The 55258-nt window shown below is 45.9% G+C and overlaps 5 protein-coding genes across 8 annotated transcripts; all 5 read right to left on the minus strand.

Moving 5' to 3' along the window:
- Window positions 1-5439: 5439 nt before the first annotated feature.
- LOC112894807 (protein LATERAL ORGAN BOUNDARIES-like) lies at window positions 5440-7710 on the minus strand. Of its 3 annotated transcripts, none has more exons than XR_003229078.1 (3): window positions 7225-7710; window positions 5833-6666; window positions 5440-5751 (listed from the first exon to the last, which is right to left on the minus strand). XR_003229078.1 is itself a non-coding variant. In XM_025962618.1 (3 exons), exon 2 carries the CDS (start codon window positions 6639-6641, stop codon window positions 5898-5900), a length of 744 nt encoding a protein of 247 aa, XP_025818403.1. In that variant the 5' UTR covers window positions 6642-6666; window positions 7225-7710; the 3' UTR covers window positions 5440-5774; window positions 5885-5897. The 3 variants fall into 3 exon arrangements, 2 of the variants coding, with proteins under 2 accessions (XP_025818403.1, XP_025818404.1); XM_025962618.1 differs by having other exon boundaries at window positions 5440-5774; window positions 5885-6666; XM_025962619.1 differs by lacking the exon at window positions 7225-7710 and adding an exon at window positions 7126-7220 and having other exon boundaries at window positions 5440-5774; window positions 5885-6666.
- Window positions 7711-14184: 6474 nt separating this feature from the next.
- On the minus strand, window positions 14185-28701 carry LOC112892165 (protein RST1). 2 transcript variants are annotated; one of them, XM_025959270.1, is made up of 24 exons: window positions 27988-28701; window positions 27551-27634; window positions 26634-26910; window positions 25658-25908; window positions 24195-24369; window positions 23916-24106; window positions 23277-23377; window positions 22287-22362; window positions 21790-21921; window positions 21620-21701; window positions 21309-21381; window positions 21014-21182; window positions 20779-20909; window positions 20612-20700; window positions 20287-20375; window positions 19974-20186; window positions 19492-19569; window positions 18513-18695; window positions 17089-17940; window positions 16686-16982; window positions 15359-15997; window positions 15094-15241; window positions 14848-14969; window positions 14185-14743 (listed from the first exon to the last, which is right to left on the minus strand). In XM_025959270.1, exons 1-24 carry the CDS (start codon window positions 28642-28644, stop codon window positions 14381-14383), a joined length of 5472 nt encoding a protein of 1823 aa, XP_025815055.1. In that variant the 5' UTR covers window positions 28645-28701; the 3' UTR covers window positions 14185-14380. The 2 variants fall into 2 exon arrangements, with proteins under 2 accessions (XP_025815055.1, XP_025815056.1); XM_025959271.1 differs by having other exon boundaries at window positions 27551-27629; window positions 27988-28129.
- A 277-nt stretch (window positions 28702-28978) lies between these two features.
- On the minus strand, window positions 28979-33273 carry LOC112892158 (tryptophan aminotransferase-related protein 2-like). Its single transcript, XM_025959264.1, has 5 exons — window positions 32115-33273; window positions 31319-31619; window positions 29930-30207; window positions 29506-29807; window positions 28979-29387 (listed from the first exon to the last, which is right to left on the minus strand). Exons 1-5 carry the CDS (start codon window positions 32651-32653, stop codon window positions 29203-29205), a joined length of 1605 nt encoding a protein of 534 aa, XP_025815049.1. The 5' UTR covers window positions 32654-33273; the 3' UTR covers window positions 28979-29202.
- Window positions 33274-43808: 10535 nt separating this feature from the next.
- LOC112892157 (protein transport protein sec31-like) lies at window positions 43809-48006 on the minus strand. The gene is made up of 3 exons (XM_025959263.1): window positions 47569-48006; window positions 46401-46679; window positions 43809-45279 (listed from the first exon to the last, which is right to left on the minus strand). The coding sequence occupies exons 1-3, from the start codon at window positions 47872-47874 to the stop codon at window positions 44173-44175; spliced, it is 1692 nt and encodes a 563-aa protein (XP_025815048.1). The 5' UTR covers window positions 47875-48006; the 3' UTR covers window positions 43809-44172.
- A 1998-nt stretch (window positions 48007-50004) lies between these two features.
- LOC112894155 (galactinol--sucrose galactosyltransferase) lies at window positions 50005-53590 on the minus strand. The gene is made up of 2 exons (XM_025961780.1): window positions 52225-53590; window positions 50005-51297 (listed from the first exon to the last, which is right to left on the minus strand). The coding sequence occupies exons 1-2, from the start codon at window positions 53458-53460 to the stop codon at window positions 50173-50175; spliced, it is 2361 nt and encodes a 786-aa protein (XP_025817565.1). The 5' UTR covers window positions 53461-53590; the 3' UTR covers window positions 50005-50172.
- Window positions 53591-55258: the final 1668 nt, after the last annotated feature.

Consider the following 55258-nt stretch of genomic DNA (forward strand, 5'->3'; position numbering starts at 1 on the left):
AGGTGAGTGAGTGCGCATCAATAATTAATTTAAAATACTCGAATAAAAAATAGAAACCGAGCTAATGGGACCGATTATTTGGCGCACGCGCGTCTGCAGACGGGGACTGGATTTGACGTCCGCAACCACACACGCACACGCGGCGGACAGACGGCCGCGATGACAGAGTTATTGGGCCGGGCCCACGTCGCGGTGTGGGCTGGGCCCCACGCCCCTCGACGAGGAATGGGGAGACGTACTGCCCCGGGCCGAGATTGGGAGGTGGGTGATGGGACGCCTCGCCTATCTATCCCTCCACCACCCCCATCCTCTCAGTCTCCTCCTGATGCTGCCTCTCCGCCCTACAGTGCCCTGCCATGCACTCGTACTGCTCGAATTCTTTTGTTTTTCTCCCTCCCTGTTCCGGAGGCAAAACGACTGCTGTGGCTACCTGATGTCTATCTGCAGCTGTGGTTCACGAGTCTACAACACTGCCACTACGGAGCCATATATATATATATACATACGTACCATTGTTTACGTAGTCATGCATAGCAAAATTTATATATTTAGATTTGCTAAAATAACATATAATTTAGAATAGAGAAAGTGCATATTAAGAACACACATCCCCTGAATAAATGGTCCTGACCAATTTTTTATTCTAACAAATAAAGAAAATCAATTACATATTCATGTCTGCAAACGAAATTGTGATTTTTTTTTATGAAACGAGATGAAATATTTTTTAAAGTAGCATGTGAGATTACAGCTTGCAGGATCCTAGCTAGCTCCTGTTCCCGTTGATAAGTGGATGTCGTACTACTACTAACCAACCAGTAACCACTGCATTGCCGGTCTATTACATCATTAATTATTTGCATGCATGCATATACAACTTTTATTATAAATTACAATTCGTTTTGATTTTTCTATATACGTATATTTTGCTATGCATCTAGATGTACGCTCTATTTGGATATATAGGAAAACTATATTTCTTAAAAAATCAAAACGAACTGTAATTGGGCACCGACCGTCTAATTAAAGACATGGCCGTTTTTACTTTTGCACCCGATACAGTTATTTTGTGACGGCAGGTGTGCATGCATGGCAAAATTAAAATCATGTTTTGATTTTCTTGGTAGATGAACACGAATAATTATATATATTACCCCGCTCTAAAAAAAGAACAATTCACGGGCTTTTTTATGAAAGAGATTTTGGTTTCAAACTTGACCACTGGTCGGCTGGCATTTTTTCAGCCGTTGAATCCGTTGTGAGGCCGGCCGGGACGACAGTACAGGAAGATGGAGATCACTTTGGCACGTCCACGTACACACACCGATCGTGCGTATGTGTGGCTGGCCTTGAAAACCGTCGCGTCAAATCGGAGCAACAGAGCTACGTGTTTTAAAGGGAAGGCACCTACTCCATCTTGTAGCGTCAACTGTTCTCCGTGTGTACCTTCTCGAACAACTGTTGCGCGTGTACAGGCCGGGTGCCTACACGTACTGCAGCGTACCAATGCGTGCATAGTCCTGCTGCGTGTACATTGTACATGCATGGATGCTGGATCTAGCTACTTGCTTTGTGCTTAATAGGAGGGACACGGTGCAGTGTGTGTACATGTTCTTCTACAGGCAGCCCAATACGAGGAACACCCTGGGATGTTTTAATCTTAGTTTAACCCCGGTGCCCGCAGTGCTCATCATCGCGCTAGCTAGCTCTTGATGTGAGATGCGTGTGCATGATATGCCCGCTAAAATTAAAATTGCCATTGGAATTTGATCTAAATTATATTTACTGCATTGCGATGTAGAAGCCGGGATATTGAATTATTCCTTTATCTAAAAGCTGCATGATATGCATGCTATGCCCAGCTAACTGCATATATGCAAGTGTATAGATGACCTAATTTTGCTGATGACAGCCAAGCATGTTTACCTAGCTACGTAATTTTTGTCACATGCTGTAAATGTTTATGCTTCTTGTTCCTCTTTCGGATTCTACGTCAACATATGAAAGTTAGGTCGACTTTTTATGAAATTGGGTACCTTCTCACTGCACATTTTTATGAAAATGCTGTGCGAACCTTCTAATAATTAATGTAAATGCTTGTGAAAATGATATTGTACAAAACATTGAAGTAGCCACTACTGGATTTACAACATTTCTCTAGTGCTTTTTTGCGAGGGGTCCACGGTTACGGGTCTTCTTTTGAATTTTCTCAAATAGCCTAGTGTTTTTTTACCATAATTAAGATATTTTCCTAGAGTTATTTACAAAGTGGCTGACAATTTTTTGGGAAAATATTGGTCCAAGATTTTTGGTTGCTAATTGTTTACCCCTAGGGGATTATCCAAAATAGACTTTAAAATCATCGATCATTACTTACGAAAAATGACCAAGAAGAAATAATAACCCATGACCATTTGATAAAAAATCTTAATTATGAAGAAGAAATAATAACCCACGACCATTTGATAAAAAACTATGGAAATGTTGAATATGTTGTAGTGAGCATGATTGCAACATGCAAAAAAGCTATTAAAATCTTTGGCTTAGCTTGAGGAAGTACTTGAATTTCAATTCATTTACTTTAGCTAGCTTGGCTGGTTAGATAATCATGTACCGTCTTCTAATGCGCGACCCAATGTTTTTTTTTTAATTTGCACTTGCACTTATAGTTATCAGACACATACACGGCACATGCCTTTTAGTATATTAATTAAAAGTCTTTCCAAGGAATTAGCATATATGATAAAAGTTTTACTGCAAATAGTTAAAATGGAAGGACATACTTGCATATGTAATTTATTGGAGTTGAGTATCTATTAGCTAGGTACAAACTGATTTGCACCAAACATGAATTACAGGCAAATATCTCAAAACTTAGATAAACGGATTATATCAGAGCCTGCATTTACATAGAACTAGAGAAAAGTAAAATGAAGTAATAAACAGAAGTCGTAGACTTAAATTTCAAAAAAATTGGGCTAGTAATATGTTTAATGTCTTGGCGATAATCTGTAGACCATTTTTCTCTCCGTGTATGCAAAGTAGTCGTACTATGAAAAACTGCTCTGTTTATTTCAAAAAAAAAACTTCTCTATTATAGTGCTCATGATTATAGTATGGATGGATGCACATTTGACATCTCCAAACGCATCGGTAGAAAACGACAACTGATTAGACACCAACGGTTAGTGTAACCCAACATGTCATTATCTTCATTTGCAACCTATAACTTGTGCTAATTAGGATAAATGTGGCATAAAGACGTACGTGGTGTCCTGTCCTGTCAGCATAAATTCCATTTTAGTTGCCAGTTAATTAGTATTAATCACATTGCCTTTTTATTTCTTGTAAGTGAATAATAATGCCAAATCTGATCGATTTATTTGGCACCCAATGCATGTATAGTTCCAAGAAAAGGGATGCGTTAAGGATAGCTCTTACTCTAGCTAGGACCAACCTGAAAGGACCGTTTGGCCATCACGCGGACCATCCTAGCAGCTACTGTTTCGAACGGCTTAAATCTGTCTTGTATTTCCTGTCCAATCAGTCTATAGAGTAAGAACTGTGCAGAGAATGTGACAAACAGGGTTGCACGCATGCAATTGTTGCTTGTGTTGTTTTTTTTAAGGTTAGGAATTACGCACTAGGTAATTGGTGGACTGAAGAGAGTCCAAATCACGCAGAGAGCAACTGAATGAAACGTCTATGGCCAAATTATTGACGCGGCTCTTTTCTAGGTACAAGGTCAAAAGTTAGCTTTAAGCTTTTGTGCATGCATGCCTGAAGAAGCTCTCGCACGCATCTCATAATAATCCTATAGTTACAAAATAAATAGAGCTGTTTCAGTTATCATTTCACTCAGCTACGTCCAAGATAATCGTAGTATAGATCTGGAAAATACAATATTGACTATCGAACCCTATTGCAATGTATACATGATACACAAACTATATAATAACATCCAAACAATTCATTCACATGATTTAAGGAGTTTAATGGAAGGAAAGCAGCAGATTCTAAACTGAAAAACTTCTTCCAATCTCATCCACATTTCCTACTGGTGCAAGTTGAATTCATGCATGGAAATGCTGAATGAAACGTCCAACTTCATTCTGACTGAAAACGCCGCCACATTTAATTTGTACATTTATTGTTAGTCCACGGTCACAATTTTTTAACTAAAACTTTTATGTAAGCGTTTCAGTGATGCATGTGTGTGTTGAGCTGATATTTGATGGGTAGCCTAAAAATCAGTAGACATGCATGTTCAAATAAGCATTCTAACGTAAAAAAAGGGAACAACAATATTATAACAATGTTCTAATTAAGGAAATAATTAATACCAACAGCGATTTAATTATCCAGAACTTAGAAGTTCAAGTATAGCTGATGAAATACACAAGAATCTTAGAGATCACACAAAAGTGAATGTAGAATATGTTTGACAAAACATTGCCTTTGAGGCTTTTAATTTGGTTGAAAGTTGTGTGATTGACCGACATACTAGCTCTAGTTGTGGTGATGGATGAATTCTCTTCCCCAATTCTAGCTATATTTTGACCAGTGGTCATGCAACAGCTGTACAAAAAAAGGCTATACACTAGCAAACTTTGGTCAACCTTGTCTAATATCAACTGATGCTGGGGTAAGTAGTGCAGAAATGGTGCTGAACCAATTAACAAAATCCCAAGAACTGGATAGATCGTCGAGCATGCATGCATTCAGACTTTCAGAGTATTGTTGAAGCGACGAACAGTAAGATCAAGAACTGGGGCACACTTAAATCTGTGAAGAACTAAGAAGGAAATGCAACTCGATCGATCAGAGATGATCCAAAAAGTTCGATGGCAAGGAATAAATGATCACAATGAACAAGATCTCGCACAGAGACCGTATGCAAACAGGTAGCCTGCAGTCAGATCCGCAGGATTTAGAAGAAGACTTAATGCTAATGGAGGAAAATTCTAGACGACGGATCGGAATAAATACATGTACAATGCACCAACAGTGAGATCCATAAAAAGATCTGGGACCTATAAGAATAGTGCCCGGAATACTGCTTTTCCCATGCCTTTACAGTTTACTAACATGGACGGGAAGAATGTCTGCGAAAGAAATGATGATGTGATGCTCGCCATAAACAAACTGTTTTAATCTTCCTCCCGGCCAGACTATTAAGCATCTCGCGATCATATATCTGGAGCATATATGCAATGCAAGCATATATAGGCCACTGGTGCCTATGACATATGATATAAGATGCAGATCATGTAGACCCTGCTTTGATTGGCCCCTGCAGCCATCAGCTTAGTACTACTACTAGTCTACTACTCTTCATGCATGCAAGTAGGATCCTTTAATTTGGTTGTTTATTGGGCCTAAAGGTTGCTGTTTTCTGATCGCAAAGCATGCTCTACGTACTAATGACTGATCGATGGATCCTGCGAAAACGAAGAAGTAATCATGGAAAGAAGAGAGATCAAGATCTCGATTCGATTACATTTAGTACTCCAAAGTATGGTTTGCACAACATGCAAAAAGGGAGTGCAGATATATAGAACTCATGTCGGCGAAAGATAGATAGATAGATATAGATAGGTAGATTGCTCCTTAGCTCTTAATCAACCTGAGAGAGATTGCATTCGGCTAGCTCCCTGCTGCTCTCCATCCCCGAAGCTTCCTTCAGTAAGCACTGCACTCCCAGCTCATCAAGGGCAAAGGGGCTGAAGCACATGCCTCCACATCATCTTACTTAACAAGGGGCAAATAAATCACTGCACAAGACAAGCAAAGAACACATGCATAAAACACAAAGCATATATGCAAACTTACATGCATGCATGATTGCAGTGCAGAAAATTACTGAAGCCGGCCGGCCGCTTACTATTCATGGCGCTTCACATGCTGCTGTCTCCCCCTTCCTTGTGATCCAACCCGATGCTCTCTGATCCGGAGGTGGTGGTCGTGGTGGCGCTCATGGCGTTCACGGCCCAATTAGCCATGGAAGCGTAAGGCAGCACGGGCGCCACGTCAGCGCCCGGGCTGCTGATGACGGTGTTGTTCCGCATGAAGTAGCAGCCGGCAGGCGGCGGCGGCGGCGCTATGCCGTCGACGAGCCCCAGCCTTCGGCCGCTGTACATGCCGGCGGCGGACGTGGCGAACTGGCCGGGGCTCGGCATTGCCGTGGAGAGCCTGGGGGCGGCGCTGACGGGCAGCGCGGTGGGGATGCCGACGTCGCCGCAGGCGTAGCGGAGGAGCTCGGCGTGCGCGGCGTCGAGCTCCTTCTGGAGGCGGTGGACCTGGCGCTGGAGCACGGAGATGGCGCCGACGCAGCCGTAGACGGGGTCCTTGACGCGTGCCTCGGCCTCGTAGGCGAGCGAGCTCACCGCGTCCTCACGCTGGTGCGGCAGCAGCTCGTTGAGTAGCTTGGTGACGTTGCTGGCGCCGAACACCTTGTGCACGTTGGCGAACTTCTGGGGCTCCTCCGGCGGGAAGTAGGGCGCGAACACGCACCCCGGGAGGCACTTGCGCCGCAGGAACTTGCACGCCGCGCACGGCGCCCCGGCACCGGGCGTCGTCGTCCCCGACGCCGCCACCGGGGAGAGGGCGGAGTTGTTGCTGGTGCTCGACGGGGATGCCATTTCCGGGGGGCTACCAAGCTGTTACCTGCAAAAATTGAAAAGAGGGATCGGATTGTCAGTTTTTCCCAAAGAAATAAATTGCGCATTTGCATCTTTTGCTACTAGTTTTAGGGTTAGGGTTTTCTTGGCTAAGGATTGTTCTGGTAAGGCAGGAGAAGGAGAAGATTAGGGTTTTGGGGCTGAAGGAGTTCTGATCTAACTATGGGCAATCCTTGGGGGAGAAAATGAGGAAATTATACATGTTCTCCCCTTTTCCTTGGGACAAAGAGGGACAATGAAACTGTAGAATCCTTATCTGCTAAAATTATTTGACATAGGGACCAGTGAAAATCAGCAGCATGATCATGAATCAAATGGAGGGTGATCCACTGTATATTTGTGTGGGTGTGCATGTATGATGATACGGCACAAGAAGCACAAATTCCCAAGAAAAAAAAGACGATCTTTGCTCAAATCTCAAGAAGCATGAATGATAAAATAGTACCAAGAGAAGACCAGAAGACTGCAAATTAAACTAAAGCTTTTGTTTTCTCAAATTTCTCATGCAACGGCATGTAGCCAGTGGAGGCCTGCTCATCCTCACCTCTTTAAGGTCACAAAGAGGACAGATCTGATGATCCGTTGAAGAAGCGGCAGAGACTAAGTTGAAGGATTCTTTTTTTTTCCTTTCTCCTCTCTGCTGCTGCTAGCTTGTTTCCTCCATGATATATCCGCTGTTGCTATCTACCTATCTAACAAGCTGCACAATCGAAATAAAAGGGGAGAAAAAATAGAGGAAAAAACAGACAGGATATGCAAGCAATTCTTGTTTCAATTTGTTTGTGGATGGAAGAATTGCGGGAGGGGCATATGATCAGGTAGAACAGCCTAACTCTTGTCTCTCTGCAGGCCGTGATCTGTGGAGGAGAGAGCTGAGGGAGATATAGAGAGAAAGATCAGCTTCTCTCCTCCAACAGCAGCAAGGGAAAGGTGAGGTGCATAGATCGACCTCACACTGTGAAAAGGCAGGCCAGTATTGAATGAGGAAGCGAGAGTTGAAGAATATTATGGAGGTGTTGCAAAGGAAAAAAAAAAAAGGCCCGGGGCAGAGAGAGAGAGGGAGAGAGAGAGCAAACAGATAAATAAGGACAAACCGAGATTAATGGCAGTACAAGAAAAAGTGTGAGGGTGACATTGCCACTACTCGCAAGAATATCTACCACAGTGCCTCCTCACCTCATCACCTTTCAGAAACAGTCCCTGCTGCCCATGGGAGTAGCTGATCGAAGAGGGTATCTGTGTACGTATAAACTATTCAACCACAGCCTACTTAGCATATATAATAAGTATATATAAGACACAACAACCGGCCGATTCATAGTGAAGTTGGTATGAGAATTTAAAAAGCTTGACCAGAATCTTGTCCCAATTAAAGCCAAGCTAGTGTATTTGTGGGTTACATGTATACTGATTATCATTAAATGCCAATTACCAAGTGATATACTTAGTATTCATGGCATTCTTAGAAAGCCACATCATTATCCTTCTTCCTCAGTGCGTCCGGTTCAAGAGTAATCATGCCCTTTCATGCATGAACTGGTTTAGCTTAACTGAGCTTTTCCTAAGCCGCAGCACAATCATAAAGAGGCCGACGATGTAGACCGGCACACCGTGTGGCGATCGATGGCGCAAGCGCACAGCTAGCACAGGGTGCCTGTGCAGTGAGGTTTAAGATCTAATTAATCCTCTTGTCCACGGCTTCTGTCTCATAATTAAAAGCGCCGCGGTATAATTAGCAATCATTAGCGACGAGCTGATATCTATCAGTGCAAGCTATCGGCATGCACTGTCACGCCCCATTGTTTATAACAACCTAGCTAGGGGATTAAGTAGATTCTTGATTAGGGTTAGCCCACAGATGTTCTCTGCTTATATGATTAGTATTTGGACGCACGCTTTAGCTCAGTATCACTTTTTGTAAAAAGGCTTAGTTTGACACGGCACGGTATTTAAAAGTAGACTGTTTGTAGTAGTAAAATTACAACATAAGATAGTACTTTTAAAATACATATCCAATTATTTTCAAAACAATACGTATCCAATTATAACACTTTTGTATAAAGATATTTACATCTTGTAAGGATAATTATTGGTTAAAAATTATGAGGTTTCAATCTAAAAAATATGTGTATCACTTATATATAAAACTAAATGGAAAGAGTACATGATAACTGGCTCCACTTTTTTTAAAAAATACATGACATTATTTTAGACTGGGCGCAAACATTCTTTTCAAACCTTCGCTACTAAAACATATTTTACTATTTATATCATTCATGTGAAAATGACTTTTTTATATTTTTAATGACTTCTCCACAATACCATGATGGCGACAATTTTAATATTCAGATCATGCATATTAGTGTTTGCAACAACATGAAAGAGAGAATATGTGTCTAACCAAGTTTGGAGTTTTCCACGTCATATGTACAGTATCAAACTTATTAAAAGGGTAATTCTTGAATCAACCCACCTTTCAGCAATCAGAATTATATAAAAAAACCAACGACATGGTATGCCAAAGTTTCCATCCATTTTGATCCATACAATAAGGAGGAAAAATCTCAAGAAAATTTGCTGAAAATAGATAATTTTAATTTGCACAGACTAATGTCCTAAAGAATCAACTGATCCAGACAGGGACCGGCCCTTCATACAGTTAGCGGATGAAGATGTATAGTAGGACGTTTGATGCTCATGGGTAACAACTCGCAAGATAATTACTGTCGATCTGATGCTTTGCAGGTCGACGAACAGGCCCCATAAAATAATTCAAAGTACATGTGGCCCTCAATGATGGCCACTGTTACAGCATGATAACTTTGGGTTAGATTTTGTCATCTTTGTCATTTATAGGTACGTAGCTGAAGCTTATATATAATTAGTATCATCATGATCTACATACCATGCATCTCAACACAACGTAATTACTAGTTGCCGCAAAGTTTTCAAAACTAAAAAAGTTGCAAAAAGCATCCACAGTCCAGTCTGGCCAACAATCATGCAGATCACTGAAACCAACCAGGTGACAGTACAGTTGTTCACACCCCAGGCAGCTCTTTATTTCAAACAGAAAACAAAGAAAAAAGGTGCCATCTTTCAGATGAGAAGAAACAAATAAAGGAATTATTATGGTGTATAATCGATGGTTAACTTAAAACATTCCTGTTTGAAATCTGTACAGCTTATACAAGAACAGTAATAACGACCACAGTAACAATAGTGTCTCTGACCCCAGAACTACATAGCTATGGGTCAATTTAGCTTTCCTAAAGGAAAAGCCAAGTCAATTCGAGTAGTCAACAGAGCAAACATGTAAAAGCTCCTCAAGAAAGAGAGCGAGCTCACGGTCTCCAAGAAGGCAAGAACAGACAAGTATAGGTTCACACACTAAGCTCTCTTTTACAGTCGTAGTAACAGAAGAACCCTAAGATCACGAGGCAGGCCCCACGGTTAGCTAGCTATAGCTAGGCCGCCATTAGTTTTATTGAAATGAAGCATGTACAATGATGCCGCATGACATACATATGCATGGAATGCAAAAAGGGCTCAGGTATGGTGTGTAACCAAACAAGCAAGATTGCCATCATCTCATCTCAGGAAGCCATGCATGAAGGCTGTCATGTGGTGTTATTATATGATGCGTGTGCTTTGCTACGAGTAAAAAATTGTTCTAGAACTCTAGCAGCTGGTTCTGGTGCCATTGCAGGCAGCTCGGACTGTGTTAAGCCTTCAGCTTGCCACAGCCCTGCCAAGCTCAGCCCCGGCCATACCTGCACTACTATACCTCCACTACTATGCCCGCCCTACATCGTGGGTTGGCCACTGCTGCACCTGGCTTGCCCCGGACCCTTGGTCCTGCCAGCACGCCAGTCGTGCATCATAATCAGGGGGCATCACTTGACGGCGACAAATAGGATGAGCCGTATATATGGCATTAGCATTTTAACGCAGCCTGGTGTAAAGTTGATGACTAATAAGATCAGCAGAATTTTTGTCGGAGGAGTAAACGGAGCCACATAAAGGAATCTCCGGAATAAAAGGTTGGAACAATATTATGATGTGCAGGAAGTTGAAATGCACGTTACATCTTCGTAAGCATAATTTACTAGAGCAAGAAAATTAGTAGTGTGTGATGGCATGCTCGGCAGGGCCCTGAGAAAGAGAGTTTGGCACTTCACAGTTGTTGAGGTGATCTTTTTTCATGGTTTTGTTGCTACAAAGTTTTTAGGGAGGTTGGATTGGAGAAAGGGTGACAGAGCTACACCCATCGCCTCCAACTGAATCTTTGTAGCCATATAAAGATGATTGTTAAGAAAATGCAACTCACGAAAGGCCATAAGATCTTCATAAGATCCCCCATAACAACACAAGATCTCGTGTGCAAGCCACTATCCTAGTACACCAACATTAATTCGATCCTGAAATCCACAGACATCAAATCGTTGGACCTAAGGAAGGGGGCCGAGAAGAGGAGGTACAGGGCTAAGCTAGGGCTAGCTAGTCCCTACGCTTTGTGTCTGGATTCATGCATGGCATGGCGGCAGCCTTTTCCCTGGTTCACGACCTAGCATGCCTGTCCTTTTGAGCTGCATCCCCTCGCAACTTGCATCCAAGTGCTAAAACTCATCAAGCTCGGCAGGCATCGCCAGCACCAACAAAATCGCAAATCTTTCAGTGGAAACAGCAGCTAGTAGTTGTCTGTAGCTTGCCAGTTACCACAGACCGTAGCCCATGCCATAGGCCATAGGCATGTTTGGGGTGGCTCAGCTTTTTCACGAGTCAGTTCCTTTGAAAAGAATTAGGGCAAGGGACTCCAGCTTTTTATTATAGTACAGAAAAATACTCTCATTTTTCATAACAAAATTGTATCCATACTTAATTTAACGGTTAAAGGCTCAGAATTCTGGTAGTATGAACCTTAAGTTGGAACAAATACTCCATGTCTCCCTTCACTCTACAAGTACCTTTTTTTCAGAGAGAGAGAAGGGGGGGGGGGGGAGATTCATGGAAAAAGTACCAGCTGGCGTGTGTGCACAAATGAAAGATGGTGCATAGCTATCTATGGCTGCGTGGGAAATATATGGAGCTGAGCTGATGGGTCCGTGTGGTACAGATTCAAGGTTGCACTTGCACTGTGGCAGGGAACAGTCCCTTTGAATTCTGGTCACAAGGGGCCGCGCAGAGTGGGGTTGGGTGGGGTGGGGTGGAGTGGTTGTGCACGGGCGTGCATAGAACCGTACCTTTCGCTAGAGAATCCTGTCTGTCTAGCCAGCCCATGCATGGGGCTACCTGGGGCTTGTTCAGGGCCATGCACGCATGCTTTCAAACCATCCTCGATCACAAGACATGTTGCAGGTGGTTTTGTTCTGTTAGTGTGGTGCATTATGCAGATAATAGTTACCAAATATAGCATCGTCACTGACCTTCGCCTGCAGAGTTGCACGTTGATTGTCGAAGCACAGTGGGGATGGTTGATTGGGGCAGGCTGCTGATCCTCCCATAGTCCCATGACATGATCATCTGATGCCATCTTGACAACAAACAGCTTTGGCTGCATCCCGCTTGTGCGGAGCCGGGGCTATTTACATCAGTCGAGCTTAAGCGACCTACAAGAATTCAGAAGTCAGTTTAAGGGTCCAGTAACACGTCAATAGAAAAGTTTAAGGGCCCATTGTGTAAATTGTGCACTGAAAAGAAAAGGAATAATGCAGTTTTTCTGCTTATGTGGAGCCCAACGCATCTTCATGTGCCTAAGCGAAAGTGATTCATGTGATCGTGTCTTTATCCTTACTTATATTGACCATACATTACCGTCATATAAAGGATGACAATCAATCCCAACTGTCGTCCATATATTTCATTTCAGCAAACCAAACTGGATGGCATATATATGTCATGTCGGTGAAGATGAATTATCAAAGAAAATTAGCTTCTGTAGCTCATGATCACCATTAGCACAGTGCATAAATACCCCCCAAAACCTTGACGACCACACAAGGATAAATTATTGGCCTTTCATCAGTGATCTAGCAAGCGGGCTCGCAGCCATGTGATTGGTTGCACTTTGGGGCCAGGTGCTATGATTGGCCCATGTAATACTTAGGGGATAAAATAAAGTGACAGTGAAAGGACATGGCTTTGATAATTAGAATGCTTGGCAGAATCCGTTAAGCAGTACGTACGTCCACATAGTTATCATACTCGAAAAGCGTAACCAGGCAAGGTTTCTGGACGCATCCAATTGGAAACATCCCAGAGAAAGATGGTTGCAGGCAGCTGCGCGGCTGCAGTTGCCAGCATATCTTATCGTAATATATTAAGGGAGACTGATCACGATAGGAGAATCCAGAAGAAAGCAGATGAGGTTTAGCACTGCTAATTTGCTAAAGTCCCTTGGGTGACTGGAAGGGCACACTACTAGATATTGATTCCTTTGGCTTTCCATCTATATTTCATACTTCCGTACATCGGCTGTGGGCTAAGATGGAAGCTACTTATGTCCAAAAGTGACATCCGGCCACCCCTACTCCTTAGATTTGACATTGTCTATTCGACTTACTTTTACTTTCCTGGTCTAGTTTGAAATTTTCTGCTTATCATTTTAGTTATGTCACGAAGTAATGCCGAACAGAGTGCTACCTTTCTTCATACAGTTTTTTTTAGTTGTAGGCAGAACAGGGCTAGCTTCCCCCATGCGATTTTTAAACGAGACACCACAAGGAAAAGCTAACAGATATATTTAAAGTCTACTGGACATTCTGCATTTAGTTTCTTTTCTATTTCTGGAAATACTGATAAGTTCTTAGGAAAAGGACCCAACCAGAAAAAAGTCAACGGAAGAAACTTGAAAAGGAAACAGTATGTGGGAATTGAAGCACCAAATACGATGCTTATGGACTTCTTTCTGAAAGAATGAGAATCATTATTAGTGATTGCTTTTTGCGTGGAACATTTCTATAATATTCTGAGCTTTATCATACTGATTACTGATTGTGACTCAAGCAAGAATTGGTAAATAAGAGTACAGATGTTGCGTCAAATTTAACCCACAATGACCTTTGAAATAGGAGTAGTTTCATTCGAACTCAAACCAACACTAGTAACTTGATTACTTACGACCAACAACTGGCAATGTACATTGCACTTCGCAACAAGTTTCCTTGATAAAATAGCAGGTTGAAATGTAATTCTGACCCCAAACGCCAAGACTTCCTGTATCATAATAAATGAACACAATTAGCAAAACATAGTTCTGAAAGATCTAGAAACAGGAACTCTAACCAAGACAAATGGAATATTGCAATTAGAGTATTAGACTCACCATTAGTGTGATCTGGATAAACTTGCACAGGAGCCTTTACATCCCAGCAGTAGTCTGAGAACTCTTTTTTCCCCCTCAAAATTTTGCTCTCAAAATGTTAGGCGCTAGGAAATTAAACTGCTCTCAATCTTCTCGGTGGCAGTATGTCATAGTGCTCACAAATTAATGCAATAATATTTCAAAAGTCATGCTTCGATCTATGAACATTAGAAATTCTTTAGTGCATAAGATGAGATAGTTAAACTAAAATATGTACAGGAAAATAAGTTGCTGAATCATCAGTAGGACATCAAATGTCGAAACATGAATTTGAGACAGATACTGTACACAAGCACACATATTTCCAATAATAAAATGAAAACACATCTCCCTACAATCAGAGTGACTCAAGGTTTGCAAGCTTCAGCTGCTTATCAACAGTCAAGTAGTCCTCAGCTGCAATGCATGTAGAACGCAGAATATTGGCCAGAAAATTAGCCATCTCAGCTTCACTTCTATGAAAATGAGCATACCCAGTGAGGTCATTTCCATGAGCCAATTGTTCTGCCCAAGTGTAGATGTGAGTGGTCAATAACCATAGCTTGTCTGCAACAATGTCCCTGAAATCATCCCAAATGCTGCTGGAGAGAAAGGAAGGCAGGGTGACAGGCAGGTCACTCAGTACAGTTCTTGAATTAACAACGAGAAGCGGCATATAGATGCAGCAGCTATCACATAGCAGGCCAACAAAGCGCAGCACCTGAAATATTAGAACAAGAAAATCTAAGCGTGTTTGTGTCGGGGAAGCAACATGTGAGAGTAAGCATCCATCCACAATTCCAACAGAACATCTTGAATAGTTACCGTCGAGGGATGAGCTGTAACACAACCAATCTCTAATGCATCCAGAAGCCACTGCCTTTTGATACTGTTTTCAACAGAGTTAATAGCTGCAGCGATCTCAACAAGGACACTCCACCAGACACCTGAAATAGCATATTCATTACTTTTTCAAAATAATATACAAAATGTCACAGGATGTGTAAGAAATGATAATATAATTGAATGGAAATTTGAGGATACTAAATAACAGTAAATGAATGCAATTACCATCTGCTTTTGTACACAACATCATCATCTTTATATTACCCAGATCGTTTACTGAACCACAACCAGTCGCACACAATCTTGCTCTGATGATAATTTTTTTTGCCACATCAATATGTTCTTCTTCAGTGACTAAAGCAGCATTCCGAACCTGAAATGAGAGGTGAAAGCAGCACTGTGAAACTACCTCAAGGGAAAGCATAAAAACTACTAAAACAAACAATTTGCGGAGAAACATTCATCAAGACAGATTTGTTCTGTCACAAACCTGCAGCATATCACCCAGCCAACTTTTCTGGGCATTGGTAAGACACATGATAGCAGCAGACCACTCATCAATGTATTCAGGTTGACCATCATTTTGGAGAGTCAAGAGAGGCAACAAGCATTCAATGCATTTTTTAGTGAATGAGAAACCGCCAGATTCTTCAGAAACAACCTCCACCAGGCACTTGCAAATGCCTTCCCAGAACGACATTCTTATCATGCTTTTCTGTTCACATGAGTAATTCAAGTATGAAGAGGTGGAGGAATACAAGTATTCAGTTAAATCCTCATAAAGTTTATCTAATCTTGAATCTGAGAAGAGCTTTATTAGGTGTGACAAATGTTGGAGCAAAACAGATTGCACATTTATTTCTAATCTCTGGAATCTGAGTATGTCAGTCAGATCATCCAAAAACTGCAGAAGGGGACTTATGTGAGTAGCATGAGCTAGAGTAAAATGTAAGCATGCTTCCCTTAGAAACTTTAGATCTTGCTGATTGGTTGCCTTATAAGGAATCTGCGTTTCAACTTTCATGCACCGCCGTACAATAACCCCCCAGTCTGTAGTTGGCAATCGAGGAGCTTTAGAAAGACATTTTAAAACTGTTCCAACTGTACTTACTGGCACCATATCAAAAGGCTGTAGATGGTAAAATAACATAAGTCAGCAAAAAAAAAATAATGATACTTTTACTCAACAAAATGACAAGTAAAATGATATGACCATAACAGAAAATGAAGTAGTTCGCTAAATTGATGCACAGTAAATTATCATAAATTTCACATAGCCACAAACTTAAAAACACTGTCTGCAAATTACTTTACTCAGGTTTACACAGTTATCAGCACATTAGATCTTTGCATTAAATCAACTGGAATAACATATAGACAAATGAGTATGCATTAGAAGATTATTTGCATCAGTAAAATACAATCCACTTCACCCCCTGCAGCATCAACAGCATGCAACCACAATCGAGTATCAGGAAGGGCATTCAGAGATTGTTACGGTGCTTTAAATCACATATCTAATGTACTTCAATATTTCACGTTTTGAATTTATGCCTATGTAAAAAACTTATGATAGACATTCAAATTCACCTTGTGTTCAATTTAGCATATAAAAATGCACATCTCAGCTTATGCATGTTGAATGATTGGAATATTTGTTTTCAAATGGTTCCCCATAAATGAAGGTGTACACTGCATTTGACATAAATAAGCTACACTATGCACTTCTGTAACAGATTTACCAGTTACCACACAAAACTATAGTTAACAAATGAGACCATAGTATTCATTATTTAAAATGAGAATTTAGATCAAACCTTTTCAAGCTTAAGATCATTCAACCAGCGACTTAAGTTCCAAACTAAGCTTTGTTCAGAAAAACTTGAAGCTTGACTGGGATCACCAGAACTTCTATTAGAGCCATTTTCATTGTAAAGAATCAGATTCTTTGACAACCACCTGCTTCTAAGAAATGAAATGGCCCACGCAGCAGAACCTTGTATGTGCTTATCCTCAGCATCCTTAGCAAGAAGATATATTTCCTGGACCATAGGTGTTGAAAGAGTCTCACCAACAGGGCTTGCCAATAAAGGACCTCTCACCAAAGACGACTCCTGTACATATAACTAAATTAGATTTTTTTTTTTACACAAACATAACAAAATTGATTACTCAAACAATTATAAAACATAAATGTTAGAATGCATGGAGGAGAGAGACCTCATGTTTGATTTGTGAAGTCATAAGTTTTGAACACATCCCAGTAAGATCCCCTGCACCTGCACCGCAAGCGTTGACTACGCCAAACATGCCTCCCAAATGAACAAGGGGAGGAAATGGATGTGTATATATATGCCTGAGAGTGTCTAGAAGCTTTTTAACAGCACTGGGTTCCACAGCGTGCACTCCATCATCTAGTATAAAAGACAGGAGAGATCCAGCACCGATACAGATTGCCATCAATAAATTCTGAAAGATAATTCCAGATTTATTGAGGTTTAGGAGCTCAGAAGCTAAAGAAGTGTAGCAATTGAACAGTGCATCCAAATCCTCATTCAACAAGTCCACTCTTTGGCAAAAAGCCACGACAGAAGGAAGAGCAAGACATGAGCCGATACAAAGTGATACTGAATTCATTTCATCAAATAATTCACAGCTTGAATTGACATTCGGTATCCATGACATCAATATGTCCTTGATTTCAATAACAGTGCCATAAGCTCCAAGTCTATACAGAGCAACAACAGAGTTTCCCAGACCAAGAACAAGTCCAGCAATAGCCCAAGGATCATCGTTGAATCTATCACTATTTTCTTCCATCCCTTCCATGGAATCTATTCCATATATATTAAGTTTTTTGAGAGAATAACATGAGGATGGACATAGCTGAATCAATGAAGAAACCAAAGCATGAAGAATATCTTCAATTGATGCACGCTCATTGAGTTCTGTAGTAGCCTCTACTTCTGAATCACTAGCATTATGTGCTCTCGTTAAAAGACCTTGGCAAGCATAGCCTAATGCCAGTCCGCAAGCTCCTTTTGCAAGACAGCTTTCAGTTTTTGAGATAACCTAAATGTGGAAAAGTACTTAGACATATGAGAAAATAAGACAGCTTTCAGTTTTTGAGATAATCTAAATGTAGAAAAGCACAATATATAATGAGAATGCATAACACACTTTGAAACTTGAAAGTATCCTCGAATATCATACCCCACAAGCACAAATGGAAAAGGAGAAAACTATTTCATAATTCGGATTGGCTACACTATGTAAGCATTCAATAAATATGCAGATATTGTATTTGAAAATAAGTTGCGAGCCATAGCAAGTTTCAATAAGAACATCTCAAAAGACATGGACTGGTCCTGCTCCAGCATCCAGCATTATGAACATGTATTTCACTGGGATGAGGCATGAAGAAACATATAAATAAGCTCCTAATGATCCAGTGAATGCAATTGTGATATGGTGTCATGTAAGCAAATGCTGTTAAACTACAGAAAAGGTGCTTGCAAGTGCATTAAGGCACTCGTGAACACAATGCAACAAATTGCTGATACATTGCTATCTAAAAGGAAGAAATGTTGTAAGGACTAAAGTCTAACCATATTGAACTATGAGCAGAGAGTGAGATTTCACACCTCAAGAAGCCCATTAATAACCTGAAACCTGCTCTTTTTATCCGTGGGATGAAAACAATTGAATATTAGTCCAAGAGATAGAGCTGCTGACCACTGCTGGTGCTCATGCTCGTATTGAAACAGCCATTTTAAAAGAAAATCTGATGCAGAAGATATTACCAAATGGGCAGTTGGTGGAACAATCTGGCAATACGACAAGATGACACCAATTAAATTGAAATTAGCAAATCATCCATAAATAATTGGAACAACCGTAGGAATGCATTTGCTTAAGGGCTAGAGGTGAGACAAGAAAACAATACTGACAAGTATCACATATATTTGTTAGGAATAATCACGCCATGGTCTGTTCCGGGCGTGCGTTGAGTCCGTGTGTGTTACGTGTCGCGTTGTGTTCGTGCGCGTGGGCGCCAGCAGGGAGGCTGCGGCGAGGTCGGGCGCGCCGCGCAGGTGCGACACGTTCTGGAGTCGAGGATCATGTGTGCGTGCCTGTTGCAGTTTGGATCACGGCTGTTTAGGGCTGTTGACCGTGTTGGAGTCTAGGTGCAGTACGTGCACATGTTTGTGCCCAGGCTGCTGTGGGGATAGGGTCGTAGGCAGTTAGAAGTCTGTGGAGTGCATGTGTGCATGGAGCCGGTCAGCACGGAAGAAGCCGCATAGTCCGAGATGAGCGGATGGCTCTCACGGTGTTTGTTGAGCGCGTCGTGCTGATCATGGCGTGAAGGCCGGGTGAGTGGAGGTGAGCTCCATGGTGCGTCCCTGGTGGTTAAATACACCATGTACTCCTAGTTCAGTATTCTCGCCGAGTCCGTTTTTTTATCAATACAAGCCAAGATACAGGAGCTTGTGCTCCGTGGCGTTCGTCGCCGGCAAATCTTGTGTGTTGTCTCCAACTCCGGCGAGCTGATCGCGAGTGTGTGAGTGAGGGCAAGGCCAACAATATTTGGGAATGACTAAAATAAGAATAAAGACCTCTTACCGAACATAGTGCTCCAATGACAAGAGCAATGTTAACAGCAACTCGAGGAGTAGATACTGGAACGTGATCGCACAAAATCTGCACCACAATTGGGAGAACGCAAGGAAATGTAAACATTAGCATTAAGGAAGCAATTGATGGGGACAAATATAAAAAAAGAGGGTGATAGCAAGGAAGATCCAAATCTTAGTAAAATCCAGGTACTACATAGAGAAGATGCATAATCAAGTACAAAAATCATCATGTACGATAAAATATTTGTCCCATGTCACAATCAACACCAACAAATAATACTTGTTGCCTACAAATTATCAGTTCTTTAGTAACTTGAGGCACATTCTGCGCCTTGAAAGCTTGCTCCTATAAAGATGATGATACATAATAAACTTGGTGATTTTTGTTTAGATCAAATCACTATTGACTGAAATAGAACAAACAAATGCAAAATAATTGAGGGATATCCTAAAGATATAAATATTTACCTTAAATATATCTTTAGCAGCTTTTAAAGCTTTATTCAACTTCGATGACTCTTTAATGTCAAGCAAAGCAACAACTGCTTGCATCCAATTGGAAACAAATGACTTCCATGAATGAAATGCAAGAAGAGCAACCTCTATGTTTCTTGATATGTACAAAGATTCAGCAATTTCTGTAAATGCTTGCTCAAAAGAAGCATGAACTCTGGGCAAACCCTGCAAATGAAATCAGCAAACATAAAAAACATAACATGAGAAGGATTCAAGTTTGAGTGGTGAGCGATGAATAAGAAACCCAACGATACAGATTACTAACCTTAGATTTCCCTTCATTAAGTATATCCTTTGGGGTAAAATTAAGAGTTAGAAGAGCAGCACCAGGCAACTGATGATGAGTTGACTTTCCTACAATTTGAAAGCAATAGTCAAAGGGAGAACTTAAAGATGAAACTGACACCAGATTGTAATAAACACTGAGCAGAACAAATTACGCATTTCTCATATAGAAAGCAGGATAGAACAAGCTACGTATTTGCTTAGAATTAGAAATGTATGAATTGGACAGGAGACCAGGCATTCAGCATTTTGGATTATCCAATAACAAAAATAAGTAAGTTGAGTTAACTACGTAGTTAGCATACCTTTAAACACGGCCTGAGGGAAAACATCCAGTAGCTTCTCAAACTTATGCACTGCAACTCTTTTATCAGTGGTCACTCTACGACGGTTTCTGTGTGAGCAGGGAAAACAATAGTCATGGGTGTCCGTAAGCATCTGAATTCATAAGAAAGACAACAAAAGTACTAACATATGTTCAAATTTGACGATCTCATCTTGAAGGTTCTCCATGGCATTGAGAACTGCCAAATTATCTTCATTAGTAAAGAATACGTAGTTTCGTTTCGAGAAATCAGGAATAGCATCTTGAATAAGTGAGACCTGTAAAGCACTCATTGTTAAAAAAATCTTGCAGACCTTCGAAACAGGATTTTTAACCAAAAAGTGGCAGATAAGCACACAAGGAACAAAAATCGTAGCACAACCTTGTAGTGGGACAAGGAGAGAAAAGCAGTTTCTCTTGCTTTAACCCAGAGAGATTCGGAATCATTTTTCTTAGATGTTCCAATGCTCCACAATATTCCTATTAGGTTATTAGATATTCCAGAATACGACTCAGCATCCATCGCTCCACATCTCAGCAGAACACACAAACTGCAAAATACAAGAAAACATAGTGAGTAAGAAGCACATGTCAGCACACACATATACATTGGTGTTTCCAATCTACCAGACCAGACACATCTTAGCATTCAGTCAAATATTTGACAGCAGTCTTACCTGTGAGCAACAGCAGGCTCAATGGAATAATCAAGCAGCTCCTTTGATATAACCTTCCAGGCCGTATAGAAATCTGAGATACAATGAGGAGCTAACTTCAGATGTGAGGTGCAGAAATATGACTTCTTATACAAAATATCTCCCTTACTAGTTTTCAGAACACATGGCTTGTGTAACAAGATTGTAATTTATACTGGCAATAACTAATCGACTGTTGGAACATTCGCCAGAAGCTTACTGACTGTTGGAACATTGTCCAGAAATTAAGTAATGAGCTGAAGCTAATGGAAAGTCAGAAAGTTAAGACTTACCGACCACATCAGCTTCACAGAGATACGAGAGGCCCTCCAGACCAAGAGCTTGAACCACAGAATCACGACTCTCAATACAAAACTACAAGGTATTTGTACTACATATTACAAAGCAGTCCAAGTAAACAAATAGATGAATAGTTGTAAGAAAAAATCTAGAAAATACTCACCGAGACAGATAATATTAAATCAACGCCTCTATCCGGGTTGTGTTTGCAAACATCACGTATCGATGAGGCAATACTCATGGAAATCTCTCTGTCAGAGATGAAATTTGAAATATTTTCAGGATCCAGAATTGCCTAAATTAGAAGCCAAAATTAGTAGCGATCTTATTACATCAATCTAGAAAAAAAATCACAAATTGTCAACTAATCTTTTGCATATGCCAATGGCATGTAGGTCTGTGGCCCACATCTCACTGACACATTCGGGGATTGCAAAAAATTTCAATGGAAGGTAAGGAATACATCAATGTTTCAAAATCAAGGAACACAAAGGCACGCATTTATCAATCTCGCTAGTCACCAATAGTTCAGAGCAAACATTTTAATAGTTTAAAGTCATGTTTCTAACATCACCTTAGGTTTCGTATACCACATACAACATATGAATGCTCACCATGACAAAATAAGATTTCCATATCAAGTTGAAATAGCATTCTTACTTGTAAGTTTGGAAATGCCCAATCAGTGACAATCCATACTTTGCAGAGTAATCGAACAGCTATAGCATATAGAACCCTGCAGAAAAATCATGTAATATAAGGACAGCACAAGAAAGTAATGCCATATTTTAAGGAAAGGGTTTGTAGTTAATAAAAGTGATAAATATGACTAAATGTGATGATCAGAACTCAATCCATTAACGCAATATCCATAAGCTAAAGTGCTAAACATTTTTCAACCAGATACAGAAATGCATACAAAATAAACTCACAGCAATCAGGAGAGACCTGCAAGCTAGATGTTCAGAACAAACCAAAATTTCAAAATGGGGGCTTATTTATGTTAAATATTAAAAGTAATTGCTAAGATCAGAAATGATATGCTTCCATTGATTTGACCACCAGTAAGACCACAATACTAATGAGATTGAGGTACAATGTGTTATTCTCTGATAATTTGGACAAGGTTCCAGAATATGGAAACATCCTAAAAGCAGAACAAGCACAGAAGCAACACAAATGCTCGTCATCGTCTAGTGATGTTGGGTTAAAGACTTACAAAACTAAGTTTTGCATCTTAAATAGATAGTTTCAATATTGAAAATCCTCAGGTTCTGATATTTAAATGGTGCATGAAATTTTCTATTTATGTGATAGAAACAAAGACGTGATCTTTTTTTCATAAAATATATAGTAGCATAGCATGCGCCAATGTATGATTCCCAGTGTTTGTTCTTAAGTTTTCCGAAAATTGTCCATGTCATCTGTTTGTCTGCTAATGCCTGGATGATGAACTCTATTTTTCTGCCTCCAAATAATAAAAAAAAAGTTGCTTTCATTATGTACAGAGATAAAAATAAAAAAAATAAAACCAAAGACCAGGTGGTCCGTATGTGTCAGTACAATGCGACTAAGCTCATAGGACAAGCAAACAAGAATAAAAAAGAAACTGATGTTGGGGCTCACTCATGATTAGTGCATTCAACTTACGGGTTCGTGTCCCTTTTAAGCATTGGCGATATCCATTGCAGAGCGAGTGGAAGCACAAAACCATGTATAGCAAGTGATGGCAATGACTCTATCAAACTCAGCTGCAAATCATATGTGAAAAATACATATATCAAATATTCTACTCTTTTTGCAGTTTGAAATCCTGTCTGTGTTGCTTTTGCAGCTAACGTAAGAAAATAAAAGTAGTATCCTTGAAAATCAAAATGGATTTGGCACTGAACATTCAGGTACATTTATATCAGAATTGCAATTCAATGTACCTCTGTGTTGATGCAAAGTACCAAAATTTAAATCACCATCCCATCCTCTATTCATTGCAGTAAGTCTGCACAGATCTCAACACACTTCAGCTTAGGCATCCATGTGCATGTGTACAAGTAGTTTTGGGGTTCCCTACCTCCAACTCCTAAAAATAAGTGAATATGACCTCTTCTGCAAAGTGCTATATGTTGCCATTACAAACATGGATTCTCAATTCAAAGGCCTCAGTTTGGATACTGAAAACCTATTTTAAACTAGTGAGGATTTCACATTTGATTAGAAGCCCATCCAAGTGAACTTTAATTCTTCATCATGTGCATTCAAATATGGGAAGAAACATGGACTTGCAGTACTCACCAAGATCTCTGTTGAAAAATTATTGTTGTTGCATAGGATCTTGATATAGAAGAGGATAACTACAAACAATGGCATACCCAATCTTGGGTCTGATGCACCAAGCACAGCCAAAGACTCTGCAGCAGAAGTACCAAGTTTTGGATGCATTACCAAAACACATGCTACAGAACTTATCAGAGATGATATTGGTACTGCAAGTAATTACATGGAGCAACAGGTTAGAGTAAATAAAGATAAATATAGAGGGAGCATGTAAAAGGCACAAGTAAACTCATCAACCTGAAGATGTCTTTTTTGAAGACAAACCATCCAATGTAAGCTTTTCTCTGCGAAGGACTGTTAGATAGTCATTTACTTGATCAGTCCAATACCTTGCTTCCAAATAATTCCGACCAGATTCAGGTGAAACCTTGGTAGCTGTGTGCTTCATAAAAATGAAGCCTGCTGAAGATGGCTGCGGACGGGATCATGGGAAGCAGAAATTGGACAAACTTATATGACTACATAGTACACAAGAAATATAATGCAGGATTTCTGGAGATGGAAGTGGAGTGGATATGGAGCAAGCAACAGCTCAAACTACATGCCTTTTTAAGGGAAAACAGCATGAGAAACACCTACTGAAAGCAATTAGGGTTGCGTGGAATATTGGATTGAATTGATTGAGATAGATGTACATATATATAGGGGTGAGGAGATCGTGAGGCTTATGGAAATAGAACCAAACACGATCTCCTCATATCTCTAACCAAATCAAGCCAGGGCCGGCCGGCAGTTATGCCAGGGCGCAGGGCCCACACACGCATATACACGCCTCTCTAACACCTACCATATGAACAAGTTTCTTTCTTTTCAGATATGGACACATGCCCAGAATATAGTTGAACAGAGACTCAAAATAGAACCAATAGAGATGAATAAATCAATAGTAACTTTGGAAAAATGGAATATGACCCTTTACGAGTAATGCTGCAATATGTACATATGTACAAGAATATACTTTCGAATATGAACACTTGCACTGTACACTGATAGTTGAGTCACACAAAAGAGTTTACACACCAAACGAGTGGTTGTTATGGGCGGTGATACTGTATTAGTAACAGTACCGCGTACTGTAGCAGGAGGGGTGATGGAATTCATAGCATTCATTTGATTGTGGTTGTGGTTGTGATGGAATTCATAACATTCATTTGGTCCATTCACAAGTTGAGGGCTTACGGAATTCCTAAGAGATAACTAAAAAGACAACTGATTGTAGAGGTTATCTGTTAAATTATCTCAAGATTACATGGCAACGCATGAGGCAACCTATAAAATGGTGCCACTGTACATGCTCGTATGCATCGCCCCCTATGTGCTACCATATATTTTGGCAGTTAGAGCACAAAACTGACTCAATTATATCCATTGATCATTACTAGGTGGCTGGCTGGTCAACCACCCGCTAACATAACCTAAACCTTTTATAATCAAATTACGAAAGTAGTGGGGTTAGGAAGATAACAAATACTCCAGTATTTATGAAACCTAAAATAATATAGAACATTACATTTAAATTTTGAAAGTACCATAGATTGGGTGATGCCAAGCATAGTTATGAAGTCAAAACAGCAAAATATGATGCTTCATACTCAAATTGTGAAGTTTAAAGCCACAATACATTTCTTTAACGAATAGAGAAAATAAGGCGGAACTGTAGCAGGACAGAGCGGGGAAAAAACAAAGGATCAAAAGATCACCTGAGACCATATATGATGCAGAAGTTTAGGAAGAATAAGTGCAGGTTTGCTTATGCGGTAGTCCGTTGAAGTATCTTGTTGCTCTGATGAATGACAGGCAGGCATGTCTAAAACAAGCGAGCTGAACCTTGACAGAATATGATATACCACTGCTTTCACAGACTTAGAAGGAGAAATTGCAAGGTTGATTACTGCCATAACACAGAGAAGCTCCTCGCTGAGGCAGTGTTTTTGTTCTTTCCGTTCAAGTACTGCAGCCATGCATATATATGAAACTTTTTGATGATGCACACATTGTATCTTATGCCAATGGTAACAAAAGGAATATTAGATTGACTCTAAGCTCCACCACAAAAAGGATTGAGCTAAATAACTATAGCATCACTTTCTCTGTTTCAAACATGCCCAGTATTTCCAAATGTAAATGGACATGGTAAGTTTGACACCAAACATCTGAAAATTTACCACGAACAAGTTAAATAATTATCTTGCTATTTTATCTCTAGAGTGATTTTTGTTTAGGTCATCATATTTGTGTCCAGCGAATTTGAGTTGAGTTGGGCCCACATGGAACACATAAAAGAAAACATGAGACGAAAAAATATTTGAACGATACTATTTGGGTTTTTACTCAAAATATAGATAGATAGCCCCCCTAAAATGGTGATTCTCTATTCAGGCCATATGAAAATGGTACCAGCATATTGACACAGTACTTGGTATGCTGCAAACCCTCTGAGGACTATAACATTCAAAAAAGAATGCAAAGCAATTTGAACAAAATTAAAGCAGAGGAAGAAGATAACCATTCCATGCTTCTAAATTCACTTTTGGCTCTAAAGAAGGTTAATACGAAATAAAACACAGTAGCATAAGGAGGCTGCAAAACAATAAGAACCAAGTTCCTAGTGCCTCCAACAACAGGATTGAAAAATTAGAGGGGAGAAGGAAGGATTGTAAACATTTGGGAATGTACCATTTTCATATTTCCATTCAATCAAAAAGGCCAGAAGTTTCAAGCCAACTAGCTGTTCGTGTTCAAACTCCAGCCCACTGAGAGAGTGAGAAAGAGAACTAAGAACACCAGAAATCTCAGGTAGATAGCATAATCCAAGGTCCTTTTCCACCGAGAATAAATGTTTTGATAACCCAAGAAGTGTAGATGTAATTCCCATAAATTTTTTATGAAATAAACATTGTGATAGGAGTGCTTCCATCAACATTGCACTACTGGCCTGAGCATCATATGTTGGCTGTTAAAAGAAGAAAGTCATCAGTATATATTCTGCATTATCCATGCACAACAACCATAATTAGGCATTTGAATTAATGTAATTGCAAGAAAGCAAGCGCGATTAGCTGCATCTCATCAATGAGTAATAAAACATGAAAGTAGTCCGCATTTCAAGTCAACCTCATCAAGGAGTATTTAAACATAGAAGTTCGTGTGTATAATAAACTTTTGCAGAGACACTCAGAAGTACAAGAAAAACTGCTGCAGACAGTTAACGCGTCACAAGTTTCATGAGCAGAAAACTATATGCTGGATACTCCTACAGTCTACAGCAAGGAATCTGCGCATAAAAAAAAATACAGAACAGTCAAAAGTGCAAAGAAATGATGTAATTGCACCATGCAGGAGTATGATGCCACAACAGTATTAAATTTTCATCAAGTGGTAAACATTCCACTAATGGTCATCCTCAGTCCATTTAAACAGCTCTAGGTACCAGCAGGTAACATGTCTATTATGAGCATAAACAAACTTTTCGGTGTTTACAAGAAAGCAGAACCTAGTATAGATGTCACGTGAAGATCTAGCTAGCTGATTTGCAGATATTGGTCATTCCAACATTTCATTGTACAAATTAAGCAAAAGGCAGAGGGTAGTACCATTTGGGCATGAACCAACTTCCTCAACAACAACACATGAGCGCCAACCAAGCACTCCGCAGAACTAAGCCACAGCCACCTTTCCTGAAGAGAAGCACGCATTTAGTAATGAGTCAAACATAGATACTTCTATTGAGAATGCATAACAAAACATAACACACTTCCAGATATGACATATAAGCTTCTCAAGCCTCCACGGATTTTCCTACATTTTTTTTGCTGGCTACAACTAATCTGGACTAGACAATAACATGGAACTATTCACAGCGCTCTCAACGAAATGCATGCCACAACTGTCATCAGGACTGCTCGAACACAGCACAGTACACATGGCCAAGCTCCCGTTTGCATGATCGCTCACAGCATTGCCAGCTATTTAGCATCACCGAGGCAGAGAACTGATATCATCCTTACGAGTGTGAGACCGCTACACCTACCTGATCATCCCCACGCCCCCAATGCAGCATGCTCTCTTCGAGCAATTTCAGCACCGGGATCGCGACACCAGCCTTCCCCGCTGCCGCGGCCGCTGCGGCCAGTGCGCCGATCAAATCCCTCGCGAATGCGGCGTCCCCCTTCCTCACCACGGAGAACATCACGAACGGCCTGAGGAACCCTACAATCCCGTCCAGCCCCTCGACGACCATCCTGGCCGCCTGGCGCGCCAGCTCCGCGCGCGCGCCGTCCGCGCCCGACGCGAGCGCCTGGACGAATGGGTGGTCGTGGGGCGGGAAGCGGGAGCCGGAGCGGAGGGCGCAGGCCGCGAGCGCGGAGACGACCTTGACGAGGCAGGAGGCGAGCCGGGGCGAGGGGGAGGCCGCGAGGGGCGCGAGGAGGAGCGGGAGGGCGCGGCCCGGGGGCAGGAGGTCGGGGCGGGATGCGGCGAGGCGGGCGACGGACGCCGCGGCGTGCGCGGCGACGGCGGGGTGGGGCGAGGCGAGCAGGGCGGAGGCGGCGTCGTGGGCCGCCTCGGGGAGGGGCGCGGGGAGGGAGAGGAGGTGGCGGAAGAAGGCCGCAACCGCGTGGCGCTGCAGCGTGGGGTCCGGGACCCGGGTGCGGTCGGCGAGGCGGGAGAGCGCCGCGGAGGAGGCCATGGTGGTGCGGTGGCCGGAGAGGCGGAGACGGGAGCGGCCACTGAAGGGGAGGAGAAGTAACTTGGGGGTTGGTATTTGTTGCGTTGCGGGCCTGTCTGGGAGCCCATGTCTTGATGCCCACTGGACCTCCGGCCCAATTTCAGTACATGGGCCCAATTCCATCCGGCCCATTTTGTAAGAAGTTTGGAAGCGAGCAGTCTGCTTCCCCCTGGGCTTCTACGTTCTAACCATTTGAATTTGAATAGGAATAGCATTTTCTGTCCTTCCTCCAGTTCACAAGTGTATTTCCAGATCGATCTTCTTGTCATGTCAGCTCAGTCTCACATACTAGCAATTAGCGAGAAAAAATTTGAAACCTTTATAAGAATTTTTGAGACGATGCGACACGCATCGCCAACAACACAGCACACCGCAGAAGGAAAAGCAAAACAAAACGTTGCTCCCTCTTCTGCTTCTTCCTATACTCTACCGATACTGCTGCTCTCTACTCATGCTCCCACGGGCATGCGCTGCCGGCGCCGGCGGGGCGGCATCGTTCCATGCTTCGTCCTCTTCACCTCACTTGAGGGAGGCGAGACGCTTCACGAAGATGTCGTAGGCGTCGTCCCTGTCCAGCATGCTGACCCGGACGTACCTCGGGTCCGCCCCGAACTGGCTCCCGCTCCGCGTCAGGATCTTGTGGCCCCGGAGGAAGCTCGCGCAGTCCTCCACGTCCTCCCTGTCGCAGCGCAGCCACGCGAACGCTGCGAGCACAAGCACGCCATGGACGAGCACGGTGAGACGGCGAACGGAACGGCGGACAGAGTTTGCAATTCTCCATGCCCTGGCAGTTCAGGCATGGTAGCAGTAGCACATACATACCAGGGTTAGTGGATGCCATGTCCTTGGTGAAGTTGCAGTAGCCGGAGGTCTCGTCGGGCAGGCTGAAGATGCCCGACGCGGCGGCGGCCTCGCGCAGCATGCTCCAGCGCTCCGCCATCTTGCGCCGCCCGTAGTCGAACAGGCGGTGCTCTTCTCCCGCCCCCGGGAGCTCGTAGGCGTCGGAGACCGCCCTGAGCACCTTGGCGGCGCGCAGCTGCGAGTCCTTGGACACGCCGATGGTGTTGAGCTCGATGAACTTGGTCATCTTCTTCGCGACGTCGCGGTCCTTCACCAACGCCCACCTGGGGAGACGTTTCATTTATCAGAACATCGATCAGCCATTGCAATACAGCATGCTTTGCCGTTTGCTCCAGCACGACGACGAAACAAATTCATGTCTGATGCTTGCAGACAAGCGTATTACCCGATCCTCGTGCCGGCGTGGCCTGTGCTCTTGGACACGGTGAAGAGCATGATGTCGTGGTCGGCCCGCCTGGTGATCGGGGTGTACTGCGGCCAGTTGTACGCCAGGTCGTGCACGGCCACGCCGGACTCGGAAGAGAGTACAGCTTCGCGGATGGTGCCGTCGGGGTTGTTCGGGGAGCACACCAGCTCGATGTAGGTGTCGCCCTCGAACGAGCTGGCGTCGCCGGCCCAGCGGAAGAGCCCCGACTGGAGGAAGTCGGTGACGGCAGGGTAGGACTGCGCAGAGATCAGATCAAGTCAGCGCATTGACTCACCATCAGACAATACTTTCGTTTTCTTATCAATTGGTTCTGGTAGAGTTCAGAGTTCAGAGCATGGGATCGAGCAGTTTCATTTTCTCTGATCAATTATTAGTAAAATTCAGAATTCAGAGCATGGGATCGAGCAGTTTCATTTTCTCTGATCAATTATTAGTAAAGTTCAGAATTCAGAGCATGGGAACACTAGTAGCAAACTAAACCAAGAAATCGGCGCCGACGCCCAGCACTTAACACATGATTCAGCGCTAGATATGGAGCAGACACATGATGCTGAACTGAGCCCATAAAAATAGGGAGCCCCTGCTCCCCGTCTTCTCCCTCCCAGGTTGGCAGAGACGGAGCACGCCACATGAACATAGCCGCCAGCAACCGCATTTCGCCGGCGCGCCATGTGTGGGAAATATTCCTGCCGGCCGGCGGCACATGGTGGCTCAATTTCGAACGGCAAAGCCTCCCGCCTAACACGCCACGCTAACCAGAGCCGCTAAGATTCCGACCCGATTCTAGAAGGGAGCTACTACTAAGCTGCTAATGGCCTGCTGCTAATGATGGATCATTGTTTAAAGAGACATGTCGGCTACCCGCAGATCGCCGTGATGGTGCCGGGGCGGCCCTACGGCAGGACGGATCCCAAATCCCATCAGGGAGGTCACGCCGATCGGCCGCGCGCCATCTGCTTGGTCACCAACCATCACATGCCCGTGCGCTGGGGACAAGGGGGAGGGAACAAAGGCGAGTGCCCGGTGGCGCCATCGGTGTCCCCCTCGCCGGCTTGAATTCTGCTCTATCTCCTCATCATCATTAAGCGGGGGAATGATGAGATCGCGACGGGTCTTGCCATCCTTGTCACACAACAATTCATCGGCACGCCGCACTATTAATCTCATTTAATTTCGTTTTTTAATAGTATAATTTAGGCTAACCCAACCCCGAGCAATCCACAGCGACGGAGGCGACAGCGACGCGCCGGCCTCGATCGTCGCCCGGTCGCCTCCGTGCTCCGACCCGCTGTTCTTTTTTTTTTCTTTTTTGGTGTGGGGCGGGGGGGGGGGGGGGGGGCGGCTTACCGAGTAGTATGGCGCCGTGGACACCACGCTCATGGGCGCGCCGGCGGGCGGCGACAGCGCGTAGAGCGCCGCCATGAAGAGCTGCGTGGAGCCGGTGCCGACGAGGACGTGGTAGCCGTCCACGGCGGCGTTGCCGACGAGGCGGTGGAGCCGGCGCACCTCGTGGTCGAGGCCGGGCTCCAGGAACCAGCACACGTTGCCGACGTCGGAGAAGTAGCTCATGGTCTGCCACCCCGGGATGACGATCTCCGCGGCGGCCCCCGTCCCGCGCCAGAACTCCTCGAACATGGTTGGGTCACCGCTGCGCCAGACAACGCGAATGTCAAAGCCATTGTTGTCCAGTATCCAAAAAAAAAAAAGGAAAAAAAATTGTTGTAGCCCACGGCCAGAACCACACTCATGTGGCTTGGCTCTCAGTTAATTCGCATCATCATCAGTAAATTAAAAAAAAGAAAGAATTCAAGCGAGCAAGGAAGGTGCATGAATGGCGAGCAAATCTGCAGCCTTGGGATAGGTAGATTTGATCCGCGCATCGGAGTTCATTCTCCAGTGGCGTCGTCGACATTGCACAGGGACATGCCCCGTAGGGAAGAACACCTCCCCCCGCGGCCGCAAATTGCAAATATAGTAGGCGTCGAGGGTGGTGCGAGTAAATTAACATTTCCGTTTCGCTAAACAAAACGGAGGGCGCTCGCCTAGCGAAGCACAAGCACGGGCAAGGTAGGAGGAACAACGGACGAGCGAGCTGGCAAACGCGGCGGTAGCGGGAGAAAGGGGGGGAGATTTGAAAACTCACTGGTCGAGATTGATCACGGACTCCGGCGTCACCGCCGGCTTGCCCGTCGACGGCGCCCCGGCAGCCCTGGTCTTGGGCACAGGCTCTTCCTGCGTCGCCGTTCTCCTGACGCTGCTGCTGCCTGCAGCTTCTGGATGCATCAGGCAGGCCTGGTGCTCCTGGGGGGGGTGGTGGGGGGGGTGCGGAGGAGATGTGCTGTTGACGTAGTGGTGGAGGACGAGCCCGACGTTCATGGCGACGGAGACGAAGAGGGCGGCCGGCCAGAGCGGCGCCCGCTTCCTGGGCTTGCCGCCGCCGGCTGGGGCGGCAAACGGCTTCTTCCCGCTCCCGCGCGGCGGCTTGGCGGGAGTGGGACGGAGCGCGGCGAGGCCAGGGCTGCCTCCGCCGTTGCCCGCCGCCTCCTCCCGACGGCTCGCCGCAGGGGACCTGGGCGCGCTGCCGTTCGGGGCGAGGACGCGCGGGGACGGCGGCACCATCCCGCCGGCCGCCCCCTGGAAATTTCCTTCCACCGCCGTGCCAAGCTGCCGTAATGCCGCCATGCCTGGAGCTCCGGACAGCGCGCGTGCTACCAAGGCTCCGCCGAACCCCGCGAGTGGTGGGCCGCGACGGCGCTAGCGGCTAGCTCCAAGCTTCTTGGGGGGAGGGAACAAACGGATGAGGGAGGGGAAAAGGGCAAAGCTTTTTTCCAAGAAAAAAAGTGGAAGCGCTTCTTGGATGGAAGCGAGAAGGGGAACTGGAGGAGGCTCAAGGCTGGCCGCCGATTGGGAAGCTCGGGCAGTGGGAGGCCGGCCGCTGCAAGCGGATCGAAGGCTCTCCTTGCTACCAGCAGCAACTGGATACAGCAACAAGACCACAAGCCAGTAAGCCACTCTCTGTCTCTAAGCTCTGATGCTACAAGCAGCAGGAGGCTTTGCTGCGAGCTGATGACAATAACTGTAACAACTGAGCTCAACACTGTTGCTTGTAGCCCGAAAAAGTGGTAACCGGCAAGAACAGGTGAACAGCGGCAAATGGCCACGGAAAGGAAGGGGAGGGAGGGAGGGAGGGAGGGAGGGAGAGAGGCTGTGAAGAGGAAAGAGAAAAGGCGTTGGTCCTGCTAGCAGCGACGGAGAAGCTCTCAAGGCCGCGGAGAGTGGTGGCGCAGGGACCAGCGAGGAAGAGGGTGGTGCGGCTTTTATATAGGGTCGCCCCACTACCGATCCCATATATATATTTATTTCTGCCCTTGGGGCACAACGCGCTACTACTACCGAGTATTGTGCCTCCTGCCACCAAGCGCACGGATGGGATGCCACGCTCGGGGCTTCCGGGCCGTCGATCGCGTGGCCATCGGACGGTCCCTCTCCACGATGTTTGTTGGGATGATGATGAGAAGGGGTTGGGTTACTCATCGACTCATCGTACGATCGACCTTATGATTGGTGTGTTGCTTTTCGGATATGTGCTGTTATGTTATCTTTTTGCAGCCTAGGCTACTAGGCTGTACTGCCATGTACTAATAAAGATTGTAATTCTGATATATAGTTAGAATGGTATTTTTTGTTGGACGGAAGGAATAGGTCTCTACGAATCTGCGATCAACTATGGAAGTTTGAACATTGTAAAACACCTTACGGAGAGAGCACTTCGCCGATAAAAAGAGAGCATAACACTGGCTCATCTTGTTACCGAAAGTCGATCTGATAGATTTTTAAGTTTGTGTACTCTTTGTAAATAAACACAAGCACGTTCAATTTATCCTAAGTCAGACTTTTAACTTTAAGTTCCAATAGCAAATAGTTTATGAAGATTGAGCACGTAAAATTAATGTTACTAGATTTTTTTGCACAACTCTTTTCATTTAACATGATTTATTTTTATAAACATCATTAGTCAAAGTAGCATGTTGGTGTTGATATCCTAACGTGCTTATATTTGTGGATGGAAGGAGTATGTTATTCATTTATTTGTGATAGAAAGCACAAGACAATCACTCTAAGATCATAAAGATAGTTTTAGCAATATCTTTCATACACACACCTACAAATGCCTCCGAGGGGCTTAGCGATAGCTCTTAAGAGTTGAGGTCGACAAAATTAATATAGGCATCTCATTACTGATGGACACAATGCGTGTCACTAAAAAGGATAATTAGCTAAAATATGGTCGGTGAACACAATGCATACCAATAAAAAAATAATTAGCCAAAATACGAATACGCTTCTGAGTCATAAGGGCCACGTCCCATACCAAAAAAAATAGCCAAAAATATGAATAACCCTTCTAAATGGACTATTCGATTTCTAGTGTGCAGGCTCCACTGTAATAAAAAAATGAGGTAAGCTGAGATAGTGTCACTCACTTTTGTAAAAAAAAGGCTGAATCTATGATTGTTAGTGAGGTATGTTTTTAACTCGTCGCGTCGATAAAGTTTAAAAAACGAGAGAAAGACTAACGAACTTCATTCTGCAACGTAACAACCTAAACGATCCTCTCATCCTCTGACGCATAATGACAAATGAACCAACTGCCGCAAGTTTGCTTCATGTTGATCAAATTTTCCTCAACCATTTCTTCGTCTTCTAATAAAAAACTATTGCCTTTCATTTTTAGCTGAGAACCACTTTCTATTATTCCTGTACTGGCCTTCGAAACAAATTATTAGAAACCGGCTATTTGCCAACTGCCTTTTTCTGGTATAAAGATAAAGCTGCAGAATTGTCCTCCTAGTTGTAAAAGATAATTATTCAGAAAGTCAAAGGTCAAAAATATATTGGATGAAGGAAACCGAGTAGGGCACTTCCATCCCTACTGAATACTGAAATAAGGCAAAGGAAATTTGCTAAGGCACAAAAAAGGTGCCTCTGCTTTGCAAGTGCACCCATCATTTGCGATTCTTTTCTGTTTTCTATTTGAAAAACCGTGTAAGGTATAGAGCACAACAAGGGAAAATGCGCAGTGCAACCCATTCAGGTTGATTCTTTCAATGTTTTGTATATCAAGGTGCAAGTGCTTTGCTTTTCTTATTTTTTATTCCTCAACTTTTTAAAAGTTTGTGGTGGCTTTCGCTTAGTTTATGGTAAGAGATTATGCAACTGCATGCCATCATTTGTATATGATGATATGCGGGGGAAAGATGGCGAATCAGTTCAGAGAAAGGACCATTCAATCATGTAAAGCATCAATCAGACAATGATTCGGCCCATCATCAGAAAAAACATATCATAAAACACACGGGAGAGATGCTAGCCGCATCTGTAACATAGAAGTTTCCTAGAATTCCATACAAGTGTTATCACCGACATTTTTTTAAGAAACACACTACATACCGCACACTCCAATAAAATTACACATAGACTAGGCTATCATTTTTATGGCCTCATCACCTGTTATTGATCATCTCGTGTGAAGTGGCCTTTGATGAAAAAAAAATGTTATATATGCAACAAAGCACGAAAAATAAAATCAAGTCTAAACAAAATAATCATTCCTCAACGCGTATGCATGATGGTCTATGTTACCGGGAGTAGAGGAGTTGAAACTGCAATCACCTTGAAAGAACCTTGAGGTCCCTTAGAATGGACGGTTCATGATAGAGTTAGTGGCTAGGACTAGGATTTTAGTACTTGGGCCACAACCATCTCTCGGTTTTCTTTTCTTTCTGGCGGGAAATGTCAAACGCTTGTGTGGGACATTAGGCTTTTTGTTTCCAAAGTTCACAAACCTTTGGCTCTTGATATGATCTAACGTGCAGAATTCTTATTAGGAGCAATCTTAATTCTTTCAAAATATAATTATTTGGAGACAACATGTAACACCCTAATGTAATTTTCCCAAATTTTAATGAAATTATTTTGGCTCAAATAAAATTTTCAGGACTTTCTCTAATTTGTCTTGCATTTAAAGTAATTTTATAACACAAGAAAATAAAAATTTATTATAAGGTCGACATGTTTGTGCATTCATGCTGGAGCATTGTTTTTCTTGTGTTGAGTTTATAGGGTTTGAATTCGAATTTATTTGAATTCAAATAGAATTATTTGAATAGTTTAAGTGTGAGAAAAGAAAAAGGAAAAGAAGAAGAAAAGAAGTCAGACCAGACCCCTTGGGCCGGCCCTCTCCCCAGCAGCCCACTCCCCTCTTCCCCTTTTCCCCCGCGTGGGCCACGCTTGGCCCAGCCGCCAGCCCACCTCCACCTCTCCAGCGCTCAGCCCAGCCCGCGCTCCTTTCTCTCTCTCTCTGTTTCCTCGGCCCCACCTGGCAGCGTTCCCTCCCCGTCTCCTTTCTTCTCCCCCCGCACCACCGGCGGCGCCTGAGCCCGAGATTTCCGGCGATCTCTCCACACTGGGCCCGCACGCCGAGGGTTCTGCCGCCCCATAAGTAGGATCCCCGAACCCTCCTACGTTCCTATCCCTATCCTTGGCGGCGCTCCCAAACCCTAGGACCCCCCTCCGCGTTGCTCCGCCGCAGCACCTCCTCTGCACCACCATGGGCACGCCGCTCCATCGCGCCCCGGCCCGCGAGAGCTCCCGCATCTGAGTCGCCTCATCACCCAGAAGCTCTAGCGCCTTTCACCCGCGACTCCGGCCTATTCTTGGGCCTGAATTTCTCCCGAAGGCCGCCACAGGTGAGCACGGCCCGCCGCCGCAATTGCTTGCCGCCGGCGGACCGCGGGCCCCCTTAACCCTCTGGTTGCCTCCGCAGGAGTCCCCGGAGCCGATCTACGCAAGCTAAGGATCCCGGCCACCCCTGCTGCAGCCTGTCCACGAACACCGACCGTCCCCGCCGTCCGCCGTCATCGACGATCGCCCTCCGCCACGCCTCCGGCCAATTCCCGCCTCGGTGAGCACCACACATTCCTCCTGGTTCTGTTGCGCTAGTTCCCGCAGGCCGTGGCCACCCCTACAGCCGGAGCGACGACCACCGGCGCCCTGTTGCCGCTGTCGCCCGTGGACTTGCCACACAGAGCCCCGACGAGCCCTGCTGTAACCCTACGTGGGTTACTCATGCTGAGCCGCGCCTCCCTGACCTTTTTCCCGCTCGAATTCCAGCCCGGAGGGCCAAGTCTGGCCAGCGCCGGCGAGACGCCGCCGCGGGAGGGGAGCTCCGGTGAGCACCCGCCACCCCGAGCGCCCGTTGACCCGAGCCGTGAATCAGGGCCGTCCGATCGTGATCTAACGCTCTTAGTTAGAACATACCGCTTCAGCCAAACCTTTTGCTAAAGAGTCCCTGCCCTTTTGAGAAAACAACCCGCAGTCTATCTCTAGTTCAAAAGTAATTGCAGTTAGGTCCTGTTTTATTCGTTTAGGCCCCTGAGTTCTTTAGAAATAGAACCTGCCATCCACCCCCGGTGTTTTTTGCGGGTTAGACCCCAGATCTAGCCTTTAATTATGTTTAGGCCCTCAGTTTTCGCACAGAACCCCCTGGTTTTTCCTGTTTTCTTACAGAAAGGCCCCTGGACCTTGTTTTTCCCCTAGATTTCACGTCTTAGCTCCGTTTTAGTCGGTTTTCGCACTCACGCGATCGTTGTGACGCGTAGAATGGTTCTATCATAGTTTAGTGTGCTATTTTTATGTAATATTGTACTGTTTCTTATCTTTTATCTTTGTTTGTATGTATGTGTATGCGTTGTACCATGTTTTGACGTTGCGATCGTGAGTAGACGCTGAGCCTTTGGACGAGTACCAGGAGCCACCTTCTTCAGAGCCCTTTGAGCAGCAGCAGGAGAACTTTGAGGAAGGCAAGTATAACACGAATATCCTATCACTGTTTAAATACAATTTCATACTGCATTTTAATACTGTATGCCTATAAGGATTTCCTAGCCACCTTATCCTTTATATATATACGACTTGGGGTTGCATTTTGGTTAGTTGTGCTAGGTGCTGCGCTCTCACACACCTCGGTCCTTTTTAATTAATTTGATTAATGGTTATATGCAACTTGATTCTGAGAGTGGTCCTCTGTGTTTTGTGCTTGAGCGGCTCACGTCTCCTTAAAATATGTTTTTATTAGAAACATGGTTTAGGGAGCCAGCACGGTGCTTAGTGCTTGGTTGGCCACTCTCATAAGGACCGGTTCATAGAGCGATAACCTGGGACAACCGCGCAACCACAAGACTGGAATGGGACGGTCTTGACTTACTAATTAGGTCATTTTGGTTCGGGAGTAACTTACCTGCGGGGCAAGAGGGGTGGTAAGCTTCCATGGTTCCTGCTCCTCCGTCTTGGTCTGTGCTGTGTGCTTGTACCCCCGTGAGGTGGGCCCCATCATTGCTGATCCAGAAACCTTAGCGGTTACACCTTACTAACGTGATCCTTTGTAACGGTCTCGTAGTGCGTTTGCTAGTCATCTCACCTAAGGAAGTGTGATGAACAACTAGCGTAGCTCACGACTTGTGGGAAAAGTTGTGCAACCTCTCGAGAGTGTAAAACTGATATATCAGCTGTGTTCACAGTCATGAGCGGCCCAGATCCTCCGTCTGATTAGTGGGAATCTATCTTGGGTGGTTTGGTTTGGTTCTCAGTAGATCCATGGTTAATCTTGATTAATTATTATGTAACTTGGGTCATGGTAATTCATCCACTTGTAGTAAATAGCTTAAATAAAATTTACCAAGATTAAAAGCTAATGCGGTTGAGTCAGCCAACCTTAGAGCCTCATAATTCGTGTCATACTTGTTGAGTACAAGTTGTGTACTCATACTTGCCTCCTCTACTCTTCTGTTCTCTTTGGGATATCTTCGACTGCTGCTCAGTACCCGGCGACGTGGAGGACTACATCAGTGGACTCGACGATTTCTAAGCGTTGTCTCCCAGCCGACGTCCCTGTGGCTCCCTATTCTTCATGTATTTATTTTACGCTTCCGCATTCCTTGAACTGATTCTTGATTCAGTTGTAATAAAGATATTCATTTATAATTTATACGCCTTGATTTCGAGATACGTGTTGTGATATCTTGATGACTCTGTTGTATATATGCGTGATTTGATCCTGACGCATATATGATTGCTCGATTTATGTTCTTATAAATTGGGTGTGACACAACATAGAACAATTATGGTCTTTGTTTGAAGCACGGAACCAGTGAAATCTCTTGCAGTACAAGCACATCAAGGCAAAGATATATCGAATGTATTTATTTTCACGAAATGTTATGAGTCAACAAGTCACATAATGTGTCTAAGTCCTATGTCACGATCACAATATCACAACGCACAATATGGAATCTAACATTAATTACCGCCTTATTTTGTAATGAAGTTGGGGTACAACCTATTATATGCACCACTAGTAGAAAAAGTAGAAAAAGGATGGTCCATGGATAAAAATACGCTTAATTATTCTCACCAGAAAGGGATGGAAACAAGAACCGACTCATACAACTAAAAATTCTCCGAAGTATATGTATACTCCCTCTATTTTTATTGTATATGTATACTCCCTCTATTTTTATTTACATGTCGTATTAGGTTTGTCATAAGTTAAAATTAGCTAACTTTAACCAAAGCTATAAAAAAATATAGCAACAATTATACTATCCAACATATGCACTATCGACGCATACTTCATGGTGGATTCAATGAAACAAATTTGGTATTGTAAATGGTATTATTTTTTTCTGTAAATTTGATTAAAGTTAGTTAAGTTTAAGTTAGAACAAAACTAATACGACATGTAATAGAGAGAGTAGCTAGTAATATTCTTATGCACTTCTAGCCTTCTACGTGGAAAAAGCACGCCTATATACTACCTTCTTTGAGCCACCATGGCATAACATTTTCTCTGCAGGAGTAGCTAAATTATAACAAATTAAAGGTCGCCACTTTTTTGCCGTGTCCTCACTTTTTAATAAATTTGGAAGTGGCTACATATATTGTATAGGTCCCGGATAGCACGGAGGTCCCATGTACTAATGTAAAATATTCAGGAGTGCAAATGCCCATGAGAAAGAAAAAAAAATACGTGCAATAAACTAGTGGAACTAAATCCCCTAGTATCATTAGCGGTATGAGTGACCATACCGGCAATATAATAGGAGTACATGAGAACTGCTACTCTGCAGATCTTCCTAGGTAGCGCTTGATGATTGTTTGAAACATCCTCACACTAAGTTAATCACCATGTAATCCCAAGGCTTCTGCGTGCCCGTGAGCTTACACAGTTACACTCCCGTTGAGGTTGGTACGTGGAAACCACCCGCAAGATAAGGCATGATGGGATTCATTTATCTGGAGTGTCCCGTTCGTTGTTTTACCGTATTTGTCCATAGCATATCGTGTGCAAAAACCGAGAAAGTACGAGCTGAAAGAGAGAAAAAACAATTTGAGATGACTACTCATACTTTATAGAAATAACATGACATAAGTACGATGACCAATCTGCAAAACGAGTACCAGCGGCGGTGAGCCAAGACATGAGTGACGCCATTCCAGAGACAGTGCCAGGTGGCGGCCCGAAATTCCAGAAAAGGACGTGGAAATTGTGGGACTTCCTTATCGGGTAAGAAGCACGTGACACGTCACCCGCTGGCCGACCGCTCCGGTCAACGCGAGCGAGCGCGGCGAACGCACGATGGAGGAGGTGGAGCCCCCGCCGCCGTACTAGCGATGCCGTGCGTCGCCATGGCTGCGAAGCTGACGTGACCTTTCCTCTCTGTGAGTCATCGCGCCTGCGCCGGATCGGAGCAGGAACAGGGACGCCGTGAACAGTTTCGCTGCACCGGCACCTACCGCCTCCCTCTGTTGTTACCAGATGGATGGGCCGGACCGCGAGGCGTGGTGCAGCCGGGGTCGCCGTCGCCTCGATCAATTCGCTCTCATCGTCAAGTTTCTTTTAGGCGAAGCAAAGTTAAGTAGCGTGTGTTCGTTTTCTGGGATCTAAAGTTTAGAGAAGTCACATCAAAGAAAATCTTGTCATTTAGAAGTATTAAATAAAGTCTAATTATAAAACTAATTACAGAACCCCAGTGCTAATTCGCGAGACGAATCTAATGAGGTATATTAGTCCATGATTAGCGGATGATTACTGTAGCATCACTGTGGCAAATTATGGATTAATTAGGCTCGTTAAATTTGTCTCGCGAATTAGCACCCAGCTGTGCAAAAAGTTTTATAAACAGATTTTATTTAATACTTCTAAATAACAAGATTCTCTTTGATGTGATGGATCTAAAGTTTAGAGGGTAGGAAACGAACGTACCCTTATTATTCCGAGATGCAGTGTCGCTGTCCTGTTTATGGGAGGACATGTGTGTGGAGAGCACTTGGGTTAGCAAAAGATCACACGCCGGGAGCAACACTTGTGGTGGTGTGTTTATCGGAGGATGAAATGAGTCGATCTCGTCGGACCGAATCGGGACTGGCCGGGCTGGCTTTCCCGTCTGCAGCTCCTGCTTGAGCCACGCAGATGCAGCCACCTGAGGTAAGATATTCTCGGGGTAGACGTGTTGGCGCGCGTGCACGAGCCCATTGCAGCGCTCCTTTTTAGCGAGAGGTGGCAGAGCAGCATGCGAGGTGTGCACATCGAGCACAGACACCCGGGGGGGGGGGGGGGGGGGGGGCGGCGCAGAGGGGGCGTCCACGTGTTGGTGCACAAGTACAGATTGGGGAGCAAGCAGCCTTGGACTTCGCAAAAGATGGTTTGAGCCAATTGATAGCCGACTAACCGCAAACCGCTGAAGTGAATTTGAACCGTTTGACCTGCTGATGGTAAACCATCAGCGACATTCTGTTCTCTTCCTTCATTCGATTGTTTTGGCTGGCTTTGGCCGGCTCCGTTCTCGCTTGCTTTGGCTTGTAAACGAGAGGTGTGGCTCGTTTTGGATTCAGCTTCACCTGTTTTACGCAAATTGAAATACTATAGCGTAAATTTATTTTATAAGATCGTGCTAAAATAAATTAGAAGTCAGATAAGCTAGTTTTTTACTTCGTCAACTTTAACTTCACTAAATAAAGCTATGCCAAATGGTGTCTTAATATGCCTTTAATGTGCCTGCAAGCCCATGCCGGCCATGTTCCAAAATTTCGGCGACGAACATCCATGGTACTGTTTGCATTATCCGCTTGAATATTTGAATAATTTTTTTTAGCGAGGATAGGTGCATATAATTTCCTACTTCCTCCGTTCTAAATTGTAGGATGTTTTAGCAAATCTAGATACATATTCACTCCGTCCTACAAAAACTGATCATTTAGAAAATTTCAGATATATTACAGTAGTGAAAAATGATCATATTACCTCTCATTAACTATAACAGTTATGATTGAACACCGTGCTGTTTATTTATTTTCCTAGATCCTCAGTAAATGTAAATGTACCGGAACTTGAAAAATAACACTTAAATGAACAGTCTGTGGAATGTAGAGAGTAATTTTTCAACGTATCTAAATATAGTGTTTATGTAAATTTGCTAAAATAATTTATAATTTAAAATAATCTGTACTGTATTTCGTTCGAGCTAGCATAAAGTCTGTAGGAGCACGAAGCGTTCGACCAATGATTGCCACGCGCCCCGCAGGGACCAGCACGCCCACGCCAAGACCTCTGATCCTCCGGGACACGCAGTGCGCTGAGCCGTGTAGTCGCCTGTCGCCATCTTGACGACGAGCCTGCCTGCTGCCCTGCCACGGCACGGTGGGTCGATCGATGAACCGAGCCGGTGCCGTCAAGTCCTTCCGTCTCTCCGGGCAGTGTGCGCTTTGGTTGTGTCAGCGGTTGAGAGGCCACCCGTACGATCGAACGCCGCGATCGCAGGCACGGCCCGACTAGTGCATGATTTGATTGGTCCGTGTCCACGACGTGCCGTGCCAGCGCATCATAGGTTTTTTACATGCATCGGTGGGCAGTGGGCTTGCTGTGTCCGAGCCCGTCTGCCGTGCGTACTGTCTTTTTTTTTTAAAAAAAAGAATGTTTGTCCCGCGGTCGTGCGCTCGCTAGAGGCTACTTCCTTCTCATTTTTACGAGGAAACATGTGCGAACGATCAAGCCATCAGCGATGTTTATATAAAAAAAAAGCATCTGCGACCTTCCCGCGCCGTCGCCCGTCGGAGAGCATGGGCCGGTCCGACTCCGATCCAACTTCAACTTGCCTACTTGCTCCTTGGTCGGAGTTATGGCGCAGTCGTACAGGGAGACGACTCCGGGAGTCCGAGCCTCCGATTGTGGGCCGATGTGACATGAACCACACCCAATGACACAAGCCCCGCCCGGCGCCCATCGCATCGATCGGGACCGTTCGTCCGTCCGTCCGTCCACACGCTGACCGCGACGGCCCCCGCCCCCGTCGCCGCACCGCGCATGGCGGACGCATGGCCGCACGTGAGCTGGCGCCCGCCGCCACGTGAGGCTCCCGTGCCCGCGCGCGCGGCCGGCCACCTGCGCGCAACAGCGGGCCGACGCTGATGCACCGCGCGCGCGTGGCTGACACCGCCAGCCAGCGATAGATCGGAGAGGGACCGCCCCCTGCCGCGGCTCGTGCCGTGCTCCGCTTCCGCAGGCCGCTGCCGGCCCGGCCAGCCGGCGGAGTCAGCGGGGCTGAGAGCTACCCCGAGTAAATGCGCCTGCGACCGACAGCACAGGGGGGGCGCAACCGGCGCTGCCGACTGCACAAACTGTCAAATCAAACACGCGAACGTGACGCAGCAGTGGAGAGGCAAAGCATCCTCACATCTCGCGCCAGTTGAAGCGAAGAACCCGACGGGTGGATAACATAGCTCAAGAACACACAGTAAAAAACTGTTTATTAACAGGTCACGAGAAACCACGGTATATGTTTTTAAAATATCACCATCACATATACAGAAAATGAACACCGTATCCAGATTGTAACGCTGTCATTCACTGCCTGGCAGGCAGGCACACCTGTAGGCTGTAGATGTTTCCGTTTCAGATGGAGCAATTGAGCAAAGCAGCCGAGGGCTGAGGCGAGGACGCAAACCCCCCAGCAGCAACCATGATGATCACCAATCAGAATTACAGGGCCGCAGACAGGAAAAACCGGTTCAGATGACACTTTCGGTACTATACACATACTGCAGGGAACGAGAATATTTCTGCAGCCGCCGCACATCTCCCCCGCTTATCGCCCGTTCATCAGCTTGTCAAGCACCACATTCAGGTCCACATTCTGCCCGTTCTCCGTCAGCCTCCGCACGGTCGCCCTCACCTGCTCTCTTGAGAATCCCATTGTAGCGACCTTCTCCACTACGTCGTCAAGTGGCACCCTGTTGCCTGAAGAGCCACTTGGGCTGGAGGAGCTGATCGGCACCGCCTGTGGTAGGATCTGAGCCGTGGGGAGCCTGCCACTGCCATAGTTGCCACTTCCCCCTGAGGATGGAGCAAAAGGTGAGGACGGCTTCATTCCAGCATTGCCACGGTGGGAAGGAGACCCAGTGTAGCCGTATGATTCAGAGAAACCACTTCCACCCTGTGGCCCGTACCCACCAGAACCATAAGATGATGGTGGCCCAGGGTTAGGACGGCTTGCAGGCGGTTCATACATGCTAGGGTTTTGTTGCCCATAGTAAGGAGGAGCAGGTCCACTAGGCGGTTGCATATAAGGTGAAGGAGGGCGTACATTCAGTGGATAGTTCTGAGGGGGTGCGTAGGGTATAGTTTCCTCTGGTTGCTGGGGTGCAGGAGGTGCAAGGGGAGTTGAAGGGTTAACATTTGAAGCCTGAGGTGGCTGTGAATACTGAGGAAACTGGGATGGAGTTTGGTACTGCTGAGGTGGTGCTGGCGGCGCCTGTGGCTGCGGAACTGGCGGCGCTTGATACTGCTGATGCATGGTTTCATTCGGCTGAGCAGATGGAGCGTAGTAAGCATCCCTTGGTAACGCTGGGACTGAGGGAACTGATGCAACAGTCGGGACTGATGGTACCTGTGGATGCTGTAAATGGCTTGGAAACTGTGATGGAGTTTGGCTTTGGAGCGTTGGAGGTGGAGGCGGTGCATTTGGAGCAGGAAGTGCGGGAAGTGCTGGTGGTTGTGAAGGGGTCAGGACTTGATGCTGTGGCTGAATAGCTACTTGCGGGGGAGCCGCTGGCTGCTGCTGCGAGCCAACCTGTCCAGACCCACTATTTTCTGATGACTGGGTATCAGTTTGGGGTGTCTGGAACTTTGCAAGCTGGAGCTGTGTCTCCACAATTTCCTGCTTGTCTCGCAAAATCTGCACACCTGCTTGAACCTGCACATTATTATTAAGTGCTTAGGCTATTGCCTTTCTTCAATCATGACCATCGTAATCAGAAGACAGATAAAAAGAAAGGAAAGCTACAGAAGGTTCAGACATTGAGGAGTATAACAAGGGAAACAACCTAAGCATATTATTTAGGGAGTAAAATACACTGCCAATCCTTTTACTTATCACGCAGTGTCATATACTCGCCTACTCTTAGAATGCACATTTTGGTCCCTAACTTGTCGAGTGTGTCACTAGAGATCCAAATCACTCAGATCAGCAAGTAATTACATGTGTGGCATTTAAGCTTGGAGAGTGAAATGAACCCATGCTCTACTAGTGCTCATGGATGTCACCACTATCGTATATCACGCATGCCAGGTGCACGTTTGTGTCATATAGGCAAACTTGTGACGATTAGGGTAATTTGGACTTTCAGTGGCATACTTAACAAGTTTAGGGACCCAGATGTGCACTTTAAAAGTTCAGGAACCTAGCGACGCCGGCGGAATAAGTTTAAGAACTGCTGATTTATTTTATTTTTATTACTATCGTCATATAGGTCATAGGTCCCCTGAGCCCCAACAGATCCAAACCTGTGAAGATGTAGTATGATGCTGATAGAGCGACACGAGTAAATATGAAGTTAATGTGCATCTAACAAGTTTGAGTTACAAAAATTTCAGCTTAAATCCATCAGCACAGAATGAACAATATGTGCTACAACAATAACCAACACTAAGCGAGCATCACCAAAGCCTAAGTACTGCCAGTAATGTACAACTTAACAGAACAAATCACGTGGAGATAATAAATGGGGGGTCAGGAGTAGTAGCATGTGAGAACAGGTCAAAGATACGTAGACTGGCGTGCTTAATCCTATGTGCTCCCATATGAAATGACTTTGTTGCACAGCATCAAACATGGAGGAATGTAGCAATTCTCCACTGTGATGGGAAAAAAACATCTATACAATACGGTGCTGAATAAAAGTAGCAGGATGTAACAAACTCATAAAAGTACGCGTTCTTCCATTAAGGAATCCTTTTTCCAATATGACATTTGTAGTAGCTTAGCAAGCATTTATATAAGAGAGGGAGCAAGATAAAGTGTCGAAGGAAGCTTACCTCCCTGAGCATGTTCTCAAGGTGCCTGAGTTTTCCATCAGTGCTGCCATTATAGTTACCAATTGTTAACTTCAAATCATCAACAGAAGTTTCAAGGTGGTGTGTTCTGCTCTCCATCTGTGAAAGCCTTGAGCTTACACCTTCCAGTGCATGCAAAAGATTATCAGAATACTTCTTCATGGTTCGATCAATATCTGCTATTGTAACTGTGGCTAAGTTACTCCTGTCCTCCTCATGACTAACTTTCTTCAGCACATGTGGCTCCAGTATACCAGCACTCTAGCCACCATAAGAGAAAATGTAAGCATGTTATTCATATGACAAAGTAGAGACTGCAGATAACATCAATTAAATCCACAAATCATGAACGTTTTACTTGATGCTAATCCCCCCCCCCAACACGCACGCACACCCAAAGAAAATGGTGTAATAATATGCTTCAGTTGCAATCATAACGCTCACATGCCTTGGAAACGAAATATCTCTCTATGTTACGTACATCAAAAGATAACAGATATCCACTACATTCAAATCATACTAACAGATTATCTATAGCCAATCTGTTAGATGGGAGAAATGTTAAAACTATACATACGTTTAACTCAAATTGGACACAGATGGAGTAACTATCCAACGGATCCTGTCCGACATCTCAAAACACAATCCATCAACAGAAATTCGTGCATGCATTTTGGACAAAATAAGCTCTCAACTTAAGTTCACAGAACCGATGTACTAGCAACTAACAGCATACGAAAAAGAACATTAAAATTCCCATGAGTAGACAAAAAAGACATAAACCTTTTTTCTGTAACAAAATAGTATTACACATATAATGCATATTAGAAGCTCACAATAGCCCTTGTCCGTTGGTACAGGCTCCATGGAATTACCATTATCAGTTTGCTATGCTCGACCAATGAAACTGAGCACGCAAAATGTTATGCCTTCTCAGCCCGCCCATCCCGTTTCTAGTAGGAAAGCATCAACATATGGCGTGCTCGACCAGTAATTGTAAATCTCGACAGTGATTATAAGTTTATTTACGAGTTTTCTCCAATCAACTACTAGCCTCCTGATGAAGTGATGACCTACAGGGTTACGAAATTCGGCACCGTGCTCGGGAGATCCAGCGAGTTTCACCATCGGCCAAAACAAGTGCTCATACCTTGAGATTGTATGAGGCGGAGGGTGCCTTGGAGTCGAGCGATCCCCACGAGGCCTGGGGAGCGGGGGCGGCGGCAGTGGTGCGGATGGGCTGGAAATCGTAGCTGGGAAGCACGTCGTCGGCGATCCCGTTGGCGCTGCTGATGCTACGCCGGCGGCGGAGGCGGTCCTCGCCGTCCTCCTGGGGGGTCGGGATCATCAGATCGCTGAGATCCACACTCCCGCCGCCCCCCGCGACTCCGCCGGAGGGGGCGGCAGAGGCCGCGAGGCCGAGGATCTGCTTGTCCATGAACTGAGACGTGTTCATCGCCCTGCCGCGTCGGTTGGTGGAGAGCTGGGTAGGGAGGGAGCTGGAGATGGTGGGGTGAGGTGGGAGGAGAAGAGAGGAAGGGGAGGAGGAACCCGGATGGGACAGGGAGGCGAGACGAGACGGCACGGCACGGTGAGTCGGTGAGTCCGTCGGCTCAGTTCCCTTCACCTTTCGTTTCCAGCTTAGCTGGGTCTGATTTGGACTTTTTGGGCTAGGACCTGGGCTCTGAATTCTGATTGGTCCTGGGTCGACGGAGCGTATATTATACATGGGCTTGTTTTTGCTGGTCTATTCATTCTTCATTGGGCTGAGTTCCCCCCTTCTCCTGCCCCCTTTTGTTTCCTTTTCTTTTACTAGATGTGAAGATAGTATTTCAGAAAAAAAAAAGTGAACGTTTCAAAAAAAAGTGAAGATGGCGTCTTTGCAGGACTGCAAGAACAAGACCTACACAGGTAACACAGCAGGCTAAGGCTAAAAACAGAGGCCAAGAGGAAGACCTGTTTTCAACCTTCTAACATGAACACAGAAAAACTGTTGTTCTCACATTTGATCGGGTCCTGTTGGTTTTTGATTTTTCCGCGCCTGCAGCTCGGCTGCTTGCTCAAAAGTCGTTGAATCGGCTGCTGTGACTCGCTGCAGCTGCTGCCGTTGTTGTATTATTGTAGCAGCTGCTCTCTGGATGCTGCTCCTGCAGCAGCAGCAGCACTTCAGAGTTCCGACTTCCGAGCACTCTGCTCGAAACTCGAACAATAATGGCAACCGGGGATCATTCTTGATGGCTTGCCGCGATACATTGCTTGAGGAGTTGAAGTGCACGAAGGCTCAGATGAGTAGATGACTCGATCGGGGATTGTTTTAATCCTTTCTAAAAAAATTTTAACAAAACACGGACCTTGCCCTTACATCCCCAGGAACTCTTGTCGAATTTGGGAGCAGACAGCCAATCCGCTTGAGCGAATCAGATTTTCTATTTGGAAATTAAGCGAACACAATTTCATAATGAACCAGAAATTTCACAAGAAAGCTGCTGCCGTTGCTGAATGCCTGTATTGCTGTAGCAGCTGTTCCTGCAGCACGGCAGCAACAGCATTTCCGAGTTCCGAGCACTCTGCTTGAGACAAACAGGGATCATTCTCGATCAGCGCCCCACCCCACCCCACCCCCCAAAACACCAGTAAACCTATATTATATTCTAAAGCCCAACACACAGATCATCATTACAAGGATGTTTTGTATTTAAGTTCTTCAGCTATTATTCTTAACATACCTAACAACACATACTCAACAGTGCATATAATATCTATCTAGTACCAATACTAGTCAAATCCAACTAGAAGACTCCAATGTTTCCGATGTTACGCCACTGAGGTCTGGATCTCTAACAATAAATTGGAAGTCGCTCGACGCTCGCGCGCATGACAGCTTTTGCCTCGGCTTCTTGCAGTGCTAGCCAGCACACTCGGCACAGGGCAGCATGGCATGCAGTCATGCAATTTAGCCTTTAGCAAGCAGGCAATGCACGTACATATGATTCACGCATATATAAGCCATCAACTATAGTAAACGATTGTTATTCTCAAATGCTCATGTTTATTTTTCTTATCTTAAATATGCATAGTAAACTTATGTTATAATCTTTTCAGTAAACGTGGCTAAACTAAAAAGAAAGATATTTATATTATTTTAGAAAAGAAAGAGATTGCAAATTTGCAATACATCAGCACATGGCTGTTTGTATGCTATGAAATTGTATAAAGTGCAAATAGAATATATGTAAAATATTTTCTCTATCTACGTATATATATTTTGATATATTTTCTCACGTATAATATAAAGTGTCCGGCCGGTCCCCTTATTCAAAATTCCTTGTCCCAACACTGGCCGCGATGCATTGCTAGAGGATTTGAGGTGAGCTCATATGAGTAGATGACACAATCAGGGATTGTTTTAAACCTTTTTAAAAAAATCTCGGCTTCGCAGAATTTTAATTTTAACAAAGCACGGACCTTGCACACGCATCCCCAGGAACATTCATCAAATTTGGGAGCAGAGAGCACAATCCGCTTGAGCGAATCAGATTTTTCTCTTCGGAAATTAAGCGAAGACAATTGCATAACAAACCAGAAATTTCAAAAGAAAGCACTCCATTAATTCACAGTATAGAATCCTTACAAAATAAAACTCAAACAAAAAAAATAAAACCGTTAGAGCTCTAAAACTTTGCTAAAAGCTCTCCAGTCTTCACACTTGATTATTGGAGTCTGGCGAACACCGGGCCAGAGTCGTTCGCCGGGCTCAGTAGACATACTCGACGCGACCGAGCTTGGACGAGGACCCCAACCACGGCACGTCGACGGTGACCATGCCGTCCTTGTACGCGAACTCGGCCTCCTCGCCGTTCACCCTGCACAGCCTGGGCCTCGCCGACGAGTACGCCACCATCTGCCCCGCGCCCTTGACAGCCACCTCGGCGGTGACGCCGTTCGAGTCATTCCTGGTCTCGAAGGCCTGCACGGCGCCGGCGGTGTTGAGCATGTTGGCGAGGCCGATGGGCGCGAACTTGATGGCGCGCTCTGGCGAGATGACGCGCACGGGGGCGACGACGAGAAGCTCGTAGGTGAAGGGCGCGAGGGTGAGGTCCACGCCCTCGTCAGGGCGCAGGAGCTGCAGCTTCCCGGCCTCGACCATGTACACGGCGAACTGGGACACGCCCTTGACGCTGACGCCGGGCCCCTTGCCGCTCCTCCACTCGACGTCGGCCGGCGAGGCGCGCGCCGCGAGGGGCACCGAGTACTCCGAGAAGCACTTGTTCCGGCGCGCCTCGGGGCTCCACCCGCCGCCCTGGCAGTTGAATGCGCCGACGACGCCGGCGAAGCGGTTGACGTTCCAGATCTTGAGCACGGTCCTGCCGTCGTGGAGCGGGTCGGCAAAGAGGCAGTCGCGCGCGGGCAGCGCGTAGCCCTCGCACCGGAGGATGGTGCCGTCGGGGAGCGCGAGGCGGCGGAGCAGCGCGAAGTCGTGCTGCCCCACCGAGTCGCTGACGTAGATCGGCCCGCCGGAGACGGCGCGGGAGGCGGCGTGGAACGCGGCGCAGGGGTGCGTGGACTGGAACATGTCCCAGTCCGGGTGGATGAAGTTGCCCATCCACAGCGAGTTGTAGGCGCAGTGCACCATGTGGCAGCCCTGCAGCCAGAAGGTGCCGTTGGGGTCGCCGGAGGGGTCCGTGCACCAGAAGTCGTCGCCGACGCGGCCCAGCGCGACGGCCTCCGTGCCCAGCAGCATGAAGTCGTTGCAGTGCTCCATGCTCGCGATCACGCCGTTGCCGCCGAAGTGCCGGCGCACCGACTCCGTCAGGCCGGAGAAGTAGGCCTTGGCAAGCTCCACGCGCCCGCCGTACTCCTCGCACAGCATCTCCAGCAGCTGCAGGAAGTCATGTTCCATGATCCGTTAGTCAGGTAACTGTCGAACTGTCTGTTACTTTAGGTAAAATTTGCCAAAAATCATCGGGTTCAATTTTGCCCAACAGCGTGTCAGGTAACAGGAAACTGACATGTCAAATGTCAAAGTCTGCATCCTACAGCTCAGGACATTACTTCCCTGCTGAACAGGATTACTTAATGGCCACCGAAATTGTCCACCGTCAATTGGATTAGCACGAGTATTTTGGGTGCAGTTTCAATTTCAATTTATTATAGTAGGGTTAATAAAAAGACTGGATGAAAAGGAAACAAGCATCCCTCTGTCAATCACGTCCCCTTCAAAAGTTAAAGACCACGATGCTGCCCAGCCAGCATTTAAACTAGGACGAACATTTCTGCAATACTTAGTGGTTGAAAAGCATCTAATTCATGTAGCAAATTGAATAGGACTCTAATTGTTCATCGACTACTCCAATTCATCACTTACAGATACCTTTGTTATTCTTAAAGTTGAATATATGGGTGTCTTAGATTTTGACCAAATTTTAATACAGTTAGGCAGATGTGCATATTCTAGGGTTTGTCTTTACAACATGTGGGCCGGGGAACCTAAAGCTCCAATGCACCGGAGTACCGGACCCACAAAGTTGGTCCCAGAATTATCCCAAAAAGGTTTTAAAAAAATTGGAAGTTCTGCCCCACTCGTTGGTTCCCGGCTTCCCGGCCGCATCTCGAATCCTCTGGAACCAGCAACCACGTCACGTGCACCGTCTCTAGCGACCAATCCATGGAGATTAAAGTATTCTAGTCTATTCTTATAATCTAATCCTAGCTCAATATAAACCAGTAACCTAAATTACCACGATAACAACACCCAATTAGAGCTAACAGAAGATTAAATGACGTTTACAAAAAAAGAGTGACTTACGTGGATGACGTCGACCTTAACGCCGTCGATGCCGGATGCCTCGAGGTGGGAGTGCAGGCCCTCGTACAGCTCGCGCGCGCGCTCGGGGTCCACGAGCCCGACGCCGTTGTTGACGATCTTGTCGACGGCGAGGTCCTCCATGGTGCGCTGCAGGCCCGGGGAGAGCCTGGGCGCCACCACCTTGGCCGGCGGCAGGCCCGGCGCGCCGGGGCGGAGGCCGCCCCAGTACCCGCACAGCGCGTGCCACACGTACACCTGCTCCACGGTCGGGAACGCCGCCTTCATCTCCCGCACGAACGCGCCCATCCCGCCCTGCTTGTACTCCCGGAACTTGTGGTTCTCCTGGAACTTGATGAGCCGGCAGGGCATCTGCTCGCCGGCGGAGGTGCGGTTCATGCCCTCGGCGCCGGACGCCGGGTCGTCGTCGTCGTGGCAGATGGACTGCCAGCCGTCGTCGATGAGCACCAGCCCGGGGGGGCACCCGCCCTCGGCGAGGCGGCGGACGCCCTCCCACACGCCCTCCGGGTGCACCTTGAGGTAGAAGGCGTCCCACGTGCACCACCCGAACTTGTCCACGATCGGCGGCGGGGTCTTCTCGTCCATGGTCCGGAACGTGCCGAGGTGGGCGCGGACCACCCGCACGGCCTCCCTCACGAGCTCGAACGGGTCGTCGCCGGCGTGCAGGTACAGGGAGCTCCGGAACGCGGCGCCGCGCACCGCCGAGGACCCGCTCTCCACCACCATGTCCACGTAGTCGTCCACCTTGCCGGACTCGAGGCAGGCGCGGAAGGCGCCCTCGACGATGGGGAGCAGCAGCACGTACGGGCGGCCGCCGGAGCCGGAGCCGGAGCGGTCGAGCACCATCAGCTGCGTCTCGTTCTCCACGTCGCGGCCGCTGTCGCCCACCCAGTGTGTCGTCCACCACACCTTGAAGCGGAAGATGCTCATGAACCGGGTGCCGCGGAGCCTGCCGACGGGCACCACGTGCCGGCTCCTGGCCGCCGGCGCGTCGAAGCCGAGGAAGCTGCCGCCGCCCGCCGTGGCGTCGGCGGCGGGCACCAGCGTCGACGCCGGGGTGAGGCGGATGTTGGCTGGCACGTCGAGCAGGAACGGGTGGCCGTCCACGGCGAGGTCCCTGCCCTTGAGCGTGAAGCGCGACGGCGCCTTGAGGCCCTCGACGGGGGCGGCCGCGTCGCCGAGCAGGTCCGGCGTGGCCTTGCTGAGGTTGGGAGCCATGGCGACGAGGCTGGCTGGGCTTGGGCCGCTGCTGGAGCCTTCGAGAGGGGCGTGTGAGATTGAGGACTGTGTGTTAGGCTGCTTCGGTTGCCCTTGTGTGCGCTAAAGCTTGGTGCTTTGTGGAAGCATTGGCGGCCAATTGGCACCGGATTTATAGAGCCCTCGCGCGGGGCCCGCAAGGAAAGCCTCGTGCGGACGTCCAGGAGAATGGAAATTTTTTTTTTACATGGAATTTGGTAGCAGTAACTTTCACCGACCTTAGGTGCGTGTGGGGAACCTTCGCGCGCTAATTAATCCGCCAGTTATTTCCCGCGGAGCTATCAGACCGTTCCTTCTTTTGGATAAGTGCCGATCACGCTGTTGATTCTCTGTACCGTGATTCCTCTTGAGATCTCGTGCAATCAAGAGCCCGATAACGTTGCCCTGTAACGGCCGAGATTTTCGCGTGTCGGTGGTATTGTTTATTGCGCATGGTAAGGGCATTACACTTCTGGTACTATCTGTCTTATCCGTCTAAGATTATGCTGTGTGAATACGGGAAATTTTGACAGGATCCCTGAAGTTCGGCTGACGTCGATTCGAAATTTTTCTCCTACATACCCGGATGTTCCAAAAGACAACCAGAGAACATGTGTCCTGGATTCTGTTGTGTCTTGCGTCTCATGCCGGGGCGCATCACGGGACGGGACGCTGGTGTCCCCTGACCATGGCGGAACGCTAACGACACTCCCAAACTTTAAGGATTTCAGCTCGTTTTATTTTATTATATGTACTCCAGGATCTTGGTGTGTGGTGCACCGTATAGCACTACGCTCCCCGGCACGGGCGACGTGTAACCTCCCAGGCTGCGTGTCATCCTCGCAGCGCTACACGTCGACGGGGCGTTCGGGCCCTGGCCCCTGGGTCCCCTGGACCACCAACACCCCCCCCCCCCCCCCCCTCCTCCAGCTCCAGGCCTTTCGAGAAGAGCCCCCTCCCCGTTTCCCTCCGCCCCGCCACAATATTCTGGACGGGCTCTCATGCACGGGTCGTGGGGCCAGCACGTGCACATGGTGCTGTGTTTGTGTGTGTATGAGGTGCTTGTGTATACGGGTACGGAGTACTGTAGACACCAGAACAGACTGCAAATCTGCAGTGGACGAAAGTCACCCGTATTTGTCTTATTTTCGGCGGTCATCAGAACTCCAGAAAGAACCAATGCCATTTCGTGACCGAGTAATATTGGCCGACCAAGCGGCGCAAGAAGCCTCCAGTATCCAGACCGCGCTACCGCAGAGACCGGGGTCAGGTGTCCGACCTCCACGTACGCCGGGCCCGGGACGGAGCTGGTCGTAGGCGGTTGCGTCGGCAACATTGTTGTCGCCTCGTAACTGCCGCGGCGGAGGACCGGAGCTTTTCAACGAACGGGCGGCATCGTGGCAGGGAGCCAAGCGTCCGTCCACCGGCCGCCCGCGCCGGCCAGCCCAGATGCATGCGGCATTGCGGCGGGTCCAGGTCGGTAGGTCACCCATCGTTAACAAACAATTGAACACGCACGACCGGCACGACCCGGACCGAGCCGCGCCTACGAGGCTACAGCACGTAGCGACACTGCAGGGTCTTCATCGGGAGCATTGGCGGAGACCAGGCGGTGGCTAAAACTCTCGGCGCAGCACGTAACCCGCAACGGTCGAGCCGGTCGGCCGATCGGCACCGTACGTGCAATGCAACGGTGCAGCGGTGCAGGGCGGCGGTCGCACATACTCGTAGCAAGAGCGCAGAGCGAGGTCGCATTGACCAGACAGATTCAGGGGCCAAC

The sequence above is a fragment of the Panicum hallii genome, chromosome 5, assembly GCF_002211085.1.
Source record: "Panicum hallii strain FIL2 chromosome 5, PHallii_v3.1, whole genome shotgun sequence".
NCBI lineage: Eukaryota > Viridiplantae > Streptophyta > Magnoliopsida > Poales > Poaceae > Panicum > Panicum hallii.

Bases quoted from the DNA above. Each gene is read 5' to 3' on its own strand.
- LOC112892158 (XM_025959264.1), bottom strand. From the start codon at position 32,653: ATGGCGGCATTACGGCAGCTTGGCACGGCGGTGGAAGGAAATTTCCAG. The intron at 29,808-29,929 runs GTAATACGCTTG...ACGTCTCCCCAG, and splicing joins CACGCCGGCACGAGGATCGG to GTGGGCGTTGGTGAAGGACC. The intron at 29,388-29,505 runs GTATGTATGTGC...TTGTGCTCGCAG, and splicing joins CATGGCATCCACTAACCCTG to CGTTCGCGTGGCTGCGCTGC.
- LOC112892165 (XM_025959270.1), bottom strand. From the start codon at position 28,644: ATGGCCTCCTCCGCGGCGCTCTCCCGCCTCGCCGACCGCACCCGGGTC. The intron at 20,187-20,286 runs GTTAGTAATCTG...TTTCATTTGCAG, and splicing joins TTAATGAAGGGAAATCTAAG to GGTTTGCCCAGAGTTCATGC. The intron at 14,744-14,847 runs GTAACTATTCAA...CTAATATTTCAG, and splicing joins TTACAGCTCATCCCTCGACG to GTGCTGCGCTTTGTTGGCCT.
- LOC112894807 (XM_025962618.1), bottom strand. From the start codon at position 6,641: ATGGCATCCCCGTCGAGCACCAGCAACAACTCCGCCCTCTCCCCGGTG.
- LOC112894155 (XM_025961780.1), bottom strand. From the start codon at position 53,460: ATGGCTCCCAACCTCAGCAAGGCCACGCCGGACCTGCTCGGCGACGCG. The intron at 51,298-52,224 runs GTAAGTCACTCT...GACTTCCTGCAG, and splicing joins TTAAGGTCGACGTCATCCAC to CTGCTGGAGATGCTGTGCGA.
- LOC112892157 (XM_025959263.1), bottom strand. From the start codon at position 47,874: ATGAACACGTCTCAGTTCATGGACAAGCAGATCCTCGGCCTCGCGGCC. The intron at 46,680-47,568 runs GTATGAGCACTT...TATGGTGGCTAG, and splicing joins CCGCCTCATACAATCTCAAG to AGTGCTGGTATACTGGAGCC. The intron at 45,280-46,400 runs GTAAGCTTCCTT...AATAATGTGCAG, and splicing joins TTGAGAACATGCTCAGGGAG to GTTCAAGCAGGTGTGCAGAT.